The sequence below is a fragment of the Rutilus rutilus genome (assembly GCF_951802725.1).
Source record: "Rutilus rutilus genome assembly, chromosome: 25".
Taxonomy (NCBI): domain Eukaryota; kingdom Metazoa; phylum Chordata; class Actinopteri; order Cypriniformes; family Leuciscidae; genus Rutilus; species Rutilus rutilus.
This window is the reverse complement of record NC_140229.1, coordinates 9818024-9878971: the sequence shown is the minus strand read 5'-3', so window position 1 is coordinate 9878971 and position 60948 is coordinate 9818024. Positions and strand designations below refer to the sequence as shown.

The 60948-nt window shown below is 37.4% G+C and overlaps 5 protein-coding genes across 11 annotated transcripts in view; 1 reads left to right on the top strand and 4 right to left on the bottom strand.

Annotated features, from left to right (window-relative positions):
* Positions 1–1243: 1243 nt before the first annotated feature.
* alg5 (ALG5 dolichyl-phosphate beta-glucosyltransferase) lies at positions 1244–6505 on the bottom strand. Its single transcript, XM_084400462.1, has 10 exons — positions 5848–6505; positions 5407–5575; positions 4159–4205; positions 3723–3791; positions 3533–3625; positions 3187–3300; positions 2946–3005; positions 2703–2854; positions 1793–1878; positions 1244–1639 (listed from the first exon to the last, which is right to left on the bottom strand). Exons 1-10 carry the CDS (start codon positions 5932–5934, stop codon positions 1524–1526), a joined length of 993 nt encoding a protein of 330 aa, XP_084256588.1. The 5' UTR covers positions 5935–6505; the 3' UTR covers positions 1244–1523.
* Positions 6164–9419, top strand: exosc8 (exosome component 8). The gene is made up of 11 exons (XM_084400463.1): positions 6164–6293; positions 6444–6480; positions 6599–6662; positions 6777–6850; positions 6927–6972; positions 7063–7168; positions 7341–7386; positions 7499–7595; positions 7669–7789; positions 7938–8044; positions 9192–9419. The coding sequence occupies exons 1-11, from the start codon at positions 6277–6279 to the stop codon at positions 9308–9310; spliced, it is 834 nt and encodes a 277-aa protein (XP_084256589.1). The 5' UTR covers positions 6164–6276; the 3' UTR covers positions 9311–9419.
* A 150-nt stretch (positions 9420–9569) lies between these two features.
* On the bottom strand, positions 9570–25929 carry supt20 (SPT20 homolog, SAGA complex component). Of its 7 annotated transcripts, none has more exons than XM_084400455.1 (24): positions 25792–25914; positions 25258–25335; positions 25052–25087; positions 24798–24923; positions 24537–24663; positions 24336–24439; positions 23654–23770; positions 23512–23565; positions 23280–23419; positions 22218–22377; positions 21490–21546; positions 21270–21341; positions 20999–21168; positions 20757–20789; positions 19988–20090; positions 19573–19678; positions 18479–18616; positions 17477–17750; positions 16647–16795; positions 13912–13970; positions 13716–13832; positions 13493–13592; positions 13059–13147; positions 9570–10186 (listed from the first exon to the last, which is right to left on the bottom strand). In XM_084400455.1, the coding sequence occupies exons 2-24, from the start codon at positions 25258–25260 to the stop codon at positions 10037–10039; spliced, it is 2484 nt and encodes an 827-aa protein (XP_084256581.1). In that variant the 5' UTR covers positions 25261–25335; positions 25792–25914; the 3' UTR covers positions 9570–10036. The 7 variants fall into 7 exon arrangements, with proteins under 7 accessions (XP_084256581.1, XP_084256582.1, XP_084256583.1 ...); XM_084400456.1 differs by having other exon boundaries at positions 25796–25914; XM_084400457.1 differs by having other exon boundaries at positions 13912–13967; positions 25796–25914.
* A 1087-nt stretch (positions 25930–27016) lies between these two features.
* cUnh21orf91 (chromosome Un C21orf91 homolog) lies at positions 27017–44468 on the bottom strand. The gene is made up of 5 exons (XM_084399751.1): positions 44325–44468; positions 42360–42493; positions 30672–31160; positions 29728–29790; positions 27017–28931 (listed from the first exon to the last, which is right to left on the bottom strand). The coding sequence occupies exons 2-5, from the start codon at positions 42484–42486 to the stop codon at positions 28765–28767; spliced, it is 846 nt and encodes a 281-aa protein (XP_084255877.1). The 5' UTR covers positions 42487–42493; positions 44325–44468; the 3' UTR covers positions 27017–28764.
* Positions 44469–50515: 6047 nt separating this feature from the next.
* Positions 50516–60948, bottom strand: part of ripk4 (receptor-interacting serine-threonine kinase 4) — an 11143-nt gene continuing 710 nt past the window's right edge. The window contains exons 2-8 of the mRNA XM_084401168.1: positions 57245–57536; positions 55735–55883; positions 55559–55608; positions 54575–54733; positions 54113–54225; positions 53379–53622; positions 50516–53012 (exon numbers count right to left, since the gene is read on the bottom strand). Coding sequence (XP_084257294.1) covers positions 51730–53012; positions 53379–53622; positions 54113–54225; positions 54575–54733; positions 55559–55608; positions 55735–55883; positions 57245–57536 — 2290 coding nt within the window. The 3' untranslated portion in view covers positions 50516–51729. The remainder of the gene's footprint in view (positions 53013–53378; positions 53623–54112; positions 54226–54574; positions 54734–55558; positions 55609–55734; positions 55884–57244; positions 57537–60948) is intronic.

The following is a 60948-nucleotide window of genomic DNA, read 5'->3' as shown; positions in this document are numbered from 1 at the left end:
ACAACCTGGTCATTACAACGGTACACTGTGATTAAAACGAACCGTTTTCGAATTACTTAATAGTTTTAGGCTAAACAAAAAAACTTAATTAAAAAAAATAAATTATTCTCTCTAAATATTTACCTGTTATATATTTAGAAATTGCAAACAGAATATTGATAAAATTAAAGTAGAAAGTAGTAGAATATTTAGTGACAGACTGGCGGATCGCCAGCTCTTATCGATAGCCCTACTTCTCCTGCGCTCCTCGGCGCGGACGGATACACTTCGATTGTGTGCGTAGAGTGACTTGTCCAGTTAATGACGCAAGCCAGGATGGCGACAGAGAGTCTAGAAGTTTGACATTTTCACAGTTTACAACAACTGCAGGGGAACGTAACAATACTCCCAATAATGACAGCTCGCATATTTAGTGCTCTCTTTGATCAAATGAGTTTGGCAGGGGGAATTCGCTTCCAATAAAAGGACACCGCAAAATGATCCTCTTCAATCAAGGTGCAGAGGATCATATACATTACTGACGAGCCTCTATATTTAGAGCTTAGCAGAGGGGCGAAATAAAATACATAAATTGCTGCTTAAATAACTGATTTTAAAAATAATTTATCAGTGAAAATATTGAAATACACCATCTTTTAGAGGGGCTGACAAGATAGAGGGGCTGACTAAGAACAAATGCCTTCCTGGTGGAGAGAAAGGGAGGATAAACAGGATATTCTCTCCAGGGCGCAGAGCAACCCATTGTGTAAACCACATTAAAAAGGACTGAGTACATGCCAGACCATGAACCAGGGCTGTCGCTAGAGGGGCGAAAGGAGGTGTAGATTCTAGGCCCCCTGCTTTTGGGGGGCCCCGCAACATCAACTGAGGGGGGACCCACAGGAACAACCCACACCGGGGCCCCGGATACCCTAGCTGTAGCCCTGCCATGGACCATTTCAGTCGGTCAACTGTGTTTTTAAACCTTTTATGTGTGTTAAAAATGGATTTGGGTGGCACTGATTTTAAACATCACATTTTAAGCACACACCACATAAAACATTTTTGGCCACATATAATAATAAATTATACTTCGATGCTCAGCATAAATCAATTTGTTTTTCAAATAAGCTTGTTTAATAAAAAAAAAAAAAAAAAAAGTCTCGTAAAAACTCTTCATTTTGCACTCTTCAAACGCATCATTTTGTCTTCATCTGGTTCTGTGCAACATTTTCAAATTAGTTGTATATGCAGAAACGCTAACTGATTATAATTTTTCTTTATTTGGCCAAGAACCATCTGCCCCATTTCAAAACCAAACCTATAGTTTGTAAAAGAAAAACATGAAAAACAGCGATATTACATAAAAAAAATAAAAATACAAGGACAATCCCCTTATGTGGTCACGGCACGGTCAGTGATAATGAAATGCTAATGCGGTTCACTGATTGCGTACGCAGTGCACTCGTTTGTGGCAAAGGGCTGTGCATTTAACCATCGCCCTCTTGTTAGCTCACAAACAGCCCCACTTGCAGAAACAACAGCTACTGAGTTTTTCTCTCAGACTCCAGCCTCCAGGCACCAGTGAAGTAACGCAGTCTGATAAAGACTAGATCCCGGCCCATCTGTAGCCAACTCCAGATCGGCACCAACTTTGACCCTAAATGTGCAATAAAACAAATCTTCATTACCTCATAGTGGAAATAAACCTTCATTTTTGAGACATATACTGCTAGAAAAAAGATATAGAGTATTAGTTCTTTTAATTGCCTATGCTTTAAGTGCATTGTATTTCAAAACTGACAGCACAAACCTTCAATCTCCGTCCAGTTAACAGCCACTTCTGATACAGGGATGTCAAAGCACTGAGCGATGTAGAGAAGTTCCACATCAAATGCCCTGTAGGACACATTTTTTTTACTTTAATTAAGAAGTTAAAATTCAAATTTAAATAAAATAAAATAAAAAAGGTTCTTATAAAAGTAAACAAAGTGCTTTTTGGGAATTTGATGCAGAGATGCCTTAAAGCGCCCCTATTATGCTATTTTAAAGGTTCCTAATTTACAACAATACAATTTTCTCATAACATAAACTGCAGCATGACCTCTTTTATCACAGTGTCTGAAACGGTTTGATAATAGATTCCGTCTTTCTAAACCCCTCCTTTCTGAGAGCCTACTCTGCTCTGATTGGTCAGATGACTCAGTCTGTTGTGATTGGCCTACCGCTTACAAGCATGGGTTGGAAACGAAGCAGGCCTCAACACTTGATACATAGGTGATACGAACAGTAAAGATGGTGTCGGTTTTACTATATCAATTCGAGCTCAAGTCCTCATTCTTTTGAAGTGCATTGACATGTCGACAACACAAATCAAACACTTCCAGGCCTCAGTTACAGCTACAGTGTTTGAGGGAGGGTCAAAGTAGCAGACAATTGCAGGCATACAATAAAGACAAAAGGCTGGCATTATGCAAATTTGTTACAAACATACATAAGGTTCGTAAGTAAGACCGGAATTACTAAGGACTCGTTTCGGCAGTTCCGAATCTGTTCTTTCTTTTGGGAGACAATAACTCAAATTTTCGTGCACTTTGATCTTTGCAGACGGTTTACATTCACAAACAGCTATATATTACACTACATCAAAGGTAATATTCTTTTATTTTTATCATAATTGGGGCATTTTATTATAAAGCTCTTCGACTTTTAAGCGTCCTTACCAGCGTTCCACATGCAGGCTGGAGAAAGTTTTCAAGGCAGCCTCACGAGTGAAGAGCTTAAATCCACATTGTGTGTCTTTAATCCCCCTCACACAAAAGAACCACACCAAGAAGTGGAATCCATACATCAGAAACGTTCGGAACATTGACCGCTGTCACAAGAAGAAACAGAACACTGAAAATGCAAATTTCCTCATGAACATTAGCTATTACGCTCCAGCATTTTTGAGAAACACTGAATACCTGAGCCACTGATTCTTCTTCCAGGTGAGCTCTGGATCCACAGGAGATCGCCATGTTATCCTGCATTGACATAAAAGGAAAACATTTTCAGATGCTCTGAAATCTTTTGGCAAGGAAAGGTCTGTAAGTAATTTGATAACTCCAGCTCCTGGTTAAGCTCCAAACAAGTATGTAATCCACATACCAACCATTCTGAGATTTGCTGCATGTCTATTTATATTTACAAAAAGTGGTGTCTCACAGGCTTCTCACTGATGCTCTGAAGACCTTCTTCCACCTTTTCAATGTCAGCAAATTTAGTGGCTCCGTCAGCATCAGCCATAAGAATGAGCTTCCCACGACAGCTCAGTGCTCCCTGAGCAGAGACAAACAGCATTATAGCAACTGTTGAGTGTGTGCAAAATAAGACTTTTAGCTGAGCTTGAGCAATTTAAGTCATATCATTAATTAGTGATATTTTTCACGTTCTCAACTGAATGGAAACGGTATCTTTGTTTTTGTCTTTCAGCAGATTTCATCAGAAATGTGGATACCGTCCTCTGTGACAACGCACAAGGAGGACTGGGTGTTGTTTTTTGCATTATTACCATTTTCACTGCACCGCCTTTTCCACGGTTCTTCACCAGCGTCAGAACTCTCACTTTTTGTGCTCCATACTTTTTTGTGTATTTCATGGCAACCTGAGGATACATTCAGGATCAAGCATTCACTTTGATTGTTATATATTATTCATTGTTATATATTACAATGAATAATAACAGTAAGACGTAAAACTACCTCTGTAGTTTTGTCTTTGCTGCCATCATCTACTACAATAACTTCATATGTGAATAATGGATTCTCATTCTGTAAAATCAACAAGAGGAAAAATTGGGTTAAACAGAGTCACTTTAGTTACAGCAATGCCATCTAGTGGTGAGTAATTCACACATGATGTAAAAACAACCAGTCTGCAGTAACATCCAAAAGGATTCAAAGAAAACGTGTGGCATCATTCCTGGATTCATAGGTGACCTCAGGTATGTTTACACTTTTATTTATAAATGTATACTTTTTTTAAAGGTGTATTTAAAGTACATATGTCATAACACAATCATTATCACAAACATTTTAGTCAGAAAAACAGAACTAATAAGTCAGTTACGACACTAGCTAGCCTGTTGTTTCATAATAGAAATGTAAAGAAATTTAAAAAACTAAATTAATTAAGCACCTGTCTTTTCTCCAGGTATTCCATGGCTTCATCCATCATAGCAGGTACTGTGTGATAAAACAGAGACAAACATTACCAATATTAATCCTCTTATTGCCAAGAGGAGGTTAATGATTTTAAGCCATAGGGATTCAGTGGGGGTTTTAACTCAAACTATATATATATATATATATATATATATATATATATATATATATATATATATATATATGAATATATATATATATATATATATATATATATATATATATATATATATAATGTTTTTAAAAGAAGTAGGCTATCTTCTGCTCACCAAGGCTGCATTTAACAATGGTCTGCAAAACAATAAAAAAAACAGTAATATTGATACAATTTAAAATGACTGTTTTCTATTTTAATATATTTTAAACTGTAATTTCTCAGCTGTGATCAAAGCTGAATTTTCAGCATCATTACTCCAGTCTTCAGTGTCACATGATCCTTCAGAAATCATTCTAATATGATGATTTGATGCTCAAGAAACATTCATTATTATTATCAATGTTGAAAACAGTTGTGTACAAATTTTTTTCAAAATTATTTGATGAATAGAAAGTTCAAAAGAACAACATTTGTTTAAAATAGAATATTTTCTAACATTTTAAATGTCTTTACTGTAACTTTTGATCAGTTTAACTCATCCTTGATGAATAAAAGTATTGATTTATTTTATTTCTTTCCCCCAAAAATAAAAATAAAAATCTTACTGACCCCAAACTTTTGAACGGTAGTGTTTAATGTTACAAAAGCTTTAGATTTCAGATAAATGCTGTTCTTTTGAACTTTCTATTCATCATAGCATCATGAAATAAAAATGTAAATAACTGTTTTCAACATTGATAATAATCATAAATGTTTCTTGAGCATCAAATCATCATATTAGAATGATTTCTGAAGGATCATGTGACAATGAAGACTGGAGTAGCCTAATGATGCTGAAAATTCAGCTTTGATCACAGGAATAAATTACACTTTACTGTATATTTACATAGAAAACAGCTGTTTTAAATTGGAATAATACTTCACAATATTACTGTTTTTGTTTGTATTTTTAATCAAATAAATGCAGCCTTGGTGAGCAGAAGATACTTCTTTTAAAAACATTAAAAATCTTACTGACCCCAAACTTTTGAACAGTAGTGTATGTATGTGTATATATATATATATATATATATATATATATATATATATATATATATATATAAATATATCATCAAAATAACTCACATCTGAGTTCCTCATTGTATGAAGGGACGACCACAGACAGCTCCAATGAGGGAGGGTCCATCAGACTGGGAAAAGACTCTTCTGTGCCCTTTGCAGTCAAATAGTGCTTCTCCTTCTCATGGCGAGTGTGATCTATCATCTTAGCACTGACATGAGCAATCACAACAACCTAAAGACAAGAACAAACAGGTGTGACACAAAGGACTAACTAGTTCAACTGGACGAATCAGTGAAGCTCAACAGAAGTGTGACTATATATATATATATTTACAAGTATTTCATAAGAACAATTTCATTGCAAATTCATTTTCATTAACAAATAATAAGAACAACATCAGGGATAGATCACTAAGAGCAAACATAAATCAGAAAAACAAGAAAAAAAATCCACAATAATATAAGATTTATACAAATATTCAAAATAATAAGATATAAATTTACCAAAAGTAAGACGATCAGCGCCAGGATCATCGAACACTGCAATAATTCACATACACAGAAATCCATCATCCAATTTCCAGTCAACATATCACTGCAGGGAAGCTCACCAGTTTACAGCTGAACTACCCTACAGTATCATATAGAGCAACCTTAAAATGAGGCTCCGTGAGGCGGGACATATATGAATGGGTGTCGTAATAATTTACGGAATAAATAGTTAAATCTCCATTGTTGAAGTTTACTTCCAGTCACAGAGAAACACCTACGCGGAAGTCGTCCTAACAAACCACATCATCAGATCCATCACGGCGGGCGAAGAAAGCGCAGAGCGGCGGATTGAAAACAGCACTAGCGCCCCCCACTGGAGCGGAGGACGGGAGATTCAACTCTTTACGTCACTGCAGGTTTCACGTGGTGCCTCTAAACATCATGGCGGCTGGTTTCAAGTAAGTCAATTACAATACAGCGGAAATTACTTATGTAGATTTTTATCTGAATAACTAATAATTATTTAATATACTTGAGCTTTTCAGGACAGTGAGATTGTGATTTCGCTGTATTTAACGTAAATATTGAGTGTGTGTTTTGTTTTTTAGAACCGCGGAGCCTCTTGAATATCACAGGAGCTTTTTGGTGAGTTAATCAACGTTTTGATTTCTGTCAGCTATTAAGTTGAATCAGTGTTATAATAACACAGTTAATAATGTTGATCTAATAACCAATTATCTCAATCTAATCTAATATTCAACAGAAAGAAAACTGTCGTCCAGATGGAAGAGAATTGGGAGAGTTTAGACCCACAACCTTAAATATTAGTAAGTATTAGATGCATATTATAAAATAACACATTCAAATGTTCAGAATAATTCTCAATGCTTTAGAAGTACAGAGGTGTCATTAGATATAATTGGGTAAACGTGTCTTTCCAGGCTCCATATCTACAGCCGATGGATCAGCAATGGTGAAAATTGGAAACACCACAGTAATCTGTGGGATAAAAGCTGTAAGAATCATTTTTATTTTCCGAAAAGCTATGATATTGCGTCGGATAATGAAGTTACAGCATTTTTTTCTCGCAGGAATTAACTACACCACCCTCTGATGCTCCAAATAAAGGATATATAGGTAAATGTAATTATAACTGGGTAACTGATGAATGTTATACATTGGGGTGTTGAATGAAATTTGGAATGAAGTTCCTCTTTGGTCTCCAAGTCCCAAATGTAGATCTGCCTCCACTGTGCTCGTCTAGATTCAGACCCGGACCACCAGGAGAACAGGCTCAGGCAGCCAGCCAATTTATCGCAGATGTCATTGAGAGGTACAACTCAAGAAAAACATTTCTTTGTGGGTTACAGCAACGTGATTGGTTGTCAAAAAAGAGGGAAAATGTATTCCTTATAAATTTTAGCAAGCCTGCAAATAATGTTGGTCAAGCCAAAACATTATCATTGTTATTTCTTAATTCTTGTTTATTCTCTTCTGCTCTGCAGTTCAGATTTAATAAATATGGAGGAATTGTGCATTGAAAAAGCTAAGGTAAGATATAAATATAATGTTAATATTAGAATCTTTAATAGATATACTCTAAAAATACCATAACATTGCTCATTTAAAAATCCTTGCATTTCATTCATCACTTATTTTCTAGCTTTGTTGGGTGCTGTACTGTGATATTATGTGTTTGGATTATGATGGGAACTTACTTGACGCCTGCATCACAGTTTTGCTGGCAGCTTTAAAGAACGGTGAGCACTTCATCTGAATATAACATCCTCCTGCTGTTATGATGACTAATAAACACATTTCCAATTCTCTCAGCCCAACTTCCTGAAGTCACTGTAAACAAAGAGACAGATTTAGCAGAAGTTGACATCCAGAAGAAGAGACACTTGAAGATCAGCCGGCACCCAGTTGGCTCATCGTTTGCAGTATTTGATGAGTAATTAACATATTTCGCTATTTAGTTTAGCCAAATTAACTTGATAATCATTAAAAACGAGAACACTGGTCTCAGATCAATATAAAATTCTTTAGAAATGACACAAGAATGAGTTCACAAACACTTTTTCCATTTCCTCCTTTCGCAGTTCCATCATCATCGTCGACCCCACGGCGGAAGAGGAAGGCTTGTCTACAGCGTTAATGACTGTGGTAACAGACGAGGAGGATCGACTCTGTGCCGTCCACAAACCAGGTGAACATCAAGACATTTGACACAAAACTGCAGGTTATTTACAGCATCAGGGATGCAATATCATCGGGGTGAAAAAGGCAACATTATGGAAGCTTGTTTCCACCATGGAATAAATTAAAAAAAGGTAATTGTGACTTTTTTTATCTCGCAATTTAGGCTTTTATTCGCAGAATTGTGAGTTCATCTCTCACATTTCGTACTTTATAACTTGCAATTGTGAGTTTATATCATACAATTCTGAGCTGCGAGAAAAAAAGTCAGAATTGTGAGAAAAAAGTTAGAATAATGAGAATCTCAGAATTGCTAAAAAATAAAACCAGAATTGCGAGATATAAACACGGAATTTCAAGAAAAAAAAGTTAGAATATGAGAATTTTGGGTTGCTAGATCAGAATTACTAGAGATTTAAACGGAATTGTGAGAGAAAAAGTTGGAATTTTGAGAATCCTGGGTTGCTAGAATTAAAGTCAGAATTGCAAGAAAATTTTTAGATTTGTGTGAATCTTGGATTTGCTAAAAAATCAAATCAGGATTGCGAGATATAAAACACGGGGATAATCTTGGGTTGCTAGATCGAATCAAAGTCAGAAATGCGATAAAAGTCGGAATTGCGAGATATAAAAAATTACAAGATAAAAAAAAAAGATTCCATCAGGGAAACAAGCTTCCATATGACAAAGAGAGAGCATAGCAGCAATTTTAGCATTAAGTTATGAGGAAAACCTCCCCTTTGACTATATTTAGTCAAATTATACTATATTTAGCTTTGGATAAAAGCGTCTGCCAAATGCATTCATATAAATTAAATGCTGTTGTACTGTAAAATAATGAGTAATTAATAATAATAACAATAGAATTTTATTTAATTAATGTCTTAATTTCTTTGCTTTCAAACACCAAACCATAGAGCTTTTATTTTGGCAGAAAAATTGCAGAAGACCTCAAAGCTTCTCTTATAAAAAACGTATAAACGATTCTCATATCAATTTAAAACAAAAATCACCAAATCTACATGGATCACATAAATGACTTATTTTGGATCCGAAGTGTCACTTTGTCAAAGGTGTCAAGATTGTAGATGAGTATCACCTGATTGAATTTTTGTGGTCTGTAGATTTGAAAAACAAATATAAATGCTTTGCTTTAGGTGGGACGTCGTTATCCGGTGAGAAACTACAACACTGCATCAATCGAGCCATAACGAGAAACAAAGAGATCAGCAAACTAGTGGACAAAGTCATTGGGAGCATGAAGACGACGAAATAAACACACACGCAGTCGTGACATTTTTTTCTAAAAGTTGTATTTTTCACTGTCAATATATACTTTCTTTTTTTATCACAATAAAACTGCCGACAAAGATCATTTACAAAAATTCTGCCTCAGTGTTCAGAAATGTCATCCACTCACATGGTTTAGATTTTTTTTTTCTCCATAAGAATATACATCAACTCCCCCCCCCTCAGTATAACAAAATGCCATTTTAAAATGTGCCATATAAAAACCGCACATGTAATTGCATGCTGGGACAAGGCAGCCCATCATTCTGACATCCAGCAGTAGAGAGAAGGTTTTCTCATAATGGTAAAGTTGAGCAAAAGGTGATTGAGGCACATCTGTACGGCCCTTATTAGTGTGCGTAGGGTCCACCCTCTCGAGCCGGACAGGCTCTCGTTGAAAGGGCCATTTGGAAGGAGAATAAAGACAGCATGCCGTAGGGAACCCTACAAGAAGAATTGTCTCATTTCATGTCTTGTATTTCTTTGAAAAATATGGTAATACTCTAAGGTCCCCTGCTCTAAATGTCCTCGATGTAACACGAATAGTCCTCTGGCCTGAGGTCAGGTGGGTAACTCCTGCACCCCATGAATGTTAATTTTTTTTTTTTTACTTTAGTCCGGTTGAGCCACAATCAGTCCATAAAATGCTGCGGATCAAGCACAGTGGTGTTTGTTGACGTCCTCACGGTGGGTTAGTGGACGGGGCCGGAGGTCATGATTTGGGGAGGGGCTGTGGCGTGCTGCGTTTCCTCTTACTTCTTGGCTGGTTGACGGAATGTTGCCGTGGCAGCGCCGACTGTGCCGCCGCCCCCACTGCCATACCCATTTGCTGCTGTTGCATTTGGTGCTGCAAGAATTGCAACTGTGCGAAAGGGAAAGTAACGGATAATGAATTTGTGCCGTCAAAAACGTACCAAGAGTCTCCTCTCACAGCAGCTGTGTCTCAGAAGCATTTCCTACATGTAGCCAAGGAGTTCAACGTTACGACGATCATCAAACTGACACCCTCTAAATAGTACAGTTTAAATAATGTGGACATTTTTTTAATTAAATTATTATTTAATTGTTTTAAAGAGACATACACTACTGTTCAAATGTTTTTGTTTTCTTGAAAGGAATTAATACTTTTATTCAGAAAGGACACATTAAATCGACCAAAAGTGACAGTAAAGAAATTTAAAATGTTACAAAAAATATATATATTGCAAATAAATGCTATTCATCTGAACTTCATATTCAAATAATCCTGAAAAAAAGGTCACAGTTTCCATAAAAATATTAAGCAGCATGACTGTTTTGAATATTGATTAAAAAAAGCAAATCATCATATTAGAATGATTTCTGAAGGATCATGTGACACTGAAGACTGGAGTAATCATGCTGAAAATTCAGCTTTGCATCACAGGAATAAATTACATTTTAAAGTAAGAAAAACTGTAAAAATAAGAAAAAAGTTTCACAGTACTACTGTTCTTACTGTGTTTTTATCAAATAAATGCAGCCTTCGTGAGAATAAGAGATTAAAACATTTACAAAAATCTCACCTTAAACTTTTAAACAGTAGTGTATATTGTGCTTGCATGTGAATTTTCTTTTAAAAAGATGACTTAATGCCTTTACTATTATTGTAAAATTTGGGATGCACCAATATTAAAAATCTAGTTGATAAGCTAATTCTATTAGGTCTAAAATAAATAAAATAAAACCATCAACTTAAATCATATTAAATGCTACAAGTGAATTTAGGCATCACATTATTATGAATGTACAGTATAAAAAAAGGTTAATTTTGAGATTTGCTAAAGATGACATTTAACAGTGTAACTAAATTAGTCATGTTTTTAAAGATGGACAGCAAAGGTAATCTAATGGGAAATGAGCATGCACTAGCAAATATCCAAACTCGACAGATCCTGATAAAAACATCTCTACCATCATCTGATAACTGATATGGTTATAATATATTGCATCCCTATCTATAATTTACAATGTACATTGTATACAATATTACATGCTTAACATGTTTGTGTCGCCCCTCCCGTTGGCTCAGATAGTGGAAGAGTTTCAACTAAAGCAGAGCTGCTGAAGGGAAACCACCATTCTTTAAAACCGCAGTGAAAATGGAAGCAACACGCTGGACAGACATCGAAGTGTTTGCAGAAGCTGGGTGAGGTAGAAAGAGGGAGGAATGGTATATTCAATGGGGAAATAATGGGAACGACAAACTGTGAAGAACAGGAAAGGATCAAGCAGTAGTGATGGAAAAGGAAGGCGGTAATGCAGCTGTTTTGTCAGCTATGCTGTGTTACACACACACACACACACACACACACGCTCTTGTTTGGTGTCAGTAAGACAGCAACTTCAACTCGCCTCTCAGCTTGGACTAATGCAAGGGTTCGGCTGTTACTGGTCAGATGTGTGTGATGGATAACACAAGCACAACACAAATTAGTCATGCTTATCAATGAAATGTGAAATCTGATGAATCCTTCTAAATAAGACATTTATGAAGTTTTGAAATATAGCTCAATTGCTATAAAAACATGCTTCAAGCTGCTGTTAAGAGATATGCCACAAGCTCAACATTATATGCAAAGATGTTGGTAAAGGCTTAGACAAGAATGGTTACTCAAACACGGCAAGCTTTACACACTGGTCAGAAGTTGCCAGGAAAGAAACTATTGATGTGATAAACAGTGTTTAGCTGTGTAGTCTTGAGCATTTAATCTAAAGAATGAATGCATAGACATCATATAACAGACTGATCCACAGTCTTGCACCAGACCTTTGAACTCAATGTTAACTCAATTGTGATTTTGTCCTTAGATGTCGCTATATTGTACACACTACTGTTCAAAAGTTTGGGGTCAGTAAGAGATTAAAAAAAAGAAAGAAAAGAAATTAACACTTTTATTCAGCAAGGACAAATAAATTGATCAAAAGTGAGGGTGAAGACACATTGATAGAAAATCATGTTTATGTAAAAAATCATAGTGATATTTCATGTGTTTGTGGAAACCATTGTTTTCAACACTGAATGTTAAGAAATGAATAAGAAATGTTTCTTGAGCACCAAACCATTATATTAGAATGATTTCTGAAGGATCATGTGACACTGAAGACTGGAGTAATGATGCTGAAAATTCAGCTTTGCCATCACAGGAATAAATTACATTTTAATTTATATTAGAATAGAAAACAGTTATTTTAAATTGTAATAATATTTCACAATATTACAGTTTTTACTGTATTTTTGATCAAATAAATGCAGCCTTGGTGAGAAGAGACTTCTTTCAAAAACCAAATTACAGACCCCAAACTTTTGTGAAAACACACAAACTAAAATAAAATAAATTTTCAACCTTTAGATATTTTAGGGTGATAATTATACGTTTTATAATTGTGTAATGTAACGTATTCCAAAGGTGTAACAATATTCAACCAGGGGAAAAAAGTAGGGCGGCACCTTATTTAATCCATTGAGAACTGATTGGTTTATAAAAAGTAGGTGTGTACAATGTGCGTAAGTGATGTCAGCCAGAAGGTGTTTCAGAGCTGGAACAAGTTATTATAATTTGATGACGTTGGAATAAAATGAATTGACAAATCATGCACAAGAAAGGTGTTTTAAGAAAGTAAATAGGGTGGCTTTTGAATTCATGTCAAGAGGTCAAAGGTCAGTCTGATATACACATGTCTATGGGTGGATGAGGTCAAAGTTGCTGCATTACTTGGATCTGTGGCTGGTGCTGTTGCTGGAGCCTCGGGGATGGTAGGCTGGGCCCGGACCCCTCCAGACCACAACCCAGCTGGGACAGCACTACCACGGACAGGGGTGGGGTGGAGGAGGAGGAGGGGAGAGAGAAAGAATAGGGTGGGGAAGGAGGTAACAGGAAATAAAAGGTAGAATGTAGCAAAAAGGAAAAGTGGCATCCACCATCATGTTAATCAAATGACAAACCAAATAGTCAAAAAAACAGCTCTGATTAACTTCGACTGATCTACGTTGAGATTAGTATGACACACTACAAAATCTAAATTCATTAGTATGTCTACTCGCTGTGTTAGTGTCTGTTAGAGATATCTGGACTAGAGATGTACTTGAATAACAGTAAGAGGAGTAGCAGAGAAATGAAATGCATGTATCCGGTGCATGAGTCTGTACCTGCTGCCTGAGGGGACATGAATCCCCCCACTCCGGTGAGATTGATGACTGCCGTCTGTTGCGCGGTCAGTCCCTGTTCTGTCGTCAGACCCGGGTCAGCCTGATGCAAAGAAGACAACTGAATTATTATTCAGATTTTCACTCTATTAGTTAACCCTCCGCATCGCGAGATTACTAGAATAAGGAAAGCGGTGTAAAACGATGGACACTGTGTCTAACTCACAGACTCCCCCTGCTGCTGGGGGCTGGATGTGGCCGACTGGCTGCTCTGCTGTTGAGGGGAGAACTGAGACAACTGCTGCTGCTGTAGAGAGTTAAAAATCAGAGGTCCCGTAGGGAGCTGAAAGAAAGCGAAACACAAAAATAATGAGAGAATCATCTCCACAAAACCCATTACATTACAGGAAAAGCGCCCTCACCTGAAGAAGGTTGAGCGGTCGCAGTCCCGGGCTGTTGTTCAGGCCAAAAGGCCCACCTGCTGGGACAACATTAACATTTTAATAGGGGTGTCACAATATATCACAAAACAAAAATGCAACAATATTTATCGTGGATAGTGACAATATGTATTGTTCACCAAAAATAAAAATTACTGTGTGAGTTGTCAGAGTTTTAGAGTCAGTACTACATTAAACTACAGGGTGGGCCATTTATATGGATACACCGTAATAACATGGGAATGGTTGGTATTAAAGTCCTGTTTGTGGCTTCTAAATGGCCACCATGGTCACCACCCATCTTGAGGAGTTTGCCCCCTCACATATACTAATGTGCCACAAACAGGACTTTAATATCACCAACCATTCCCATGTTATTACGGTGTATCCATATAAATGGCCCACCCTGTATAATGTTGGATATAATGTATAATAATGCAATGGGGGAATATTTGTGTCCTGATAATGCCAAATGTATCATGTTACCAGTAAAAAGTGGCCTACATTATTTTAAATATATCTAGCCAGTGACAGAGTGCAAGTATATTCAGCTAAAATAATTCTGTATTTTCAGCTTCAGAATCATGATTATTTTTATTCTGGGGTCACCATTGTCCTGTGCATTGGGTTACCAGCACCAAGTCCAAGCCTATTCATTTACACCCACAATTTAATACCAAATTTAGCATTTTAATCAACAGTACATTTTCTTGTTAACCTTTTTTTTTTATAATAGCCTTATTGTATCATGAGATGTATCGATTCGTGACATGAGAGTATCGTTACACCCCTACATTTTAATCTTCACAATAGTGACGGATAACTTATAAAAGTGAACATCAGGGGCCTGTTTCAATAAGGAGGTTCAACCAACTCTGAGTTAAAACTTGAACTCTGAGTTGACTTACCCTGAGATGGGAAACTCTGAGTTTTTGGTTTCAGAACAGCTGAAATTAGTTAGTTCAATCAACTCTGAGTTGACTGACTCGGAGTTAAGCGCGTTTCTTCACATTTTAATTACTGTTATACAGTGATGGGTGTAATTAATTACCAAGTAATCTAAATACTGTAATTTAATTTAAGGGATTACTCTTAATTCTTCTGTAATTTAAAGTTAAATCTGATGTAATTGTATTATACTATAGAACAATTCTGTATAGGCTATTTAACATACATTTTTAAAAGTTATATTTTTAATTTTTAATTCTCCCTCTACACACTTTGGTCAATTCAAGAATAATTCATGCAATTGTATATTGTTTATTTGAAAGCATTAAAAGTGCTGTTTCTTGTCTCTCCTTGTATTGTTCAAGTGTTTAAGGTTGACATGGGATTTAGTAATTAGTAATAAGTAGACCAATAATTTCTAAAGATAGTCATTATTACATTAATCTATTTACACTGTTGAAGATGTCATTTGTAGTTAGTAATACAAGTAACTTGCCCAACTGTTATAATATCAGAGGTGAAACTGGAAGAACAGTATGTTATTCAACCTAATTTTGGCAGCAGCTGAAAATTAAATATAAAAACATAATTCAGTCAAGTAAGGCTTGAGCCTATCATGGGTGTAGGCTACCTGACTTTACAAACATGTGACATATTAAATAACTAAAGCATCCAGTGTCTAGCAGTGCAGCAGCATTTTTGGCTGAGGGAATTCCTGGACGGACTTCAGAGCCAGTCCCAAAGATCCAAGGGCCTTCATAAAATGTAAGAGGTTTACATATGTGTTATTTTTTTATATAGGCTATTTTCGATATTTCCATTTATTTTACTTTGGGTTAGGATTTTTGTTGGTCCCAATAGATTCTGATGGTAATATCTGTCTTTTGGAACCTCCTGTCCCAACAGAACCCCAGGCAGTTGTAAGTCGCCTACTCAATACACCAGAAATTATGACAAATAGTGTTATAAAGTGTACTCAACCAAATGCTCATCACATGGGGATAAAGAGTTTCTGCTGCCACAGAGAGGCCTACAGAGGTAATGTTAATATTATGTGTCTACACATCAAACAATCTACACATTCAGATTTTTTTCACATTTTTATGTGGAGTAGCCTATAGAATCTAAGTTTAAATCTAAGTATAAACGGGTATTCTTATCTCTCCCCCCGCCCCCAGAGTGTGGAAGAACAGCAGGAGGACGGTCCATCAACTTCTGTTGCACAGATGAACAGGTCAGTGATTTTCAGTAAATGCCACAGTTTAATTCTGTAGAATTTGTTTAGAACTACATTATGTAACTCTAATCTACTACTGTATTTTCAGTTGCCAGGTAAGGAGTTATATAGACTTCATCTTATTAAAAAAAAAAAAAAAAAAAAAAAAAGCAATATTTTATTTATTAATAAAAGATTAATTTTATTAATAAAAATGTACTGAAAGAATGAATGAGGTGTTTAAACACCACTTCCACTTTAAAAAGGGGAGGAGACCGAAAGAAACTCTGGGTTTACTGAAGAAAACCTGCTCCCGACCAGGTTAGGTTCACAGAGTAAGTTACCATGGTAACTGACTCTGAGTATAAGTTACCTCTCTTTCTGAAACAGGCTTGACTTACTCTGCTTTCTCAGGTTTAATATACCTCCCATTCTGAAACAGAAAACTCAGAGTTTCCCTCATTTCAGGGTTAACATACTCAGAGTTTTCACTTAACCTCCTTTCTGAAACAGGCCCCTGACCATGCAGGGAGCAAATGACGGAGACGTTTACCTGCTGGAGCTGCAGGCTGCATGGAAGGCAGAGCTCCAGACATGAGACCACCAGAGGGCAGAAGTCCACTCAGGGGTATACCAGACGCCAGGGTCCCAGGACTACAACCCAGCATCGGGTTAGAACCGCTCATCAGGGTCTGTGGACTGCTGTGTGTAAGAGAGGTTCAGCCGGGTGAATATAATAGTCACTTTACAATTGTTGCTTGTCAGACTGTATGAACATGATCCCTGCTGTAAGCCATGTCCCACAGTAGGATCTCAGTCGTCAATGTCGGGCTGTACGACAGTCAAAAAATGGACAAACGCACGAAAACTCATGGAGTTTTACATCATCAAACCATGACACGTTCGGTGACTGAGCTGCATGCGTGATGTATATGGTGGCTAGCGACGAAAAACAATCTCTAGCGTTAATGTTGGTCATGGCTTGTCTTTAAAAGAAAAATAGAAGAAAGAAGAAGAATAGAAAAAGAAGAAGTGGTCACCATCAAGTGGTGGTTTGTTGTTGTCGCACTAATTGTGTCATTCGATTCTGCGCTCCTATTGGTATTTGATTTGACGTTTTCATAGAAATTTCACTTCAGGACTGTGCGGCAAATCTTCTAACACTTGCAGAATTTCATCAGAGGTCAAATTTGATCGCAATGGTCATCAATCGGCTGTCGGCAAACTTGTCAAACTAGCGATCAAAGACTACAGATTTTAGCCTAGGATCAGAGAAATATTATAGGATTTGCTAAATTTGTCTCAGACGGCCAAACTGTGGATGAAATCATACAGTGTGCACCCGGCTTTAGTCAAATAAAACCATTTTTTCATATCACTTACCAAACTGGGCCCACCACATTGATGAAGTTCAGCCCTGCAGGGTTGGTCATGACCTGTGAAGATGTGGTGCTGGATGTGGGCAGGGGAATAGTCATGACGGGCAGGGCCATCTGCTGCTGGGTGAAGGGAGTCAGCAGGGTAGGTTGCTGTGGGAGGGTGGGGTCCTGAGGGGTGGGCGTTAATGAGGGCGTGACACCCTGAACGTCGGCAGGGTGTGGCGTAGAACACGGCGTGTTGGTGGGTGTGGGTGTAGCGGGCTTGGGAGTACCTGATCCTATGGATGACAATCAGAGGAAAAAGAGGGTTGAAAAATTCATAAACAAATATATGGTTAGCAAGTGATAGGACTGCATGTATAAAATAAATACAGGCTACGAATTTTCACCAGATGGCTTAAATGGCAAAATTTGGAAAGAAATAATCATTCTAGAGTTAAGTAGGGTAATTTTGTTGTTTTCTGCATATCTTTTTTTTTTTTTTTAAGCTTAAAAATTATTAAATTACTTTTTACTCAGAGTTTTTAATGGCAAAATCCGTTTTGGCCAGAATGATTTAGGAAAAGCTTCACTGTAACAAAAAGGTTTTATACAAAAAGTCAAATAAAACGAAGATTGGCAATTTACTATAAAATTATAATTATGATTTTTTTGTGATTATTAAATAAAAATATTGAGCAAACTAAAAATATATATATATTGTAATAACATCATTGTACTATCAATTTTTTTTTTTAATAATATAAATAATTTTATTTTACTTTAAAATTACAATACCAATATTTACATCTTAATGTCTTCTTTTGGAAACGTAAACCATTGAGCTTCTATTTTGACGAGTTGACGGGGCATATATATTCATTTAATTTTATATCACAGCCTGCTGGATTTGACAATCGCACTGTCTAAGCCATATTGCCATATCGATTTTATTTGGATATATCATGCGGCCCTGGTCAGTAACAGCTACTTGTGGTTGTGGATGGAGAGATACTCAGTTACTCACTCTGCATGGGCGAGAGAGCAGCAGGGGACAGCAGGCTAAGCTCCATGGAGTGTTTCCGGGAGAGCGACTGATTCTTCGAGGGTGGAGGAGTCGGGCACTTGAGATGGCCGCTGGAGGCCTGTGTACTGTACAGGTTTCCTAGACAACAGGACAACAGTGTTTGTTTGTACACTTTTTAAAGTGGAGAGACAAAAACATGTTGTGCCAGACAGAAAGAAGGGAATGAGACCAAGACCTGACCCGACTTTCATCAATCAATAGACTGGTTCTTGTGACACTAGACACTAGAATGAACCTCATTGGTTCTCGCATGTCAAACTATCATACTTGAGCTTCAATTTACCATAACTGATGTGTGTTGATGAATGTTAAATGTTTTATTAATTTTCATTTTTGGGTGAACTAAGTAACCCTTTAACAACATTCCGATTGTTCAGCTTGACGAAATGTCTCTGCGAAAAAACCTCCATAAAACAGCTGTCAAAGTTGTGATTTGTGAAAATGACGTGATCCAGAACCTTTATACAGTGCATGACCTTGTAAAGACTGTAAATCTATTCCTCACAGCCTCGTTTTTATCCGTGTTAAATTCTGTATGTCGTCTAACCTGATTAAGGTCTTTTATAGAGGGGCGCCAGGGATGACATATTTTTTGTGGGCCAAAACCTGGAAATGAATTAGCATTTAAGCACATTCATCATTCTCTAGTCAAGTTTTTGTTTTTATGGGCTTTTGGTTGAATGCTTGAAATAATGTCGGTGGTGAACATGCTCAAGATATTTTGACTTTTTATTCTACGATATAAAGTACATCAGTAATACCCTCTTGTGATGTTTTAAAAGCTTTTACTTGTCTTCTAAAAGGTGGTTGCTACAAGTGGCTAAATGGGACTACAGAGGTTGTCGGGGACATTAAACGTCATCAGCCAAACAGGTAAACTCATCTACTCACTCGTCCGCTTTCACACCCCCGTCGTGTTTATAATCACAGTTTCAGGGGAACTTTCAGGGAAAATGTTTTAAAACATTAATACACATAGGCTACATACATGAACATATAAAATAATCATACATCATACATTAAGTCTTTCTCACCTGAGGAGGCGCAGGCTGAGCCGGCTGGCAGTTTGATAGGAGGAGGTCTGTGTTTGACACCCTTTCCTAAAACCGAAGACTGGACCAGCGCTGAGAAACCATCAGCCTGCATCAACAACAAACAGCCATCAAATTGGTCTGATCTTGGATGATGTATGGATGTCATAAAATGTACATTGATTCTTTTTTTTTTCAGGCACATGCAATTGTTTTGGTACCCATTTTCTATATCTGGCACATAAATCTATAATCAATCACTTTTGGGATTGGTTTAGACAGGCAGAAAAAGAGCATATCTGCCTCATATCTGTTTTTCTATAGCATGAACTGCAAAATAAATACATTAGATGATTACAAACCTGATCCAAACCATAGTCGGAACAGTAAGATATATACATTACGCAAAGTGTCTCACCTCGTTCTCCCTGGTGGGGGAGAGCTGGCCTTGCGAGTTGTGCAACATCTTCACCTGACACTTCACGTCCCGTTCATACACCTCTTTATACTGCGTCAGAAACCTGCAGCACAGGAATGTTCACATGGTGGCTGAAAACAACCAAGACTAGGATCCTAGAATCCTGACTAGGACCAGGACTAGGAATCACATCACTCCTATTTTGGAGTCCTTACACTGGCTCCCTGTCAGGTTTCGTGTTGATTTTTAAATTCTCATGCTTATTTATAAGGCTTTGCATGGTCTGGCGACTCAATATTTGTCAGAACTCTTAATCCCCCTACATCCCAACGCGAGATCTCTGCTCCTCTGAAGCTGGTCTTTTAACTGTCCCGCCAACTTGTTTAAGATCAATGGGTGATAGGGCTTTCTCTTCACTTGCTCCAAAACTAACGAACTCTCTGCCCTCTGAGATTAGTCAAACAGAATCTATTATGTGTTTTTAAATCTACCCTCAAAGCATTTATTTGATTACTTCTAACTATTTTTTTCTATATCATGTAATTGTTTTGAAAACATATCAATTATATTTTTTATGTGTATTGTATATTTGAATATACTTCTCTTTTATGAATGCTTTTATATTGTTGTATTTTTATTTTATTTTTTTCTTATTTTTGTGAAGCGTTTTGAGATGTAACTTTTAAAGGCGCTATAGAAAATAAAGTTTATTATTATTATTATTATTAAGACCAGAAACCAAACGACAAAATGAAGCTCCCATACTTACCGATCAGCGTCTGTCTTTGAACCTATGAGGAATCTACAAATCACAGAAAAAAGAAAAAAAAGATCAGGTACGTGAGCAAACAAAACGGAGAGTAAAAGTAATTTTCCTGGACACTTCCCCATCTCCCATTGGTCGCATATAAATGTAATGTATAATATAAGAAAATTGAATATATAACATAATACAAATGTGAAATAAGTACTTGTAAGTGAAATGCTAAAATGTCATCAGTTGTTTCTTACGGTGGGTGAATGAGGTGTAGGTCTGTGACGTCCTCCTCTGATTTGGAGTCTTTGGCGCTGTAGATTTTCCCGTACACCAGCGGGTCGCCCATAGACTGGAAGATAGTGACTTTTGTTCTTTGAGACTGGCCTCCCATCTCACATTCAAAAATGTAGTCGTCCCTCACGTCCTGTTCAGAGACAAAGACAACATGTCACACAGATAAAACAGATATTTTACAGGGTTCATGTACAGTATAGTTACTATGTAATATTCACACAATTTTGTTACCTTTGCAGGCCAAACAGTGGGCTGAGTGTCATCTATTTTGACTGAGTTTTCTGCCACTGCATATTTCTCTACCTGAAGGCAGAGAGAAAAACTCATTTTCACAGATTCACAGACAGTGACATTTATACATTTCAAGTTATTTCTGTGATGAAATATTGTTGGACCTTCAGAAAAGAGAGATGATACTGTATGTTCATTTAACTGCATTACAGCAACTCACGTCAATTTCTGCTGGGACGGACAGCTGACAACTGTTCTGTTTCCACATGTCCACACACTACAAGAGAAACAAGAGTGATTTAAACACCTAAAACACCCACTCTAGTGATAAAGATCGATAAGATCTAACCAAAACTCGGAATGAATATTAAGTATTTGTTTAAACAGGACATTTGATTAATAATAAATACACTACCGTTCAAAAGCGTTTTAACGCTTGTCTCTTAATTCTCACCAAGGCTGCATTTATTTGATCAAAAATACAGTTAAAACAGTAATACTGTGAAATATCATTACAATTTAAAATAGCTGTTCATTCATTTAAAAGAATTGTAACATGTAATTTATTCATGTGATGGCAAAGCTGAATTTTCAGCATCATTACTCCAGTCTTCAGTACACATGATCCTTCAGAAATTATTCTAATATGCTGATTTGGTGTTCAAGAAACATTTCTTGTTATTATTATGCTAAATATTTCTGTGAAAAAAAAAGTCAGGACTTTTTAACGAAAGTTAAAAATAACAGCATTTATCTGAAATATTTTGTAACATCATAAACGTATTTACTGTAACTTTTGATCAATTTAATGCATCCTTGCTGAATAAAAGTCATTTTAAACAATTGTAACAGACCTAAAACTTTTGAACAGAAGTGTACATAATTTAGCAGGTTTTAATTAATTTCCCCAAAATCAGCACAGAAATGAAGACATGTCATTTGACTCACATTCCCAGCTTTGGAGATCTTCAGGTCTATGGAGGGAGCCGGTTTCCTCTCTTTCCTCCTCTGCAGGTAGTCCAGGAGTCGGAGCTGTGGCAGTGCGGGACAGTGGCTCATCATCTCCTGCTGTCTGTTCAGAGCTGCTCGTGAATGCCTCCTAAAACACCTGCGGAGGGGAGAAACATGACTTCCATTAGCATGGAATGATGCATAACTGACACATGACAGATTTGATATTTTGCTTTTAAGTTTTCAGGATCTCTTTGTACCAAATACAGCCTTTAACTTGGGTAAAACCACATGAAATGACCCTTTTATTTAGCTCGTCAGTGCAGAGGGACGGATTCGCGTCGGGTTCTTGCACTCAACTCAAGCAGCTTAAAAGAACTTTCTGTTGGCTCCACAGAGCGAGGACAAAAGCGCATGTTGGTGAAAAAAAAAAAACTCACATTCCTTTAAGTCTCAACAGTACAATGAGAGATCATAACAGCAGTGGGTTTTCAGTTCACAGGTGGTGACTAACCACAAACACACAATAAAAGATCTACTCTGTGCACGTCTACATAAGCTCTGTGGGTATGTGCAAAATGCAGTTATTAACTATCATGCTGTACACTGAACAGCACTACACTTCCATTCAAAAGTCTGGGAATTAGACTAAAAGAAATTGATACTTTTATTTAGCAAGGACGCATTAAATTAAATCAAAATAAGTAAAATTCTTCTAATAGATTTCTATTTCAAATGCTGTTCTTTTGAACTTTATATTCATTAAAGAATCCTAACATTTTTATTGTGGTTTCAACAAAAATTTTAAGCAGTTTTCAACATTGATAATAAGGAATGTTTCTTGAGCACCAAATCAGCATATTAGAATGATATCTATGTGACAGTGAAGACTGAAGTAATGATGCTAAAAATTCAGCTTTGCCATCACAGGAATAAATTACATTTAAAAATGTACTCAAATATGAATGCACCCCTGGTGAGAACAGGAGACTTTAAAAAACCTTTTGAACAGTATTGTATACAAAAAGCAGAACGCATTTGAATGTAAAGCTGCGTCACCGTTTCATGGATCGTGTGTTCATCTTCTGTTTGTTGTAGAGCAGACGGTTGGTAGCGCAGCTGACAGAGATGGAAGGGTCCAGACACAGAGGCTCTGCTGTAGCCAGAATCAACTGACTCTCCAGCTGAAGTTTATCATCCTATAAACACATTCAAAACACATGAGAATCGATGCCTCCTCCACACCGAGCTGTGAATCTGTCACTTTTAATGCTCTATGCAGTCGCGTCACCTGCGTCCACTTGTGGTGATCACTTGTCATAGCATGAACGTCACAGATCAGGGTCTGGTGAAGAGAAGAGACACAGCTTAATAAAAATACTCACCTCAAGTTTCTCAGAGACTGCAGGTCATGGATCAGGACTGTTACTGACCTGCATAGTGGGTCTCAGCAGGATGTGCCGGCTCTGGTAGGTGGGCATCTTTGCATTTCCAGACTGTCTGTAGTCCCTGACCTCGGCTATGACACAGCCACAGTGGAATATGTTCACCTGACAGAACAAAAGCAGAAAAACAAAACTAAGCCACTGATTTATGGATCAGTAACACTGCATGTAATAATGTAGGCTAATGAAATTAAAATTACACATTGAATCAATTCTGCACCAGTGTTATTTTAGCATTATTTAGCATATATTTTTTTTCATAGTTTTAATTTTTTTAAATTAAAAAATGTTTTATTTTTATTTTATTTTAAGATTTGTTATGTGCTTTTTGTCATTTCTATTAATTTTGAGACTTTCTTAATATTTCTATTAAGCTTTAACTTATTTTTATGTAGTTCTTCAACTGAAACATTTTAATTTAGTTTACACAATATTTATATTTTACATTATTTCAGCTTTATTCTAATTAAGAAAAACTTTTTAATAATAGTTTTAGTTAACAATAACAACACACTGTTATGAACTTTATATAGGGCAGGTAATGTTAATGAAAAAACATTAAAAAATAAAAAAATAATAATAATTGTCAGGGCAGATTTTTCAAGTGCATAAATGGAAAAATACATGAAGAAATTACACATTAAAAAAATTGTTCAGTGATGCTACTAACCTGTGATTTTTCTAGAAGGTCTACAAGGATGGGCGGCAGCTCCTCAGCATCCAGGTACTCCAGTAACTCTCCTTCTTCATAGCGAAGTCGGATTGTTTCTGAATCTTATAGGTCGGGATAAAAACATCAGCTCGAGCAAGGGTTTATTAACAAGCAACATGATGAGCTAAGCATAATACACAAATAAAAAGCAGACAGTACCAGATCCATTTTTTCCTCTAAGCATAAGCGAATATCCTTCATTGGCAGGGTACAGGTTGACCACCAGACATGAGACTGACTCCTGTGAGACCAGTTTCTCTAGTAGATTCACATTTCTCCTCAGTTTCTACAGAAAGAGGGCAGTAAGGACTTTGTTATTTATATACACACACATATTCAATCTGTAATATCATTCCGCGATGGTCTTGAAGTCACTGTAAAACATAAATGTGTTTGTGTGTTATAGCGGGTGAAGATTACCTTCAACTCTGGTTCTTTTTCACACTCTTCAATGTACAATTCATAAAGTTTCTGATATAAGGATTTCCTTCCGCTCGAGGACGATCGTCTCTTTGCTGGTCGCTGACGAGCACTTTCAACAATGTACTAAACAAGACATGACAATGTCATAGTAGAGTAGAAGAATGCATTGCCATATGAACAGATATTGTGGATACAAAGTAAACACCAAATTGTACAGTATAAAACAACACAGAAATAAGTTCAAAATATACCTCAGCCCGATCCAATGCATATTCTAGGACTTGTTGCTGTGGAAGAAAGATAAATGAAAATGCATAACATCAGAGGCAGGGCAAATCTCTCATATTGTACAAACACGTAAGTGAAAATGTCAAATAATATCAAATCAATGTCATAATATTAAATAAAATCCAATCCTGTTATAAATACATCATTAAACCAAATCTAAAGTTCTTACCATCGTGGTTGCTGTGTGACAGGAGGCGATGCTGTGTTACACCAACACTGTCACCTCCACAAACACACCATTCAAGCCCTGAGATCAGAGAGAGACAGTTCAGAAACACACTCCACGCGTGCATTTATCTGTCCGCTGACAGTTGTCATTAAGAACTTAACCCCAGACATCCAATGACAAGTGTATGAATGCGAATAAACAAAGTATGAGACATGGACTCAGCTCATTAAGACAGTTATGCATCTGTGTGTTTATATGCAATCACAACATCTGGTAAACAAATGTGGTGAAATTCTGCATGATGATGACAAAGTATGTGTTAAAGGATGCAATGGCAGTAAATATCATGCATTCATGAAATGCAGAGGAATATTATGCCAGAAGAAGAAGACAAACTTCAGCACTGGAGCTCCAGCAAACGACAGACTGGCTAACCACAGCTAACAGCTCACTTAAAATGCACAAACCCACACAACACGACCACCTGACAGAGCGGGGCATAACGTGACAATGGCGACAAACATTGAAACTGACTTGCCAATCGAGTTGCATCACCACAGGTAGGAAATCCAAAGCAAGAAGCGGAATAAATGTTCCAGTGCCTTCAATGAAAAAAACTCACAGCAGCCATTTTGTTCCAGTGTAACAACAAAATCCAAACTTCCGGTGTGCGCGCGTGTTGAAGGCGGAACCAAAGAGCTGCAGCGCGGAACCGCTCAAAAACGTAAAACAAAAAAGCATTTCTGTTCACGATATCAAAAATTCACCCTGGTAAACAAACAGAGTTCTCTCCGAAATACCAAAGTTACAGATATTGTTTCGACATTAAAACGGCGGTAACTTGGTCAAGCCACCTATGTCATCAGAAAATAGAGAAATGGCAAACAAAATGACACAAACATTCTGTGGGGGAATCAGTAATAAATTATGGGATACAGTATATGTGGCAAAATGCAGAGCTCGGTCTTTAATGTGTATCTTATTAACAAATCAGCAACCATTTAAATGATCGAAATAATACATTATTATAAACAACAATGATTTAATTATTATTGTTATTAAAGGGTTAGTTCACTTACAAATGAATATTCTGTCATCACAATTACTCACCCTCATTTTGTTCCAAACCTGTGTGAGTTTCTATCTTAACACAAAAGAAGATATTTTAAAGAATAATGGTAATCAAACAGTTGACAGTAGCCACTGACTTACCAAAAAAGGACTATGAAAGTAAATGCCACCACAAGAATACCAACATTCTTCAAAATATCTTCTTTTGTGTTCAACAGAAGAAAGACACTCATACAGGTTTGGAACAAAATGAGGGTGAGTAAGTGATAAAAGAATTTTCATTTTTGGGTGAAATATCCCTTTAATGGGGTATGCAAAAGTAGAGAATGAATGAAACTTGGCCAGAAAGTGCCTAGAAACACATTGTAGGCAATGTTTGATGTTCAAACTATGTATGCAATGCATGTAAATGTCAGTTCAAACTGAAAGATGTTTAGCAATGAATGAATACATGTATACATTTTGTCATTCAAGTAATAACCATCTGGTTGTGTTCAGCACAATATTTCAAGAATACTTTTATTCAGCAAACCATTTAAAATGCAAGCATAATGAATTTACTTCACCATTCACTTTAATTAAAGTGCTTTAAGACCAGGTATCGGATAGTCCAGGGCACATTTTAGAAACAACCATACCAGCTGCTGGTGAACCCAGTGAATTAAAGGCATAAATAATCACACAGAGGTTTAGGAAAAATATTTTTATTAATTCATTCCCTTAAAGAAAATGTACACATCACTCCAAACAAAAACATCCAGAAATCTTCCACACTGATGGGAAGATCCACTAACAAAACAGTATTGCATAAACCGCATTAAATGTCACATAACACAGACCACTGGAAAAACAAAAAGCAAAATAATAGCACAATAATGAATTAAGAGAAAAATAACAAGACATCAACACCAACATAAGTTTAACATATGGCCTACATATGCAACACACTCGAAACAAACATGAATCTCATCCACATAGTTCATTCAGTATCTCCACAGCACACAAACATTTGGACAGTGTGCTTCATTTCATTTACTCCGACCTCCTGTGACAAATCACAGAGTGAATCATAAAAGAAAGCTTTTAAACTGCACAAAGAAACCAAACCTGACACTTCAGACACATATTGCTTCTTTTCCACAACTCATCCATAATAACTCACAGCTATAGTTTGCTGACTTTACCTTTCAGAGCATAACCAGAATGATAGATAACTCACTCGTAGAAAATAAAATATTCTTAGAAACCCCAGAGGGGTCAGTCGAATGTGTATCTCTTATAAAGAGAACGGATAATTCAAAATACCTAGCTGATTCTTTAAAACAATGTTGAGATTTACTTTTTTTTTTTTTAAGATTCTAGAGATAATAGACTTCATAGAACAATAATAATAGACACAGAACCATGCACACACTTCAGGGCAGCAAGTGGACAGGATTCTCTGAATGGCCACCAGATGGTGACACAGTCTGATCTAAAAATCAAGGCAGCTTTGCCCTGACTGTACTTTCACTTTATGCACAGACTCTAAATGTAAGAAACTATACTATAATACCACAAGAAAACAACCTCTAAACGCTACAGAAAGGAAAACCACTTTAAAAAAAAAAAGTCAAATTTGGTTTTGAATATTTGTAGCAAGCAAATAATTGTCATAAAATAAATACTGAAATAGTTACCTTGAGGTAACAAAGGCTTTGGTTAAGCATTCCTATCATTCCAATATTAATCCCAGCACTAAATTAAGCCTAAATCAAAGTTAGGCCTGTGCTTAACATGTGTGAACTAACCATTCCAGCTGAAACGTTCATGTCCAAACTGCTATTCTCTTAATCATAACCCGTGAAATGTTGTGATGCACCTATGAAATGTAAATTTGAAGAACAGCTTTAAGAGTGCAATAAAATAAATGTAAACTTCCTCTAAAGCGTTTGTGTCGTATCTCGGCACAACAGGAGAAATAAAGAGTAACGGAACAACCGTAGTCATTAACAAGTTCCACTGCAATGAGCAGAGGGAGGGAAAAACTGTTAACTAAGCAACAGTTACCACAGCAACACCACAACCAATCAGCAAGCCCGAATGTGCAGGAGGAACATTGTCAGACTGATCCAAGTCTATTAACCACCCATGATCAAGTGTAGAGAGTAAACAGTGATATGAGGAGGAAAAAGCAACATATGAATGGAAAAGAAAAAAAAAGAGTCTTTGTAAGGTTTTAAAAACACCTCATTCTGCATAGAAACACTTTGAACAGGCCTGCAAAACACTTTCGCTTTTTAAAGTCCAGCTGAAGATTCAGCGAGGTGACACCGAACTCATTAGCACAGTGTGTGCGTTTCCGGTCCGTTTGAGCTTTGAGCTTCCGCAAGAGTCTGCTTGGAGCTGCGGTTTCTTTTTGGTCTTTGGGGGACTCGATGTCCCCAAAAAAAAGTCTCATTCCACTGGGTTGTTGCTAGCTTTGACCCCGGCTCGTCCGATCTGGAGCCACGGCAGCTTGGCACAGTTTTTGAAGAGCTGCTCAATGGCTATGTGCCGTACATGAAGCTCTGATGAAAGAGAGTCCTTCTCCTGCACAGCCACAGAGAGCTCCTCGAACACATCTGAGGGACAAACACACAGTGTGTATTAGTTCAAGAATAATGCTAACCTACACAATAAACTTGAAATGTGCATAAGCAGGGCTCAATAATAAGGATAGCCAGCAGGCCAAAGTGCAGAACTGTCTCTTACTATTTTCATAGCTTGCATGATTTTCTTTACGTTTTTGAGGCATAAAAATGCAAGTTTTTAATTTCGTTTATATGTTTGAGGTGTTTTAATATGCTTCTTCATGGGATACATCAATCAGTAATGTATGCCATCATTTTCCAGAAAAAGTGTTTATGAATTTATGGAGCACCTTGTATAATTGTAAAAATGGCGTACTGTAAAAGTTACTTCTATTATTGCAAATTATCTTTGTAAAGAAAATTTTAAAAAAGTGAAAATATAAATAAAGTATTTTATTTAAAAAAAAAAAAAATAATGACAATGAAATGTAAAATTAAATCATGTAAAATAAATAAATATTAAAAGTCAATAAACAAACAAATAAATAGGCAAGTAAGTAAGTGTTAGCGCTAGATAAACTGTTGGCAGGTTCAGTGCAAACTAGGCAGGAGGAAAGCTACACTGTTGAGCCTTGACAAGATGAATAAATTATCTACCACATTATTTTTTGTTGTGACATACCATATTTTGCAAAGGGAATATGGTATATCACATTTTTATTACTAATATCAAGTCACTCTTCCATACAGTATGCGTTTAGGTTAAATGGAGTAGTTCACCTCAAAAATGAAAACTGTCACATTTTTCTTATTTTGGGTAAGCTTTGGGTTTGAAGATCAAACTCACTTTGTATCTGTAAAAGCAGCTGCTCGTTCAGCTGGTGAAGCTCCTCCACACTCATCGTCACCACTGAAACAGAAAGACAAACATTAAAGTGGGTATGAAAATCATTCTCTAGCTATCTTTCCCCCAAAAAATGAAAACTGACAAACATCTCCTTTCACAGCTGAAGGCAGATGACCTCATAACAGTCCTTGAGAAGCATTCAAATCAGATGTGCGGCTCTGAAAAGCATGTGCTGTGACCCTGATGACATATCTGTTTTTAACTGAAGCCATTTCTTTGAGTGAGATAAAAAGGAGACAAACATTGAAGAACGGAGCGAGAAATCAAGGTCTAGACTTAAGGTCTGGTGTTTTGTGGACTGTATTGACGGGAAAGATGCAGAGATACAAAGCGTCAGATAAAAGCCTAATGGTGAGGATATCGATTTCTCTCCTTCACTTTGTCAAAGACGTTACCGAGAGAATTTAAGTGAGCCCAAAACTATTCACTATGTTGCTTGATTTTGTAATGCCAACAAAACCATAGCAAATGCACTATTATTTGATCAAAAATACAGTAAAAACAGTAATATTGCAAAATGTTATTACAGTTTAAAGTACATTTTTTATTTGAATATATTTTCAAATGTAATTTATTCCTGTGATGGCAAAGCTACATTTTCAGCATCATTACTCCAGTCTTCAGTGTTACATTCTAATATGATATGGTGCACAAGAGGCATTTTCATATAAATGTTAAAAACAATTGTGCTTAATATTTTTGTTGCAACCATGATAAAGTAAAAAAAAAACACAGCATTTATTTGAAATAGAAATGTTCTGCAACATCTTTACTGTTATTTTTGACCAATTTAACACATCCTTGCTAAATAAAACCAAAAAAAAAAAAAAAAAGAAGTACTTATCCCGAACATTTGAACGATAGCGTATATCATAAATACTCACGTTCTTCTTGACTGTGTCCTTTGTGTCTGGCTGTGTCTCTCTGCTCTCGGTTCTGCTGTTCTCCGGCCCATAATCCCTGGCGTGGGCCCTGCAGCAGGTCGAGGCCGAGCTCCTCTGCAGAGTGGCAGTCCAGCATGGATTTCCCATACTCCGAAACCACCACTGACGCCTCGTCCGCCCATCGCGGTGCATAGCGGGGAACTTGAGCATCCGACTGGGGCACGAGCTTCCTACCACCCTGCTGGGAGTGACACAGAATCTGTTTGGCCCCCCAGCGTCCAGGTGTCTCTGCGGTTAAGGAGTCTCTGTTCTGGGTGTACTGTATAATGCGGTTGATCCGCTGGCTTAGAGCCCGTTTCACGCCCTCGTATGTGCTGTGAGAGGCCTTGGCACGGGAGAGCTTCTGGTTGGCGATGAGATGGTACTTTTCGAAGCAGTCCCTATGCCCACGTAGAGACTTGGAGTGCAGCAGGGTGGCGCTGGATATACCTAGTATAAAACACAAAGGAGGACACACTTAGATATTTGCAATTCACTGCTTGTCATGGGCTAAACATAGCATATTAAAATGCTTATCAGGTGTATATGATGGGCCTCTCTAAATATAAAGTCACATGACAACAACTGTGCCCATTTTGCTAGATTAAAACAGGTACACATCTTAACGCCCTTCAAACACTGTAAAACTCACAAGCTTGAAACAGATGCATCTATACATCTCTGAGCAAATCAGCACCTGAAAACATCACTTCCTGTTTTGGGTCCTTGATGAGCAGAGTAGAAACACACTTCTGCTTAAAACTTAAAGTAGGCCAAGAACAAATAAAACACAGAGGCACAGAACGAGTGCTGCTGGGTGCCTTTGTGTGTCGGTTTTGCGTTAGGATGTGCCGTTTGTGTCAGAGCTTAGTTTTGTTCAAACATGTTTTGAGTTGTAATCATGTCAGCAGAGACTGTTGTGGGATGCACAAAGACAGACACACTCATTTGCTTTTAAAAAGAAAAGCTGAAAATTCGGCCATTATTTAGGCTACTCTTTCTTATGTTTTCCATATAACTTTCTTTCTTTTGCGGAACACGACGAAGGCCCAATGGCCAGGCCCCAAAAAACTTTAAGCACCATTTATCTCATTTGTATAATTGTTCTAGTAGGCTATTTATTTGTGCTATTGCTTGCAATTTGTTTATATGTTCTTATTTTAAAACTGACTGTTTACTGGTCTTTAATAATGTTTGAACATATTAGTTATAGGTAGTTTTTTTTGGTGTGGTTTTCGAAAATGGATTCAAGATTTGTGAATTTGTGAATTTTGGTGTCATAACAAAAGGATACAAGGGTCAAAATCAACAAAAACTTTAACTTTTTCCACTGAAAACCTAATAATCTGCCCTAGCTCTACTTCATGAGAGCAGCAGCGACATCTTATACATGAACAAAATGATTCTGATGAGTCAGATCTTTTCAGTGAATCATTTGATCTAGTTTACATGGATCAGGTTCTATAATTCACCTCACTTACTTCATCCAGTCCGGGACAATTTCACATTTTTTAAGGTCTCAGTGAGGCCAAGTGTAGTTTTGGAGTCCACTGACTTTTACTGTGTGGACAAAAACAGTAGAAACATTCTTTAAAATATCATCTTTTGTGTTCCAAAAAAAGTCATACAAGTTTGGAACGGCATGAGGCGGATTAGTCATAACCGGTGGTTTCATTTGTTTCAAGGTAACTGTGAGCTGAGGAGCCCTCACCACATACACGGTTCCAGTAATGTCTGCGCACAATGTACCACTAAACTCAAGACTTTGGGTGTCTTGCTTTAGCTTGACTCGCTGTGCTTTTCTTAAGCAGAGCAGCTCACAGCTGAGAGGAGGCAAAAGCCAAATGAATTCACCGTCTTACAATAAACCAATTTCCTGCACTTCACAGCGAAGTCTGAATAACAGGAAAGCACACTGTAGAGTGCGATTATAAATAGAGGTACTGAAGGTTAGAACACACACACACACGACAGGCTCTGACAGAAAACATGAGCACAAGGAGTTCTGAGTGTTTTAACTTTCACCATAAGCCAGTGCAACCCAAAAATCATTACTGCGGGAATCATGAGCCTAGCAAAGAAGACTCTGAAAAAGTATGTGATACATAAGATTTTAAATGCAACTTTGATTTAATTTCCTCTATCAACATCACTGACTGATTCAAGGCTCAACAAGAGGATTATGTGTGTGTGTGTGTGTGTGTGTGTGTGTGTGTGTGTGCGTGCGCATCACACACAATAATAACTATTCTAATATTAATATTCTAATATTATCATTCTTTTCTATAAACAACAACAACAACAAATGCATATTTGAATATAAAAAATAAAATAAAAACTTAATGTAACTCCATGACAGCTATACATTCATAAACACTTGCTGGGAAAACCGAATGTGATGCTCGCCTCAGCAAGAACCTCTGAAAAAGGCATCTAGTCAAAACACAAAATCTGTGTCAACTTGCAAATAACTGATTTCCATATCTAGCTGATGTCTGAAAGCAGACAGAGAAGAAGTGTTCTGAATCAAACCCTTTAGTGATGAAATACTCAATGGTGCTTGTGTAATACTCTGGCCTCAACAACAACCACAACAACACTAACAACAAGCAAGAGTCTCTCGGTAAGAACGACAAGAACAGAGATTGAGACAAGAAAAGAAAGGAGGCCTTGTAATCCATGTTACTACTTAGAAACAGCACCAACGAGATTAGCCGATTTACCAAGGGTGAAGGTGGGGGTCGCTGTCATGGAAACGGTAATCTCATCAAGTGCAAATTATGTCACTTGACTTTTCATTGTTCCATTAAATCACCATTTCACTCAGTTATTCCTCACTTTAGATAAACAGAGCATTCAATTAAATCATAAACAACCTTCAAATACACTATGTACTCCCCAATCCAATATACAGTTAGAACTGTTCTTGTTCAGTATTTTCAATGATAATGATTGTGCACTGCAAAAAATGACAAATGTGTTCTCAATCAGGCGTTCATATATTGAGAAATGTTTCAATTCTTCAAATAAAATGATTCAGCTACTGAATCAGCCTGTTCTTCCTGTCTCATGCGGGTTAATTCACAATCATGTGGGCTGCTTCTGCTTTATGAAGAAAGGACACTGGATCCTTGACACACTTCAGTGTGTGTGTGTGTGTGTGTGTGTGTGTGTGTGTGTGTGTGTGTGTGTGTGTGTGTGTGTGTGTGTGTGTGTGTGTGTGTGTGTGTGTGTGTGTGTGTGTGTGTGTGTGTGTGTGTGTGTGTGTTGTGTATATGCAGGGAATGAGCACGTGGGGTAATAGTGAAACCGCCATGCCCAAAACAGCACCTCATGGTCAAAGCTGGAGCGAGGACAACAGCTGCAGTGATTGACATGGAGGCGTCACGTCACCCACAACAGAATAAATATAGCTGTTCATATATCATATATCCTGTTCCTACAGAAGCAATCAACCACTACAGACCAGAGTAAAATATATCCCTGGGATTAGGATTAAAAAGCTCTTCAAGGCACGAGTAGAACCATAAAGGCAGGGATGCTGAAAATGCAGAATCCTATAATAAATGGAATCTACAGTATATTGTCACGGAATTAGGCAAATTTTGGATGAATAAATTAAAAGTAGGGCTGTACAATTAATCAAATTACATTACTGTAAATATTAAAAGCGCAAAAAGTCTACTAACGCTTGTGGTGTGTACAGCGTCTGCTGCCTCACTATATGAGGACATGAACACATGAACTTTATCTCCAGAGCTGCTCTGAGAGTCACTACACCATTTCATTTGTAAAACTATTGTCATATCATAAAGACATAGAAACTCAAAGGTCTTTATGACAAGCCATCAAAATAAATGTTTGGTTTAACTTGAAGAAATTGTGACAGAAATATATTACTATTGTACAGTAGAATGTACTAATGTAATAATGTAATATAAATAAAAAATAAAACATGTTTTAATAAACAGTAATCCTTTTTTGTGCAACACTTTGCTTGCCAATTTTTTTTTTTGTCCATTGATTGGCCAACATTTTAAAGGATGTTTCATGCCTTTATTTAATTACCATTATTTTGATAATAAATGTGTATTAAATATGTTTCATGAATGAAATTCCTAAGATTTTTTTTACTAAAATGTAAAACTGAATCCATAAAAATTAAAACTGAAAAAGGAATTTGGGAAAAAATAAAACTGATTTCATAAGCCCTACATAAAGGCCTGTTCATGCAATAAAGATTAAAACAAAAACAAAAATACATTACAATGTACAGCGTTTGCTTACATAAAGATAAAGAACACAAAGGTTGAGTATAATAGTGAACTGAACATTGATAAATTATTTTAGGAAAGTAGACCACGTAGCATACAAACACTGAAAACAAGAACAGTGTAAAACATTTCCCATGTGCATATATCCTGGAAAAAACCTGCTGTGAGTCAATTTATGAAGGTAATACTGTCATCCTACATTACCTATGAGGATGTGTTTTCCCTAATGTCTCCATTTCAAAGGGCAGAAATATTGCTGAAAGCCTCCGATTACTATGGAGCATGGAGAAGCATTACTTAAATGGAAAGCTTGCCGAGCAAGAAAAGCGCAGTCAGCAAATCAGTTCTCATCCACCATGCAGACTGCATGTAACTTCAGTGTCAAGAGGTCAAACTAGTGTACTACCTTACATTGATCAGTTAGGATAGTCAATATACATAAATGAGCACAGGAAAAACTAGAAACATCTCGAGCACGCAAGTATAAGCAAACAAAGGACACACATTGAGTTTCAGCATTGTTTTTGTGTTGTGCTCCAAGTATCTGGAATAATCAGTTTTCCAGCCATTCAGTGGGCTGATGTACACAAGCTCAAATTCCACTGCTCTTACGTAAAAGGATGAGAGAGACGGCCTGTGTCTGCTGCGGGGAAACTGTTAGTCCTGAGTGAGTGTGCTCGGCAGAGCAAGAAACCAGCCAGCCATCAAGGTCTTCCAGGGCCAGTGGAAAAGAAGAGCGGGCAGAGTCTGACACTACAGTGTGATGAGAATAAAACCATTAAATAGAATGGCCTTGAAAAAACAAAGACGAACATGATACCTTAAATCTTGCAGTTTGGTGAGGAGAGGTGTGTTACTACTTCTCTACACAATCCGACAATAGACTTAATGAGGGGGGAAATATCCCATAGACTCTCATTAACGGTGGGACCAGAGCCCGATCTAAGGACAAGAATATCAGAGAGTTGGGACAAAGACTTGACGGTGCACTCATATGACTATGAATGGGAGAAAGTGCAATGCGCGATATGGTGGAATAAGTCTCGCCTTCTAAATAAAAGAGCTAATCGCGCCAATTGATAATGTAATTGCATCACAGCTGCCGTTAGAAAGCTTCCTATAGAAATAGTCAGTGTTCAGCGCATTGGCTGGTCAAGCCTAAAAAAATTATGTTTTTTTTGCCATGATTTGAGCGTTTGGAAACAAAATTTATGAGACAGCTGTTGTCAGATATCACTGGCGATTTCAAATATGGAATTTATTCGTAAGCTTGGTGAACAGCTTTGGAGAATTTTATGTTTCCCCATTCAAAGAGATATGAGCTGTACATGCATGACTGAAATAGCTCCCGAGAGGCGTTTCAAAGATGGCCGCCGACGCCGAGTGAAATTACTTGCCTTAAAGGGACTTTGGTTGGGATCTTAGGCTCCTTTGACCCCTAGCAACCACCCAGAACACACTAGCATCATGGCAACGAGTTTTGCGTAAGGAAGCAGCATTAGAAATCGTATTCTATAATATTTCTATTGCCAGGCTTGCATCTGTCAGAGCCAATTCTCCATCTCTGAAACATACAAGCTAAAATGACAGAATACAGAAATTAATACTTTAATTCAACAAGAAAGCGTTAAATTGATCAAAAATAACAGTAAATTCATTGATAATAATACAAAAAATATATATTTCAATTAAATGCTGTTCTTTTGAACATTCTATTCCTCAAAGAATCCTGAACAAATTATCACAGTTTCCACAAAAATATTAAACTATTTTCAACATTGTTAAGAAACGTTTCTTGAGCACCAAATCAGCATATTAGAATGATTTCTGAAAGATCATGTGACACTGAAGACTGGAGTAATCATGCTGAAAATTCAGCTTTGCCATCACATAAATAAATTACATTTCCAAATATTTTACTATATTACTGTTTTTATTACATCAAATAAATGCAGCCTTGGTGAGCTTTCGAAAATAATCATACCATCGCACCAGTTTTTGTTAATTGTGCAATAAAACAGTGCTAGAACTAAAGCAAAATACACAAGGAACACTTCATATCATGCAAAAAACGGCATACACTGTCACTGTAATACAAGGCAAGCAACTGATGTTAAAAAGTCAAACTCCCATGAAACATTTCCCAAGCTATTCCATCAGCTCTAGACAGCATGAATCAAAGTGCTATTAAAATCTGGCTGCCGCAGTTATTTCTTACATAAGAAAATATGCAGCTCTACAGGCATCCATTTTCGAACAATACAAGACCCTCGTACATCCATCCAAAATGTACATTCTGATCTGCAATCTCCGCCAGTCTTTCCTTATGTGGTGTGCATTTCTTGCAACAAGCATTTCAGCTAAAAAACTAATCACTCTGAAATCTTTCAGCTTCTTTGAGTGCTGGAGGACATGTTTAACAGCAAAGGACTTCCTGTGTGCGTGTTCTCAACATGAATGCACAGATTAGTGATGCAAGATACATCGGTCAGTCACCATATCGGTATCGGCCAATATAGGTTCATTTTTAATGTTATTGGCTCGCTAAGAAAATTTGCCCGATACATTGAAGCCGATAAATAATGGATTATTGCCTTCAGCTGAGAGGCTACATAATATTATGAGAACACTACGGTAAAAGAATGTTGTGAATTCTATGTTAGCCCGTGTTTTGTTGCATTGTTACGGGATAAGGGCATTAGAGATGCGCGAATGGGCTATTATTTCATCCGCAACCGCATCACAAAAATAATCATCCGTCCGCCATCCAACCGCACCAACGTTTTTGACCAATTTTCAAAACCGCCCGAATTTAATTAAAATATTATTTTTCGTCACGTCATCCGCCCAATCCGCGGTTTATCCAACAACACCGGCAATCATGTTTAGCTTCAGCGAATGCAGCTCAAACAGCAATGCACAACATTAATGACTTTGATTGGGACGGTCATATACAGAACATCATAATGAAAACACTATAGTAATAAAACTCTGTGAATTCTTTGGGTTTAGTTGCCATGTTTCAGTGCGTTGTTACGGGAAGAGTGGCATCCACAACAGGAGTTACACATTCTGACTAGCATGTAACTTAGCTCAAGTTCACTTGTGCATTCGTGTCATTTTTATGCAGATATAAGTTGTAATATTATGTTTATAAATATCTGATTAATCTCATAAAGGATGCGTTTCTTTTGAGGTAATTAGACCGCTAACAAAGCGGTCTACTAATATATATGTAGGTTCAAACTAGGCTACTGTACTGTATATGTTTGTTTAATGTAGAAGTGCTTAGGACATGGCTTTTAAAGGTGAGACTTTTTTTTATTTTTTATTTTTTTATCAGGCTCTTAAAAATTACATAAAATTTGGATTTAGATTTATCAGCCAACATATCGGTTTAGCTTTCAAATATAAAGAATTATCGGTACTGGCAAAAATGTTCAAATCGGTGCATCCCTAGCACAGATATAACTGTTATAATATAACTGTTAGTGTCGTCATTTCTTTCTCTCTGTGCTTGGAGAACCTGCTCTGAGGAAACAGAAAAGCAGAACTGCACAGCATGTGCGATATAAAAGTGGCAATATAAAAATAGCCACTGAAAGTACCTCTTCTGCTACAAACACAAAACATTTGAACCAACAAAAAAAAAAAATTACCCAAATTTGTAGTTGGACTGTCCAAAGAATAAATAGAGGAGGAGAAATGAGTACGCAGAGGGAAAAAATGCAGGGGTGAAGAACTAACAAGTTTGGTTACATCGGAAGCCAGAATGTTTTATTGAGGGTATGCAGGTGTGGGAGCAGGTGTGGGCAAATGAGCATTCAGGTCTAAACATGCAAAGTCAGCTTGTGCTTGTTTACCCACGCCGGGAATGTTGGAGTGTATTGTTAGTGGGAAGAGAATGCAACTCAGTGGCAAACAGCCAATCAGAAAAGGAATAACCTGTGAGCGAGTACTGTCAGGCCTGTCAGTGCCCTCTCATGGGTCCACGAGTGCTGTTGTGCAACACTCTGCCATTCTGTGGTGAATCACTCATGACATACCGCTGCCTGCAGCTCACCATCATGCCTGGGCGATTGTGTGCTGCCTGGCCAGATCACTCATGCACTCTTCTGTTAAATATTCAAGAGCGGTAACCTTCTATCGCAGGCATGCATATTCAGTGTGTCTAATTCGTGAGCTCGGTGCTGCGAGTGGACCCAGCCCTTCGATGGAGTCACAGATGATTTCTTCTCCAGCTCAAATCCAGACGCTTCATAAACTGGGATTATGCATGTCACAGATAAGCAGATAAATCACAGAAAAGCGTTTGCAAAAATGACAGCCTGTCTGAATGATCCCTAATTTTTGAGATGGTCTGGATTGAAAATGCATTCCAGTTGAAAATCTCAGCTTTGCTGAAATTTCAAGGTAGAAGAATACAAAAATAAACAGAATAAATAGAGGAAGGACTGATGATGATGTTTATTTTTCAAGTGACATTCTCAGGAGACATTGTTAGTACACCACACTGTGTTACACAATACAACAAGGCTTCCAGAAGACAAACACCTGACATTACAAATGCAAGGGTCATTATGCATAGTTCCCAGGTATGTAATAGAATCCACTAGTCATGCTTTGACAACCTGACCTAGATTGGCCATTGACCCAACACAACCACAGAATGAACGTACGGGCCTTTACTGGCAGGACGTGACACATTGAATCATTGCTAGAAAATAAAGCCACAATAAAACAAAACTAGAGATACACTAGAGATGCATAGAAAAAATTCTGGCCGATACCTATACAACTATCATTTTAATGTAACAGTTGATAACCAATAATTATCATATTTTAACTAGGGTTTTCAAGGTACCAGAATGTTCAATACCAGTAAAATTCCACAGTTCTCATTAAAGGGATACTCCACTTTTTTTGGAAATAGGCTCATTTTACAACTCCCCCAGAGTTAAACAGTTGAGTTTTACCGTTTTTGAACCCATTCAGCCGATCTCCGGGTCTGGCGGTACCACTTTTAGCATAGCTTAGCATGCATCATTGAAGTGGACAAGACCATTAGCATTTCTCTCAAAAAAATGACCAAAGTTTCGATATTTTTCCTATTTAAGGCAGCAAAGTTTCTTGATTATTACGCAGGAATGAGAGTATAGTTCCTAGCCATATCAGCCTAGAAAATCGCAACTTTACATTTTCCGTCAGTCTTAGTACACGATGTAACTACAGAAGAGTCAAGTTTTAAATAGGAAAAATATCGAAACTCTTTGGTCATTTTTTTGAGAGAAATGCTAATGGTCTTGTCCACTTCAATGATGTATGCTAAGCTATGCTAAAAGTGGTACCGCCAGAACCGGAGATTGGCTGAATGGATTCAAAAACGGTAAAACTCAACTGTTTAACTCTGGGGGAGTTGTAAAATGAGCCTATTTCCAAAAAAAGTGGAGTATCCCTTTAACCATTTCAGTACCAGAGCAAAAACTGTTGATTTAAGAACTTTTTAAAAACGTGTCTCATTTTGTCTCGTCTGTTGGTCAGCAATCATCACAGTTTTTTAATTCAATCGCGCATATAAACAGAAGAGAACGAAAGGTTGTCAACCTCTAGAGCGCAAGCTCACTGAATTCTGCGCTCTCATGAAAAATCCCATTATAATAAAAAAAAAGCTGTCTTAATTGTACGATGAATCTTTACACCGTGTTGGTTCAAATCAAAGGATTCATGAGCATTTGGCTCGCGATTGGCAACAAATGCTTGTAAAAACACGCTATAAATATAAACCTTTGATGCTAAGAGAGCGCACAAACAAACATGAACGAGAACGTTTGAAAGCATTACGTCTATTCACTTGCAAAACTTTTGCGTTCTCTCACAAAACTGTAGATGGAAATAATATGAGGTGGGAGGAAAAACTATATTTCAGTGGTTTTGTGAGCAAACACAAAGTTTCTCAGTGGAATGTAATACTTTTTTGGGAGCAAATGCAATACTGAAACCATTTTTCTTCCCATCTACTATTTTTTCCATCACCATGTCCTCTTAGGTACAAACCTGGGAATCCTTTCCTACAAATTCCTGTTTAGAGATTTAGTCCCAACTCTCAACTGTGAAACCTGATAATCATATAAGTAACTGAAACTGACGCTAGTGCTGCATGATTAATAGGTAATCGCAATATCATCACAGAACTACTGGGATAAAAGTTTATAGTTTGGATATAAACACTCTAAGGTAGAGATTAAAAAAATCATCTTTTGAAAGTAACTTGGCACTTGAAATAACGCTTGCATCATTACATCTTTACGCTACCAGGTGGCGACAAGTGTCTGTTAAAAATATAATTTGTTATTGAATCATTGATTTGTTCAAAATTCACTTGCTAATTCATCCAGTAATGAAACAAGTATTTATAAGTGAGTCATTGAATCATTCATTCAAACCATTTATTTAAATAATTAATTTAGATTAATTAAATATTTAAAAGACTGCAGCAATTAACATTTTGTCAGAACCTCTAGTCAATTACATGTTATTTTGTTTAGTTGTCTGTTCCGAATCGTGATCTGTTTGTGATTTTTTTTTTTGAATTCATCACAACATTACTACACAGAGTATGGAAAATTGACATTCATTTTGAGTTTTCTAAAGACTATATTTAACAATTTTTTATTATTATTATTTACTTTAAGGGAGTGTAAGTGTAAAACAATTAAATTGCACAAATAAACATCCAATCCTGACCTATACAGACAAAAATACAGACAAAACCAGATATGGTATCGATATATTGAGCATCTAAAAACAAAATGACACTTTAACTTCTAATTAATGTCTAATCGTGCTCCCAAACCTCAGAATCCTCATCTATAATTAAAAACTTCCTGTTTAGCAATTCCTTCATAACTGAAACCTGAGAATCACATTACAGAAACTACTGACAGAAAATTCCAAACAAGGGCATGCAGTTCCAGAGAAAATTCTTTAAACCCAAGATGCCTACATCCTGCCATGACGATGTAATACTATTTGAAACACACATTTTTTTTCACGGGGGGGGGGGGGGGGGTTCAGAGCAAAACATGACAGCTGCAGAGAACAAAAGTGCCACTCCAATGAGGCCCCTCAGGAAACACTAGTCAACCCTTAATAAGCAGAGCGTTAATTAGATGCCAAAGTGGCACTTCAAACGCTCCAGTTCACTTTTTTGAGCAGCACACGAAGCGGCGGAACAAAAGGCTTGCTAATACATGAATGAGTGGGATATGCATGGGCGGATGAAGAAAGAAGTTTTACTCATTTATAATTAGCATAATCTGACCCAGAACTGGCAAGTTGAGGACATTAAAATGCTTATACCAAAAACTATTCTTACCCTCAATGCTCAGTTCAAAGCACACATGGCAGAAGGAAAGCGTTCCTGTGTCCGTTTCTAGTTTACAGATGCTGCAGATGTTGTCATCGTTCAGGTCTATGTTCACAAAGTGCTCCTCTTCCTCCATGATGCCTCTGCAAAGCAAACAGAACAATAACAGTTATTCAATAAGTTTAATCTCACTTTAGTGCCTTTTGAGATTGATGCATAAAATATGCTGTGGACAATCGCTACTACCCAGGTCCCTTAATCGTAAAATTTGCTGCTCCCATTCAGGTCTTAGGAACAGGCCAACAGATGAGCAAGAGAATTGGTTTGTCTCATATAAACATAACGCAATATCAAGATAAGGTAGAAGAAACACACACAGAGACGCAATCATATTAACAAGACAGATAAGCAAACATTCAGAACACAGCAGGTGTTGGAAGTTGCTGTGCTTCTGTAATTTATTATGGACAGTTTTACAACAGTCTCTTTCATGGGAGCCACTTGGATTCCTGTGAAGCCAAAAGACTTTAGTGTTCAGTGTTTACACACAACTAAATTCCCTTTGCTCAAGCTTTACATAAAGCCTCCTTCCAGAATGTCACAGCATGTTGAGTGGACAAATTTGGTTACAATCTGTAGATAATCATGACTCTGTCTGTCCATCACAGCCAACACACTGTCTGCTATTGCATAAAACTATTTCATAATCATACTTTAACAATTCCACACACAAAAATATGTGTATATATAGCCTACACACACACCACACTTTTTATCCAATGACCTTTCCAGTCCTCTGTGATTATTGGATAAAGATTATTAAAAATCATTTTTGTTTCATTGAAAATAGACTCAAAAAAATGTATTAGCTCACAATGACTTAAAAGGAAGGTTTAGTCTACATGACAGTAATATTTCTCCAATTTAATATTTTAGAGGATTAACATGGCATAACTAGAAACTAATAATTACATTTACTATAAACATTTCTTTGACTTTTAGGATTTAGTTAGGCTACTTTTCCCAAGGGTTTACAGGTCTCTGGTATTTTCCCTTACTTTGGGAAGCCTATAAAAACAAATCATTTTTTTCAACAGGTCCAAACAAGCTAAAAAGAACCCTACAGATATATTTTTGAACTGTTTCCTTTAGATCAAATATTTCTTTCTAGTTCTTTGTTTATACCACAGACAGATGAAACAGAACAGTGTCAAGCGTGGGATCATGTTGAACTTCATCTGATTATGAAAGTGTTTAAACTGTATAACCTAAGAACAAGACACTGTGGTTGTGTCTCAAAACCTAATGTGCTGCCTAGTCAGCTCAAAAGTGCTGCACATGTCAATAATGGCCACAAATGTTGCCAGCATACAAAAATTATGAGACACAGCCTTGTGGGACAATTTACTTTAGGTAATTTGTTCAAATTGCACAAAATTGACTAAAACATTTGTTGATATGCACGTGAACGTTGTAAATTTATTTGTTAGCTGAAAACCAGAAGACAAATGGACCAAATCAAACCAAAACTTAATGTGTAGAATTGACATTTACATAATCAACAAAAAGCTATCAACATATTTCAGATGGATTTCATACCAGTTTAATGTATAAAAGGTAACTTTATATGGTGACAAAGAGCATCATTACCATTTTAGTTTAAAGTGAGCAGAAGTTAACCCAACACCAACAAAGCTTGAGGATTTCCACTACTTAAACACACATTTTGATATACCTGTAGACAAAAACCCTTATTAACACAACACTATATATGACTAAATACTTTAAATACAGTTTTCAAGACATTCTGCGTTGGAAAATAACGATAACGTTAAACGTTAACGTTACCTCTAGACGAAACACCAGCGTTGACCCGTTATCTAGCGGCGTATCTATTTCTCATTAAAAATCCCCTGAAAACGTCACATTCTCGAAAAACAGACGATATCTACAGAACATATCGACGTTTATTACCTTAATAGTTACGTTGTCAGAAGAAATTTCAAGACAATCCAGGCTGACCTTAGAGGTAAGCCACGCTGGTACAGCGGCGGGTGTTGTTATTGAAGCAAACGGCAAGCAGCTACAAGTACAGCAACGACAAAGAAAGAACGCTCTAACAGACGCGACTCAAGCCACTCTAGTGGAAGCCCAATGTTCGATCACGTGCTGTGCGTTCGCGCCTCTGATTGGTTCTGCTATTTTGTTTGCTCTTAGCACGCAGACACGCTGTTAGCGATACCAGTCTCTTTCAATGATATTTCTGTAGTCTTTGGCCATACGTATTGCTCTGTTACTATAACTGTACTACCGTTACTGTTCTACAGTACTACTACTCTCGTACTACTACTCTGGTTCTACTCGTCTCCGTCCAGTAAAGCAGAGTGGAAAGACTAGACTAGTCATTACGTTCATATTTTTTTTACAGTCTATGGTTCACCAATGTAGAGGGTGGGTGAGGGTAACATTTCAGATTCATTACTTTTATGAGGGATTAGTTACAATATTTTTGCTGTACATTATCGACTTTTGGTATTTGTTAATTACTTACAAACATACAAACGCAGGTGAATTAGTTGAGAGTGAGTTGCTGCTCAATATAAAATAAGATATAAAAAAAAGGCACAGATCATTTAAATGATATAGTAGGCCTTAAATATTATACAATTTATGGCATTCAAATAGTGCTGCTATTTATTATATAAATATTACACTTGAGTTTGTGAGTAATGCGAAGAGAGCAGAGCGGGGATGAGAATTCCCAATGGCGACGCTCCACTTTTACGTTGTTTCAAAGCGGCTTTTAGTGTGTGTTTAAAGTTTCTTTTATACGAACCGTCGACTTTTTGTCTGAAACATAAATTTCTCAATGTTAATTAATCGTTTTAGAACTTTAATAAAGCAGTATTACATTATGATATTACATTCATTTTATTTATTTTTAAATATAAATGCCCTCTGTAGCCCACTTGTCTTCTGTAGGGTCGAGGCCGCGTTTTTTATTTTATTTTATTTTATTTTACTTTATTTTATTTATCACAATTTACCACGGAAGAACAATCATATCGCCTCGAGCATTTACGCACTCGGGGGATTCCAGAAGGGAATTTCTCTTTTCACAACACGTCAAAGCCATCATAGACAATATATAAACGGTCAAAGCAACTCGCATATTGATTTCGATTCTCCGTTCCACCATCCTTCCACTGTAGTCTGTGAAGTTATATCCTTACATAACTGAAATGGCACAATAAACCAACGCTACACGTGCCTTTGTGAATGCCTAATCAAGACAGTTATTCTGCTGAGGATCCCATTATCGTCACTCTATTCTGCACTGATATAAAAAGAAATGGCTTCTGCTTTCATCATGTGCCAGTTTCCATGGGCCCTCATTTGGCACTCGGCATCTGTGTCATCTTCATAGACAGATTGTCTGTGAGTGCTCATGCCAAAATCCCCTCTTGCATTCAGATTCTCTGTCCATGTGCATAACTGTCTTTAATAGAGTCATTCTGGCAAATTATCGTAATAATACAGCTATTAGAAGCACATTTAAAACATAGAGACTCTTTTCATTGATAAACATGCAGGGAAATGCTACACAACCATGTAGCCACATCCTAATCTCTCACAATTTTGATTGAGGTACTCAATTCTTAAAGGGATAGTTCACCCAAAAATGACAATCATTTACTCACCCATGTTGTTCTAAACTTGTAATTTATTTCTTCTGCTGAACACAAAAGAAGATATATTGAAGAACATGGGTAACCAAACAGTTGATGTATCCCATTGACTTCCATGTATGAAAAAAATAAAATTATTTGGGGCCAAGTCAATGGGGTCCATCAACTGTTTGGTTACCCATATTCTTCAAAATATCTTCCTTTGTGTTCAACAGAAGAAAGAAATGCATACAAGTTTGAAACAACTTAAATGATGACAGAATATTCATTTTTAGGTGAACTATCCCTTTAATTGTCTTTGTTGGTTTAGTAATAAAAAAGTGACACATTTCTGAAGCAATGTGAGATTATTATTATTTTTTTATATATATATAATGCTGGTGATAAGGTTTAATCTTCTTTCCTCTGCTTGTCAATGTTGTCAATTTAAAAAAAAGATATTTAGTCTATATATAATTGTATTTATTTTATTCATTTACTTATTTGCTTTATAGTGTTTGTTGTTTTCTTTTCTAGTGAGTTATTTTCTTTTTTATAGGCTATGTGAAGTTTTTTTGTAGATGTACTTAAATGTTCTGCTGAAGGTATTTGTACAGCCTCATTTCTGTTTTCTTAATAAAAAAAAAAAAGATATTTAGTCACTTCCTGCAGCCATAAACAAACCATTAGCACCACCATTTGGCCAGATAAGATACTGCAACATTTACACATGTATACTGTAATCTGGCAGCCAGAGCTATAACCATTAAAGACATCCATTCATATTAAGTGGTCAAATAATGTATTTGATCAATTACTTCTTCTTTTTTTTACACAGTATTGCATATTTGGTAACATCCTTGCATGCAACAGTATATCCTCCAGAAATACATGGTGTATACAAGTGCCCTTTCTTCTCCTTTAATAATTAATATGCAAGCTATTTTTATGACTTTATTTTAGCTATATGGAATATTACTTCTTTTTTTTACACAACAGCACCATTTAAGTGAATTGCAATAAAGCAAAAATAGGATTAATGATGAAAAGCTTCTGACCAGTAGCACCTCAAAATGATATAAAAATACTTTCCACATCAATTAATATACATCAAAAGTTTAAAACTTAATATTGTGGAAAAAGTTCATATTTTAATCTTTGCAGAAATTTTATTAATGCACACACTCACACACACACAAAGCTTTTTGGAGCAGAAACACCTTGCAATCAAATTAGTATTCAGTGAACCCAACAAAATACCACTTCCTTATTTTAACAAAGAGAAATTTAAGATATGTATTTCAATTTGCATGCATAAACTAAGGAAGACAGCATGTATTTACAGAGTAGCATTTACTTCTATTTTTCCACGAGGTGGGGCATTGGAGTGGAAGACATTCACTTCATTCTGGCTGATTCATTTGTGTATTAAAGGAAGAATGCAGTTCATGTCAGATCTTGCACATCTCCTCTCATATCAAGATGTCCTCAAGGAAACACCTGTATGTTCAAGGCGTCACAGTGCATTACTCACCCTGACATCACCCATTTCAGAAGCTTGTTTTAACTATTTGCTTTTCGATTTCATTACTTCTGTTGTATATTTGATGGAAAACAAAACTCTTGCATTGTATTGTTTCTCATAACCCTCTGTTGAATTTCAAAGAGCAATGAAGCCTTGTTTTATACCATTGTAATCTTTTCCAAATGCTTAGCATGACACCATATACACTAAATCAGTTCAAGCACTCAGGCACATTTTTATGCAACAAGTGAGAACTGGGCCACAGACAGTATATAGCTAGCAGATTACGGGAACAATAACTATATTCAGCTCTTTTCCTGTTTGCAGAGCTAGTCAATGAGTAACTTTCCATGAGATCAACAGAGTATAACTGTGAGTATATGCTGCACATGTCTGACACCCGCTCATAAATCAGTGAATTCATCTGCTTTCTGCAAGCGCTTGTTCTTCTCTACCGAGTGATGTTTGTACGTGTCCACGTGTGTATTCGTGCACGTTTGAGCCTGTCGCTGGCTTTAAAACACCATCATCCCACAACCTGCCAGACGAGTCCCACCAGTTTTGTAGAAAAAGTGGAAGAGGATTCATATCGCGGATGGCCCGCCATTGTCTTTTTAATATAATGAGGTGTGTGTCATACACTGAACAGTAAGGTATTGTTTTAACTTTGAAAAACATTTTCCATTCCCCTCACTATGTAATTTCAGGCATTAGATACAATCGTCACGGGCCTGCATTCAAATAAATGTCACAATCACTCCACACACTATGCTTTTTTGTCAATAAAATCTCTAAGAATCTGTGACAGTAAAACATGGAATAAAAAAACATGGAAACAAAATATTTTAAAACATTTATGGTTTGATTCAAAACAAAACAAAAAGATGCTGCTCATAAGTTTGCTCAATTTCAGAGGCTTCCAGCCATTGCTATGCAGTTGAATTATTATTATTTTTATTCATTTTTCCCACAGGGATTTTAAAAATAGTCTTTGTTAAAGGGATCTTGTTGAAGTTCAATCTTATTTTTTCTGCTGAACACAAAAGATATTTTGAAGAATGTGGGCAGAGGTGGACAGTAACAAAGTTCATTTACTTGAGTACTGTAGCCTACTTAAGTACACTTTTTGAGTATCTGTACTTGAGTATAATTTTTTCTGGAAACTTTTTACTTTTTAACTTCACTACATTTGAAAGACAAATATCGTACTTTTAACTTCACTACATTTCTGTAAAGGTCCTTGAGTAGAAAGTATAGCACGCCAGTCAGGGGATGATTTTGGTTGCAGGGGTTGCATTTTGGTTGACGTCAGAACCCGACGGCGGATTGACAGCAGAACCCGACGTCTGGTTGACGGCAGAACCCGACCCAACGTCAAATTGAACCCGAAGTCGGGTTGACGTCAGAACGCGACGTCGGATTTACTTCAGAACCCGACGTCAGGTTAACGTCAGAACACTACACCCGACGGCGGATTGACGGTAGAACCCGACGTCTGGTTGACGGCAGAACCCGACCCAACATCAAATTGAACCCGAAGTCGGGTTGACGTCAGAACGCGACGTCGGATTTACTTCAGAACCCGACGTCAGGTTAACGTCAGAACACTACGTCGGATTGACGTCAGAACGCGACGTCGGGTTGTTTTAAAACATTTATTTGATTAAAAGCAAAACAAAAAGATGCTGCTCATAAATTGGCTCAATTTCAGAGGTTTCCAACCATTGCTATGCAGATTTTTTTTTATATACATTTTTTCCCACAGGGACTTTAAAAATAGTTTTTGCTAAAGGGATCTTTGTTGAAACTGATCTTGGTTTCTGACTGATGTTGGTTTCTGACGTCAACCCGATTTTCATTTTCAACCACAATACAACGTCTATCCAACGTTGTAGTTGGACAGTTTTCATTTTCAACATTGGGTTTGGTCTTCTAAATGTCTAACATATTCATACTAAAAGGCTAAAAACTTTAAATAGGGCACTATTTGAGGGAACAGCCATTTGGGTGTCCGAAACCATCGTGGACATTATTGAGTGCACTTATTCAATCTCACATTTAATCCCACTACTGGAACTGTGATCTAGAAATAAATTTGAAATTGATATGAGGATAGGGAGGCATAGATTCAGAGGCATAAGGTACTGTATGTATTACATACAACAATAATAAAACAATGCATTGACATTTACTTTTTACTTTTGATACTTAAATACTTTTAAAAACGAGTACTTCTGTACTTTTAAGTAAAAATAGGTCTTTACAACTTTTACTTGTAACAGAGTAATATTTGACCAGTAGTATCTGTACTTTCACTCAAGAACGTTGTGTACTTTGTTCACTTCTGAATATGGGTAACTAAACAGTTGATGAACCCCACTGACTTCCATAGCATGAAAACAAACAAAAAAACGACCATTTTCTATACAGCATCATGGGTAATGCAGTTTTTCACCAGGAACTCCACTGTTAAATATGATTATTTTAAAATTAAGCTGAAAAAAAAAAGGCAGACAGGCTAACGGCTTCACTTGAAACAAATACCATTGATTAACAACCTCGCAGCCTACTCTGTCTTTAAAGATTTATATTAGTTATCGATTTCCTGAATGGAGTTTTTACTTCCAGAACCCAACTGTTACACTATTGCTATGCAGTTTCTAGGGTGGTCTTGGTGGTTACCAGGGTGTTGCTATGTTGTTGCTAATGTGTTCTTGGTGGTTTCTAGGGCGTTTCTATGTAGCTACTATGGTGTTCTGTGTGGTTGCCAGGGCTCCTAGGGTTTTCTGGGTGGTTGCTGGGGTGTTACTATGCGGTTCCTAGCATGTTCTAATTGGTTGCCGCTTGCCAGGTATTGTGAGGGTGTTATGGGTGGTTGCCAGTGTTTTGCTATGCTGTTGTAAGATGTTCTGGGTAATTGCTAGTTTTTTTTTATTTTACCCAAATATTGACTGGGGAAAAGAGTAAAGGTTAAACAGTAATAGTAATGGTTAAGTCTGACTAGGACTAAAATATGCAACAACAGACAACAGATACTTTACATACATGTGATGCACTTTAATTTTTCATCAAATATAAAAGTGTGCAAATATAAAACTGTGCAAACACTATGGATAACTGAGAAATACCTTTTTTTGTGTACAAAGGGGAATGGCAAGGCAGCTTTATCAACTATAGGCTAATTACAGCAGTCAAGGTGAAACCTGCAGGAGGTGTCCAATGCGGATTACTGAGTTTTCGATGGAAGATTATTTATACAGATGCATGGATACTAACAACAACAACAACAACAACACAGAATCACAGAGTTCAACAGTAGTTTAAAGACCTAGCAATTAACAGGCTTTCTGTTCCAGACAGTGAAAGGTAATGACGGCTACACCTCCCTTTGCATAATGCAGGGCTCGGCACAGTGGTTTTACAAAGTGATGAAAAGATAAAGTGGTCTCAGGAATGAGCCAGTAGCCTGAACATGAGGGTACATGGGATAGAGTCCTCCCCCCATACGGTCTACCCACACCTGTGATCCCCCTGAGGGCCTGTTCCCATGGTATGAGCCAAATGGCTCTATAAATGCACAGCTCTATTTGAGGGAACCATTTTAATTATATAATTAGCCTCACAACATTGCCATTTCTCTTTAAATTATAGCCAAGATTTGAACTTAAGTGCAATATTAAGTTGATATATGATGAGCTTATTCTAATATGCTACAAAAGAAATTTCTATAATACAATTTTGGGGTTGAAGAAAGCATTGCTTGCATTGCATCCATCACCACAGTACACTGGTAACAAGAATAAAATGGTGAAATTAAAGACATACAACAAACACAGGAATAGATAAACAATGGAAATGACAGGAAGTCCAGAAGTAGCCTATAATATCGAGGCTCTATTTACAGTAGCGATATATACATACAGAATGCATTTCTAGTCACAAAATAACACTATTATTAAGGAGGAAAGTCAACAAGAGACCAAACCCTGGAGAAAATACCTGTCAATATTCCAATAACTGAGTAATTACAATATGTACATTAAATCCCTATGGATAACAAGAGTCCCTATATTAGAGCATCTATCAGTCTTTATAAAGTAGGAGTGATAAAAAGAGGGAGAAAGTGTCTGGGAGCATATTGGCAAAATTTCCTGTTGTCCATGAGGCCAAAGCCCCAGTAGGACCTTCAACAAGGTGCCGATTCACACAACGAGTCTACGGGTGTCAGTGTGCCGTCAATATTTTTGTGGTTGGTGAGTTTCAGAATAACCACTTTCCTCTCTGGTTTTGTAGGGGTGAGAGGATTCGGACTCTCTGGCTCCGATTCCGACGTGTAGTCAAACGAGCGCTCGCTGGCGAGCTGCGGAGACAGCGGTGCTGCGTCGGCACCACGTTCCAACAGGACGCAGATGGCATCTTTGTAGCCACCACGTACAGCCAAGTGAAGTGGAGTGAATCCAGTTCTGTCTTGAGCATTAGCGACGTCGGGGAAGCTCTGCAGAAGCTCTCGGAGGACCTCGCAGTGGCCGTTCTCGGCAGCCAGGTGACACGCCGTGCGAAGGCCATGGTTGGAGCTCTCAGGCTCAGCACCCTCCGCCAGAAGCATTTTAACCGTCGGGAGGTGGCCTCTCTCGGATGCCAGGTGCAAGGCGGTGCAGCCGTTGGCCGTCCGGCCGTGAATATCTGCGCCGTGTTTCACAAGCAGTCTTGAAGTGCTGGTGTGGCCCGTTTCCGCGGCCACGTGAAGAGGACTGTGGAGGCCGTCGGAGGTCAGGTGCACGTTAGCGCCGAGCTCCACCAGGATCCGTGCCACACGGTACTGGCCTCTTTGAGACGCCAGATGGAGCGGAGTACGCCCGTCCGATGTCTGACCATCAACATCGGCACCTGCCTGCTTCACCAGGAGCTTCACAATTCCCAAATGACCTTTCCAGGCAGCCAGGTGTAGTGCCGTCCAGTCGTCTTTGCCTTTGACATGGACATCAGCACCACGACTTAGCAAGACCCTCACCACGTTCTCTTGTCCGTGGTGGCAGGCAATATGCGTCGGCGTGCGTCCCTGAGCGTCTGTTTCGTTAATGGAAGCGGAACGGTCTAGGAATAAACGTGTCAGGGCCTCGTCGCCGTTCTGGGCTGCGAAGTGCAGAGGTGTGTACTGGTCCTCGTCCTTGGCGTTGACATTTGTCGTCTTGCGGCTCAGGAGAATCTCGGACACTCCCTTCAGCCGCTTTTCGGCAGCCACGTGGAGGGGCGTGGCTCCTTGAGCATTGGGCAAATTAGGGTTGCAGTTGCTAAGCAGCAGAAACTTAACTGCTTCCTCATTGGCCAGACTCACCGCGAAGTGGAGCAGGTTGCTGCCACCCTCCAAGAGCAAGTCAACATCTTGTGGCTGGAGGATCTTCATCAGCTTAGCGATGTCCTCAGTGCGAATGGCTTCACAAAGCTTCTTCTTCTGTAACTCACTGGATTCTAAAGTTGTACATAAACGGAGAACAATAATGAGTAAAAAAAAAATTAGACATTAGACATTTACGATTGTCAGATTCATCCATTTTTGTCTAAATCTCTTCAAATGGTTTCTGCTCAACATCTCTGATAATTCATAATCTTTGCAAAAAACAAAAAGAAACAAATAACAAAATGACACAAACAAAAAACCCTAAATTCAAAACATAAAACAACTCGGAACAAACCAAATAAAAACAAATTAAAGCAAAACAAAAGCAAAAGCAAAACAATTAACTAAATAAAACAAAACAAAAAGCAAAATAAAACAAAAGAAATGCTTTTATGTATACTGTACAAAAACATGAGTCGTAGCTGCTTTTCTCTTACCATTCACAGCATTTTCCTTCTCAAAGGACAATGTAATAGAGCCTTGGGATGAGAAAGCTGAGTCCACAGAGGAGATGCCTGACAGTCTCTTGCTGGTGTTGTCTTTACTCTCAAGGGACTCCTCTTTGACGTCGCTAAAACTCCGCGAGAAGCCCGAATCGATCTGAGACAGCAACTCAGAGAGGCTGCAGTCTTTCTCAGGTAACATGGCTGACTTTGGCCTCACTGGCTTTTGGTTGCTAGTCTGTATGTGAAGAAAAGTAACATAGATTGTTTGTAAGAGAAAATTAAATGTGATGTTTTCAGATTTTAGAAATGATGGAGGGAGCCACTTGGATCATACATGAATAAGTCACTGACTGCAGATGTAAACATTTCCTTCAAAGACGTAGCATTTTGACAAATTGAGGACAGCATGTTGCTCCTAAAATAAACAGTTTTATACGCTCACCCACAAAATGACAAAAGGGTTCTGTTGAAGCAATGCAGTTTGGTGGCATTCTCTGTCACTGATGAAAGACTGTCATCTTGGTGAAACATTTACACTATGTACTTAGACTAAAACAAACAAATACCAAAGAGTTGCCTAATAACTGAGGGGCAGGAAGTCTAAACTACATTGAGGTCAGTCTTAATGAATCATACTTGATGGAAACACTGCTTTACGTCACACACGGTAGGACAGCGGAAGAACATTTGTGAACAATCATGCATAGCAATCAATCTGATATTACCTGTTCGCTGGAGGCTGGGGCAGGGCAGGGGGAACAATCTGGTTCTGAAGAAATGGAAGCTCTGGACTCATCATGAGGTTTGGTGCACAGATCCTCAGCTTCTGAAGTGATCTCTGGAGGAGGAAGTGAACCATGTTAGACACATAGAAATATGCATATGCATTAACATTAACATATATATATGCATGCATATTCATATGATAACCGGCAATTAAGACATGATCCTGGAACAACATCCCGTCTGAAAATGTAATCCTAACCAAATCCCTACTCATAAACCCCAGTACAGAAAGGCGTCTGGGCTTGACAGAGCATATTTAAGAATACACATTAATAGAAAATGCTTTCTCAACATTATATTGTTGTCTGGCATATTCTGTCATGTCACTGTTGCAATGCAACTCTGGTTCCTGTGACTCAGCTTGTTTGTTACTGGTATGATGGAAGCGAGAGACAACTCGCCTTGAAAACTGGGTCTGGCTTCAGGAGAATGTGCCCAGCACTTCTGCATAAGGGCCAGGAACCCTGAGCAGGCCTGGGGACGACTGCGGGGAATAACGCTGAGGTCTGGACGAACACCCTTCACCACCTTCACCATTATGTGCAGGATGTTATTGTCTCCTATGAAACAGACAGAGCAAATAATAACATCAGTATAATTGCCACACAACAGAATGCAGTGATATAGTTAATGTAGTTTCATTACAATACCTTAATCGAGTAAATAAAGTCATTTCACCCCAAAGATCAACAGGAATAAAAAAAAAAGTGTTTTTTTGTTTTTTAGCACATTTCCCTTCAATTCTCATTTCTGTTACAGATCGGAAATGGTTTACTTTTGTTTTACTTATAATTCTCAGTGCTGATTCCCTTCCATTAATATTGTATATTAATACAATGTTTGGACACAATGTTTTTTTTCTTCTTTTTATTAAATTATCATAAATTAAAGGCAAAACAACAAATTATACACTGATGTTTAAGTACTACAATTTAAATACTACCTTAAATAATATATTTAATAATGTACATTATTCTAATGAAAATGGGGATCAACAAACTCTTGAAGATATTCTATTCATTAGACCAGAAAAAAAATTCAACACTTCTCAAAAAGCAAAGAGGCCGCTAATTTCATGTCCTGTTATTTCAACCTTCATTGTACAGTACATCAGGATATGGTTTAGGATTGTCTGGCAGCCAACTGCTTCCATTCACTGATGCCAAACACAACAGTTTTTCCTCTAATGACTCTTTTCGGTTTCATTCTTCCATACTGAATTCTTGTAACTGCTAGTTACTAAAAAAAGCAGTCATATATCTTTCTTCCCTTGTACCTGGAAATCAGAACCCTCACAGAGTGCCAGTGTAATAATAAGGGTTTCCAGACGCTCTCTGTACCAATTCAACTCAACTTTGAGAGACAGATTTGACTTCTCGTCTTACCTTGATATGGCTTCTTCTGTGTGAGAATTCCCCAGATAACGATCGAAAAACTGTGAAACAACACATATGTGTTAGTCAACGTTGCCAGAAGCATGGAAAGGTGGTTTTGAAAAACAGAAGCTAATCTCATATTTGAGTTATAATTTACACAGTGAAAACAATCCAAACTGGCTGACCTGTACACATCGTGTTTAATGTCAGAGATTCTGTCTTTTTCTATGATCCTCTCTGGAGGGAGGTAAGCGATGGTGCCGCAAAACCCATCACGGCTGATATCGTCATTCCTGGAAAAGCCGTTCCACCTTGCTAGGCCGAAGTCAGAAATCTAAAATGAAGACCAGAAAGAAAAGGGAAACGGTTAGGTCTTTAGATTTTATGTTTTAATGTTATCCCTAGATTAGGTTTTATTTACTGTGCTTTTTTCCCCCCCAAAAAAACCCAAATGTTTAGAGTCGCCTACAGGTGCCCTATTAGGTGGGGAAGACATGATTTTTCTGTAAATGTGTGCACGCATATGTAGGCGTGTGTGTGCCAACCCTTCATTAACACTGCCTAGCTTTAGCTTGTTCAGACTGGTCCAGGATACATGTTTACATCCAGCCCTTTCAATCCGACACGACGATTCCCACCCATCCCTCGTGACACCTGCTTACTCATCCATGGGAAGGTTGGATATAAATGGGATAAAGCATGGGAAAGCTTTTCAACCCTCAGGGAATTTTCTGGAAAGGTATGCGCGGACCTTGAAAAGAAAACGCTAGGCGTACCCTCCCCCCTCATCGCTTATGAATTTTCCCGCATAGGTGATCTGACACGACTGAGATTAAAATTGTTGTTCGGTAGTCAGCGCTGGATTAAGATTACAATTCATCATGTTGACGGGGTGTTTTCATGAACCTGAAGCACATAATCTAGATATTTAAATCAGGATTTAGCGGTTTATTTTTTTCAAGTGTTATTGCACTTTTTATCCAAACATCATGATCTTTCCTTTAAAATAATTTATAACCCCTTAACAGGGTTTCCCAAAATGGGGTTCCTGAACTGATAAAAAGTTAATAATTAAATAAACCAGCATGTCATGTGACTTTTCTATTAAACACCAGAGAACCGTAAACAATGGGTTGTTAAATTATTGAAAAATAATTCACTTAAAATATCAGGGGGTACTTCAAGTAACTATTTTAGGTCAATGTGGTTCGCCTGACAAACTTCTTTTAGGAATCCCTGCCTTAAAGGACACAAAAAAGACTATTGTGACAGTTTTTGTCCATATAATAGAAGTTAATGGGGTCCAAAACAACATTGGAGATATGAAAATGATTACTTTCAACATAAGGAGAAAGAGAAAGAGAGAGAGAGAGAGATTAAATATTTTCTTTTGCGTTTCCACAGAAAAAAGAAAGCCATACAGGTTTGGAACAACACGAGGAAGAGTAAATGTGTCCATTTTTGCATGAACTATCCCTTGTGAGTGATAGGAAGGTAAAGCCCCAAATAACCTGTAGGTGTTCTTCAAAAGCAGTGCAGTTTACTCGGGTAGTGATGAATCACGCACACAAAGCTTTGACGCAATGGATCAACTGTGATTGATTCCTTGGAAGGTCTAAAACATGAGCAGTCATCACTTCATTAACAAAGGAGTCAAGACCTTGTCATGACCAGACGTGGCTCGCTCTGTCTCACCTTGATGTGGTAGTGCGCGTCCAGCAGGATGTTAGCGGGTTTAAGGTCAAGATGAAGTAGGGGCGGGTTCATGCAATGCAGGAAGTTCATCCCCACCGCCGTCTCATGGATGATACGGAAACGCAGCTCCCAGGGCAGTGGCTCCGAGGCCAGTAGGGTTTCCAGAGAGCCTGTCTCCATGTATTCCATCACCAATCCCTGCGGGTCGCTGCAAATGCCGTACACGGGGAGGATGTAGCGGAACTTAGCCGCCTCCATCTTCTTGGCCTCCTCCAAGAGTTCGGCACGCTCCCTAAACAACAAAAAATAACAACGTGTTAAAAAAGCTGTGGAACGTAAATAGCATTTCTTTTGTAAGGAGGGAGGGAATCGAGGGATACAGCTGGATTTTAGTTGGATAACTGGCAACACACCCAATTCATTAAAAAGATCATAAAGAAATCACAGCAAGGCACTTTTAAAAACAACAACAAGGGAAGGTACTAAAACCCGTTGGACCTGAACACAATGACAAAGCTGACTCACTCATATTGTCCGGAAGCGTATTATGAACAATGACACAATGTTTTTTTTAGCTATTGGCTAAATTTCCATTATGAAAAAGCCAGCGCATCTGAAACAGATTTCAAGCGTACATAAATAGTTTTACCGTTTTCCCACAATGCTGTTTACAGTAGGCTATATTTATGAGACATTATCTTTTTCATTACATTCCAGTCTTTAACATTGATTGATATGGGGTTGTTTGAATGGCTCTCTTGTACTTTGTTCTTTCAAAACTCCTTTTATTAGTAACAAGTCAGACAGAAGTTTTATTTTATAACTGGACTCGCAAAGGACATCTCAAAGACAGCACCAACATGTCTCTGAACCATGTAACTCAAGAAATCAAGCACAGTTATTAAACAAAAAGTCTGCAATGCCTGTAAGTCAGCATTTTGCTTATCAGTTTATTAGTTTACTGAGTCTTTTATTACTCATATGACGTCAACGCTTAAGCCAAAGTGGTCACGTAGTTCTCGCCGACAATTTTAGCATTAAATAAATCAATTAAAATGCATAACAATTAGTGCATTTATTATTGTTTTGATATTTTCTACTGAAAGAAAACTAGCTGAGAGGCCAAGAGATATCATAACTCCAAACAAATACAAATTATTGAAAAATAATCAATAATTCAGTAAATAATTGCTTTTTAATACACTTAGTGTCGATATAAAACTAGATCTAAGAATGCTGAGGGAAAGCATAACACTAAACAAATATAACAAATCAATAAATAAACTCAAATTCTAAATAAATAAATAAGTAAATAATTTTTTTTTAATACTTTTAGGCCTGGTTTCACAGACAAGGCTTAGATTAAGCCAGGATTAGGCCTTAGTTCAGTTAGGACATTCAAGTTCCTTTTATAAACGTGCTTTAGAAAAAAAAAAACATATTTTAAGATATAATATTCAGTTAAAACAGCTCAAACATGCATTTTAGTCTGGGGTTAGTGTTGATATAAAACTAGCTTTAACAATGCTGAGAGAAAGCATAACTCTTAAAGTCTGGTAGAAAACAGTGGTGCGATTCCCACTGGGATGGACAAATGGGAGGTAAGGAGTGAGAAAATTACAGGGAGCGTGGAGGTAAACGTTTAAAACTACCCATTCTAATGCCCCACACGGTTCTGCCACCCTTTTCAGCTCAACAAAAGCCGTTCTTTTCTTAAAAAAAAAAAAAAAAAAAACACGGATCCAGTTCTACCAGTTCTGCAACTCTGCTAAACCAGAGGCCTGATGGAGCACAGGAGGACAAAGCCTGCTTTTAAGTCTGTGTCCTATTTAGACGGGGGAGGCAAATTAGAATTCTTCTACCTTCAGATCTCAGGTACTGATAAACTGCTGTGTTTAGGGTCACATGGAACCGCATTCATTAGATTTCAATCAGATGCTTTTGTTTTTTGCCTCCACAAGCTTGCAAAGTGACATCCACATGAAGAGACTGAAAGCAAGTTGATGTTTCCCGTTGTCACACATCATTGTGCTACATATCAATAGTGCCTCTGATCTGATAAACAAAGTACAATCAGGGCCTATTCTACATAAAGTTATAGGGCCAGAGGAGTTGCATAACGATACAAATAGCCTGAACCCTAGGGGAAAAGACTTAATACATGCTCCTGTATTCATGCTCATCCAAGGCTATTGAAACATTTATGCCCAAAGAAAAATCACACCATATCATCACATGAAATTGTGTATCAAAGGTCACGCAGAAGTGCAATTCAAAAAGTCTAAACTAGAGTAATTATCACAATTTTAAATGTAAATATTGGTGTTTTCATGCAGACAGTTTCAAAGAGGCTGACGGCTCACACACACACACTCTCAGGAACAAGCACAGAGTTACGGCCGAGCTCAGGATTTTGACTGAACAACGCGGTTTATTTCTCGCAAAACCGTATATGCATCCGCAACACTTTCTATATATGGCACGTGTCTCATTGTATCATTATGTGATACTTTTGTATCCTTTTGTTAAAGTTTCAGCCTAGTCGCCATTCACTGCCATTATATGGAGGAGCGCGTGCAGGACATTTCAAAATTTCTCCTTTTATGGTCCGAAAAAGAAAGGAGGACATATGGCATTGGAACAACACCAGGGTGAGTAAAGGATGACTTCATTTTTATTTTAGGGTTAAGTATCCCTTTAATATTGCATATGTGCCTGCTTGTTTAATGGGTTGACTAGTGACTCAAGATCTCAGCATTCCCAGGAGACTAATATTAGGCTTAATATTAATAGAGAATATTAAGGTGATTTTTTTTAAATCAATAAGTGCAGGCCCAATGTTCGTGAATATTTAATTGTTTTTAAATACACACACATATATACAAATACACCAAGAATCCTAAAAAAAAAAAAATGACTACAGTTTACACAAAAATATTAAGTAGCACCACTGTGATAATTCAACATTGATAATAATAATAATCAAATTTGAATGATTTTTGAAGGATCATGTGACACTGAAGACTGGAGTAATGATGCTGAAAATTCAGCTTTGAATAAATTACATTTTAAAATATATTAAAATAGAAAACAGTTATTTTAAATTGCAATAATATTTACACTGTTACTGTATTTTTGATCAAACAAATGCAGCCTTGGTGACAATAAGAGATTTTCAAAAAAAATCTTTCCAACTCCAAACTTTTTAAACTTTTTTTAAAGGTAATATGAATAAAATAAGTAAATATCTCACAATAACAAAAATGTAAGGGATATCGTATACCATAATTGACTGAATAATATAACCAGAAGTACAATGTTATGCGTGTGACTGCAACATCTGTGTGCATACCAAAGTTCGGGTAAGATCTATGTATGGAAGGTTACTGGGAAACAGAGCTCACATACAGCCACTCCTTGTCATGTCAGGACACAGTTAAAGTGGAAAATGGATGTAATGTAAATGTAAGTCTTTACACAGAGTCTTGAGAGATATCCATATTGTGCATATTTGGTAAGACTGGGGGCATAATCATAGCTCAAGGCAGTATATTAGAAGCAGTTTCCTGACAACATGTTGAGGACAAGCACAATATTACTTCAATATTGTGAGGTAAGCACAATAAATGTTCATTTGAACAGAATAGAGACTTAGTGATAGCCTAGAAGTAATGAATATTAATGCTCACTAATTCACATTGGAC

What these genes read in the sequence shown, in the direction of transcription:
- supt20 (XM_084400455.1), bottom strand. An exon ending in AATGTGGTGGGCCCAGTTTG is followed by an intron (nt 16,796 to 17,476) that starts GTAAGTGATATG and finishes TCTTACACACAG; the next exon opens with CAGTCCACAGACCCTGATGA. An exon ending in GACCGCTCAACCTTCTTCAG is followed by an intron (nt 13,833 to 13,911) that starts GTGAGGGCGCTT and finishes GCTTTCTTTCAG; the next exon opens with CTCCCTACGGGACCTCTGAT.
- alg5 (XM_084400462.1), bottom strand. Translation starts at nt 5,934, where the DNA reads ATGTTGACTGGAAATTGGATGATGGATTTCTGTGTATGTGAATTATTG. An exon ending in AAGGCGGTGCAGTGAAAATG is followed by an intron (nt 3,301 to 3,532) that starts GTAATAATGCAA and finishes GTCTCTGCTCAG; the next exon opens with GGAGCACTGAGCTGTCGTGG. An exon ending in AGCCTGCATGTGGAACGCTG is followed by an intron (nt 1,879 to 2,702) that starts GTAAGGACGCTT and finishes TGTGTCCTACAG; the next exon opens with GGCATTTGATGTGGAACTTC.
- exosc8 (XM_084400463.1), top strand. An exon ending in TGTGCATTGAAAAAGCTAAG is followed by an intron (nt 7,387 to 7,498) that starts GTAAGATATAAA and finishes CTTATTTTCTAG; the next exon opens with CTTTGTTGGGTGCTGTACTG. An exon ending in GCTGGCAGCTTTAAAGAACG is followed by an intron (nt 7,596 to 7,668) that starts GTGAGCACTTCA and finishes CAATTCTCTCAG; the next exon opens with CCCAACTTCCTGAAGTCACT.
- cUnh21orf91 (XM_084399751.1), bottom strand. Translation starts at nt 42,486, where the DNA reads ATGGAGGAAGAGGAGCACTTTGTGAACATAGACCTGAACGATGACAAC. An exon ending in CTTTGAACTGAGCATTGAGG is followed by an intron (nt 31,161 to 42,359) that starts GTAAGAATAGTT and finishes GTTTTATACTAG; the next exon opens with GTATATCCAGCGCCACCCTG. An exon ending in AGGACACAGTCAAGAAGAAC is followed by an intron (nt 29,791 to 30,671) that starts GTGAGTATTTAT and finishes TTTCTGTTTCAG; the next exon opens with TGGTGACGATGAGTGTGGAG.